Source organism: Ischnura elegans, chromosome 3 (assembly GCF_921293095.1).
Source record: "Ischnura elegans chromosome 3, ioIscEleg1.1, whole genome shotgun sequence".
Classification (NCBI taxonomy): domain Eukaryota; kingdom Metazoa; phylum Arthropoda; class Insecta; order Odonata; family Coenagrionidae; genus Ischnura; species Ischnura elegans.
This window is the reverse complement of record NC_060248.1, coordinates 114,029,815-114,101,903: the sequence shown is the minus strand read 5'-3', so window position 1 is coordinate 114,101,903 and position 72,089 is coordinate 114,029,815. Positions and strand designations below refer to the sequence as shown.

The 72,089-nt window shown below is 38.0% G+C and overlaps 3 protein-coding genes across 4 annotated transcripts; 1 reads left to right on the top strand and 2 right to left on the bottom strand.

The window, feature by feature from the left end:
* Nucleotides 1-22,403: 22,403 nt before the first annotated feature.
* LOC124156386 (mitotic checkpoint protein BUB3) lies at nt 22,404-35,123 on the bottom strand. The gene is made up of 7 exons (XM_046530915.1): nt 34,707-35,123; nt 34,537-34,606; nt 34,106-34,257; nt 31,859-32,017; nt 29,042-29,187; nt 27,475-27,614; nt 22,404-22,984 (listed from the first exon to the last, which is right to left on the bottom strand). Exons 1-7 carry the CDS (start codon nt 34,902-34,904, stop codon nt 22,866-22,868), a joined length of 984 nt encoding a protein of 327 aa, XP_046386871.1. The 5' UTR covers nt 34,905-35,123; the 3' UTR covers nt 22,404-22,865.
* A 7,438-nt stretch (nt 35,124-42,561) lies between these two features.
* Nucleotides 42,562-64,804, top strand: LOC124156385 (sulfotransferase 1C4-like). Of its 2 annotated transcripts, XM_046530912.1 has the most exons (8): nt 42,567-42,824; nt 50,647-50,851; nt 54,666-54,765; nt 57,389-57,584; nt 60,002-60,128; nt 60,214-60,308; nt 61,860-62,043; nt 64,459-64,804. In XM_046530912.1, exons 2-8 carry the CDS (start codon nt 50,647-50,649, stop codon nt 64,563-64,565), a joined length of 1,014 nt encoding a protein of 337 aa, XP_046386868.1. In that variant the 5' UTR covers nt 42,567-42,824; the 3' UTR covers nt 64,566-64,804. The 2 variants fall into 2 exon arrangements, with proteins under 2 accessions (XP_046386869.1, XP_046386868.1); XM_046530913.1 differs by lacking the exons at nt 60,002-60,128; nt 60,214-60,308 and having other exon boundaries at nt 42,562-42,824.
* Nucleotides 64,805-68,658: 3,854 nt separating this feature from the next.
* On the bottom strand, nt 68,659-71,404 carry LOC124156384 (tubulin alpha-1 chain-like). Its single transcript, XM_046530911.1, has 4 exons — nt 71,290-71,404; nt 70,724-70,957; nt 69,671-69,961; nt 68,659-69,584 (listed from the first exon to the last, which is right to left on the bottom strand). The coding sequence occupies exons 1-4, from the start codon at nt 71,290-71,292 to the stop codon at nt 68,760-68,762; spliced, it is 1,353 nt and encodes a 450-aa protein (XP_046386867.1). The 5' UTR covers nt 71,293-71,404; the 3' UTR covers nt 68,659-68,759.
* Between the last annotated feature and the right edge of the window lie 685 nt (nt 71,405-72,089).

Here is a 72,089-nt window from a genome sequence, read left to right as displayed (position 1 = left end):
TATGTAACCTGGACATTTATTATTTCACCTATGCGACATATCTAAAACAGGGATTTGTAAATGAAACACAAAAAATCAAACATATGGTAACGTATCATTCCCAACCCCGAATTAATATACAACAAAAACTACGCATGTTCAAAAACTAAGGCGCTATACTACGCATGTACAAAACTAAGGCGCTATCCGCATTCCGGAACCAAACGTAAGTGCATATTAGATCTCTTTTAGGACAGAAACATTCAAATGATGAGGATAAAAATCTATTTACAATATTCTCCTCAAGCTAATACCTTGGAGTAAAACAACCATAATGTTTAAAATTAGAATTAAATCATGTCCAACATGGAGGAAAAAAAATTTGACAATAAAATCAAAATAGGGTTTTAAATGTGATATTTTCAAAATTATCCATCAGAATTTCGGATCGAAACTCGTCTACATTACGAGGTAACACATCAAAGATTACGTAACACACATAGCCCATACAGATTTACGTTACATAGAGATACCACGAGTCGACAAATACGAGGTCGCCCACCCCGAATCACCCGCATGGAAGGTAAGTGGTATGAATGGTAAAATATTTTTTCCCGAAGATCGCGCCCGGCCTACAGCTGTGATGTCAGTCTAATCGTAGAAAAACATGTTCAACCAAGGGATTAAAATAAAAAACGACAGCGTAAGTACTTTTCCCCTTTGAAATCTAGGCCTGGATGGCCCAACCCACAGCCCTCGACGCCATCAAAAAAATCTGGAAAAGTGAAACATTTTTAAAATTTTTATTTTCGGTAAAAATGAAAAGAAATTTACTACAATCCCAAAGGAAACGAAAGCAAGACGATACCACAGTTTTAAAATTCAACTGAAAATTTTACGACTCCTGAGGAAAATACTTGACCCACATAAAACTGGAAGTAAAAATGTAAATGTGACATTTTAAAAAGACTCCATCAGAATTTCGGATCGAAACTCGTCTACATCACGAGGTAACACATCAAAGATTACGTAACACACATAGCCCATACAGATTTACGTTACATAGAGATACCACGAGTCGACAAATACGAGGTCGCCCACCCCGAATCACCCGCAAGGAAGGTAAGTGGTATGAATGGCAAAATATTTTTTTTCGAAGATCGTGCCCGGCATACAGCTGTGATGTCAGCCTAATCGTAGAAAAACATTTTCAACTAAGGGATGGAAATGAAAAACGACTGCGAAATTACTTATCCCCTTTGAAATCTAGGTCTTCGATGGCCCAACCCACAGCCCTCGACGCCATCAAAAAAATCTGGAAAAGTGAAACATTTTTAAAATTTTTATTTTCGGTAAAAATGAAAAGAAATTTACTACAACCCCAAAGGAAACGAACGCACGACGATACCACAGATTTAAAATTCAACTGAAAATTTTACGACTCTAGAGGAAAATACTTGACCCACATAAAACTGGAAGTAAAAATGTAAATGTGACATTTAAAAAAGACTCCATCAGAATTTCGGATCGAAACTCGTCTACATCACGAGGTAACACATCAAAGATTACGTAACGCACATAGCCCATACAGATTTACGTTACATAGAGATACCACGAGTCGACAAATACGAGGTCGCCCACCCCGCATCACCCGCATGGAAGGTAAGTGGTATGAATGATAAAATATTTTTTTTCGAAGGTCGCGCCCGGCCTAAAGCTGTGATGTCAGCCTAATCGTAGAAAAACATGTTCAACCAAGGGATGAAAATGAAAAACAACAGCGTAAGTACTTTTCCCCTTTGAAATCTAGGCCTGGATGGCCCAACCCACAGCCCTGGACGCCGTCAAAAATATCTGTAAAAGTTAAACATTTAAAAAATTTTTATTTTCGGTAAAAATGAAAAGAAATTTACTACAATCCCAAAGGAAACGAAAACATGACGAAACCTCCGTTTACAAATGCATTTGAAAAATTTAAGACACTAGAGGAAAATACTTGACCCACAAAAAACTGGAAGTAAAAATGTAAATGTGACATTTTAAAAAGACCCCAACAGAATTTCGGATCGAAACTCGTCTACATCACGAGGTAACACATCAAAGATTACGTAACACACATAGCCCATACAGATTTACGTTACATAGAGATACCACGAGTCGACAAATACGAGGTCGCCCACCCCGAATCACCCGCAAGGAAGGTAAGTGGTATGAATGGCAAAATATTTTTTTTCGAATATCGTGCCCGGCCTACAGCTGTGATGTCAGCCTAATCGTAGAAAAACATTTTCAACCAAGGGATGGAAATGAAAAAAGACTACGAAATTACTTCTCCCCTTTGAAATCTAGGTCTTCGATGGCCCAACCCACAGCCCTCGACGCCATCAAAAAAATCTGGAAAAGTAAAACCTTTTTAAAAATTTTATTTTCGGTAAAAATGAAAAGAAATTTACCACAATCATAGATGAAACGAAAGCACGACGATTCCACCGTTTTAAAATTCAAATGAAAAATTTAAGATACCAGAGGAAAATACTTGACCAACAAAAAAGTGGAAGTAAAAATTTAAATGTGACATTTTCAAAATACTCCATCAGAATTTCGGATCGAAACTCGTCTACATTACGAGGTAACACATCAAAGATTACGTAACACACATAGCCCATACAGATTTACGTTGCATAGAGATACCACGAGTCGACAAATACAAGGTTGCCCACCCCGAATCACCCGCACGGAAGGTAAGTGGTATGAATGGTAAAATATTTTTTTCCGAAGATCGAGCCCGGGCTACAGCTGTGATAACACCTTAATCATAGAAAAACATGGTCAACCAAGGGATTAAAATAAAAAGCGATCACGTAATTACTTTTTCCCTATGTAATTTAGGTCTGGGCCGTGAAATTTAGCCGTGTTATATATAATCAAATATTTGTTGTTCCCATGGATTAATAATATATAAAATGAATTCCTTGTGTTTGTCTGAGCGTTGAGAAGTTTTAAGCGAACTCCTAACGATTATATTGACGGATTTAGACTACATATTTTTATTCCATATTGGCTGATTTGGAACTGAAATGAACTCCACTGATGTTAACGCTAGAACTCCGATTGAAATTTCCATGTGATAAGCGAAAAACGAAGAATTCATGACTAACTTCAGATATAAGCTACGAATATATTTTCGGAAAAAAGACCACAAATAGCAGTGGAAGACCGCGCGGAGGGGATAGAAAAGGGTCATTCAGTTCTATGAAGGGCATGGGCTCGAGGGACATCCTGGTCCAGCTGGTCTTTTGTGTCCTCGGCGGTCCCTTTCCTAACCCCCGCGCGGTGCACACGCACGGTCAGGCTCTTTAACCCCTTTTTGGGATAATTTCGTGCCACACGGCATGAAACTATGCGACGCGGAAAATAAAGTGTATGGGATCCTTAACTTTCAAAAGTGAAAAGCTTCATGCCGGCCTGGTCCGAAATGAATCGGATCGTTTCGTGCCTTTTCGTCAAATGTTTGTTTCACCACAGCTCAGTTGTATATACGTTCATAAAATTTTCGTAAATATTTTCCGTTAACACGGAGACATAAAATTTTCAATTGTACTGAGTGTGAAATCCTTGATTTGAAATTCATCTACATCTACATAATACCCCGCAGCCGCCTAAAAGGCGTGTGGCAGAGGGTGTTAGGACACCAGCCGTTCACAGCTAAAAAAATGAAGTGCTCAAACGAAGTTCGGACTAGCGTTTATTAAAGTCCTGTATGGTTCGGGGAAAAACGAATTCCCATATCTATCTGGCCCGAAAATTGGGGTGGGCAGGCCCAAGGCTAGTTTAAAAGTATTGCAATGAGTCTTGTGAATTTTTAACGTACGCGATTACATGTTTTTACGATGATCTAAGAGCAATAGACAGTTTTTAGCGCGTTAAAGTCGCCGTAAAAACATTTTTCGATGCCAGTCTTCCACTGGGCCGATTTCCGGAAGATTCTGCATATTATTTATTGGTTTGGGGATGTTCTGCTTCACAAATAATGATGTGTAATATTATTAATAGTAGCGGGCGTAACTTGGTGGAAATACATAATCGCAGGAATAGAAGGATCTACAACTTTGCTATTTCCACGTAGCAGTTTATTGACACCGACCATGGTTTCGTAACAGAGTAACATAACAAGGTGAAAAATGCAGGTAAATTGATAGTATGTATAGCAGAGGGTTGGGTGTGGAAATACATTACAAGATTTTCCTATAATACAAGATTTCCCTACCCAACCCTCTGCTATATATACTGTCAATTTACTTGCATTTTTCACCTTGATAATGTTACTGTGTAACGAAACCGTGGTCGGCCTCAATAAATTACTAAAATAGCAAAGTTGTTGATCCTTCTATTCATGTGTAATATTCAAATTGAGGTGCATTTACAATGGAAATTCTCTTTATTTTTTATGAATGACATAGTGAAAGATATATTTTCATTTTTTTCCAGGCTAATTATTTTGTTTTAGCGTCGTATTTTGTTGAAATCCCATTTTAAAATTTTTTTACTGTGCCTCGCTTCTATCTAAGTTTATGAAAAATTGCATATTTTATTTCCCAGAAATAACGACATGATTAAATTATAATTAATTTTCCTGAGTCGGAAGTACCTGTTATGAAATTGGGATGGAGTGGCCCAACGGTTTTTTAAGCGGAGAAGCAATGAAATGGGTCTTGCGTTTTTTTAACGCTAGAGATAAGATGATTATATGCTGATATAGATTTAATAACAATTTTAGGCGCGTCAAATTCGTTGGGACAAAATAAGTTCCGATGCGTATGATTTCTCTTTCCATAGGGCCGATTACCGGTTGGCGCACTAGTATTTGGTGACCCGGGAGTACCCTGTATATACATCGATTACGGTTTCAAGGAAGTTCTCTTTCTTTCATTTTATTATTTCATTTTATATCAATCCATCTGAATTGCATTTAAAATTTTTCTTCAATTGTTGCCTGATTACCCGGTGAAAATATCATTTAAAATTTTGAAGGTTAAATATTTTCCATACATTTGTCTTAAATGTTGTATTAATTGTCTTAAACTCCAAATGAAATATTTCACTCGTTGCGTCATTGTTGCATCTAAGATCATGAATAATTTCATTTATTACTTTCCAGAAAATAACAAAATTATAAAATTTTTACTTTTCCTAATCGTGATTTTCTAGCTGGGCAAATGAGGTGGGCATAGATATCAAGATATTTCAAGATAGATTCAAGCATAAATTCAGGAAGAAAAATCAATGAAATGGGTTGTAGTACTTCGCGACTTGCATGTGCTCTGAATATTATTTATGGGTCTCGGGATGGCCTGTTACATCAATTTTGATTTTATATCTTGACAAAAGGATTATTCGAAATTTGCTTTTATATTATTTGTAAATGACCCAGTGAAAATTATATTTCGATTATTTCGTGTGTCTTTTCTTATTTTTCAAACAAAGAGTAGATAAAATTGCAAACATTTCTTACCATGTGTCATTTTAAATATAAGTGTGTGGAAAATTTCTTTTCTTATTCTCCGAAAATAACGATAAAATTAATTTTAAGGTGGGCCAACCAGCAGTGGCGGATCTATGGGGAACTACTGGGGCTATAGCAAACGTTAACCTCCTTGGGAATCCAATTTACGTTAGATAGCATGGTAATTATTTCCGACCCCCAATATACTGCTGGTATTTTTGACCCCACTTAGCCCCATTCCCTTGTCCCTATCCTGGATCCGCCATTGCGAATCAGTGGCTATTTATCAAAGCGGAAAAGTATTGAAATGATTCTGATATACTATTACGTTATGGTATAACATACTTTTACTATTTAAAAAATCCTGGAATAGTATCAGCAATCGGCACAAAAAGAGTCGACGGGAAAAATATAATCCAGTACGTGCCATTTCTCATCCGCCGCGCCGGGACGATTTCGTGCAGGCGCCCTAGTAATATTTATTGATTCGCAGTTACTTTATACATAGTAAAAGTTTGGGATGGCGTTCTCCCGCAATCTTTGATGTTTTATCTTGTAATATAGAAGAGTTACGCTTTGAAATTCGATTCCAATTTTTTTTAAATAACGCGTTAAAAACATTACTTCGATTTTTTTTGTCAGTAAAATATTTTCCTTCAGTATCCTCCATTGGTTAAATCCAATTTCTAACATCGGTGACGTGTCATTCTGCAATTTAGTTGTGTGGAAAGTTTCCTTAAAAATCTTCAGAAAATAAGGAAGATATAAAATTTTTACCTTTCCCTGTTTTGAATTGGTGGCGGAGACTGTGGGTTATGCCAGCCCAAGCCTATTTCTTAAAGATTAAAATTGTTATATGAGTGTTTCTGATTTTTACCGCGTCGTTCAACACGTTTTTATGTGATCCATGTGGTATCACAGCTGTAGTCACAGTTGTCGGAAAAAAATAATTTTCCAATTCATGACTTTTCGCTTCCACGCGGGTGATTCGGGGTGGGCGACCTAGTATTTGTCGACTCGTGGTATCCCTGCGCAATGTAAATCAGCATGGGCTACGGGTGTTACGTAATCTTTGATGTCATACCTCGTAATGTATATAAGTTTTGATCTGAAGTTCTCATGGAGAATTTAGAAAATGTCACATTCAAAATTAACTTCGATTTTTTTGGCTCATATATTTTCCTGCAGTGCCGTAAATGTTTCGGTTAAATATTAAAACGGTGAAATCGTCGTGTTTTTACTTCTTCTATAATTATAATAATAATAATAATTATGGTAAACTTCTTTTTATTTTCACCGAAAATGAAGAATTTAATTTTTTTTTAGATTTTTAGTTGGTGCCGCAGGCTGTGGTGTGGGCTACCCCGGGCCTAGATTTCAAGGGGGAAAAGTACTTACGTTGTCGTTTTTCATTTTCATCCCTTGTTTGAACATTTTTTTCTACGATTGGGGTATCATCAAAGCGGAAGGCCGGGCGCAGTCATCGGGAAAAAATATATTCCCATTCGCATCACCTATTTTTCCATGCGCTTGATTTGGGGTGGGCGAGCAAGTATTTGTGGACTCGTGGTATCTCTATGTAATGAAAATCTGTATGGGCTATGGGTGTTACATAATATTTGATGTGTTACCTCATAATGTAGATGAGTTTCGATCCGAAATTCTGAAGGAGAGTTTTGAAAATGAGAGATTTAAATGTTTACTTCGATTTTTTTGGGTCTATTATTTTCCTCTAGTTTTTTAAATTTTTCAAATGCATTTTTAAGCGAAGGTTTCGTCGTGCTTTCGTTTCCTTTGGTATTGTGGTAAATTTCTTTTCATTTTTACCGAAAATAAAAATTTTAAAAATTTTTCACTTTTCCAGATTTTGTTGTTGGTGTCGAGGGCTGTAAGTTGGGCCATCGCAAGCCTAGTTTTCAAAGGGGAAAAGTACTTACGCTGTTGTTTTTCATTTTCATCCCTTGTTTGAACATTTTTTTCTACGATTGGGGTGTCATCAAAGCGGAAGGCCGGGCGCAGTCATCGGGAAAAAATATATTCCCATTCGCATCACCTATTTTTCCATGCGCTTGATTTGGGGTGGGCGAGCAAGTATTTGTGGACTCGTGGTATCTCTATGTAATGAAAATCTGTATGGGCTATGGGTGTTACATAATATTTGATGTGTTACCTCATAATGTAGATGAGTTTCGATCCGAAATTCTGATGGAGTCTTTTTAAAATGTCACATTTACATTTTTACTTCCAGTTTTATGTGGGTCAAGTATTTTCCTCAGGAGTCGTAAAATTTTCAGTTGAATTTTAAAACTGTGGTATCGTCTTGCTTTCGTTTCCTTTGGGATTGTAGTAAATTTCTTTTCATTTTTACCGAAAATAAAAATTTTAAAAATGTTTCACTTTTCCAGATTTTTTTGATGGCGTCGAGGGCTGTGGGTTGGGCCATCCAGGCCTAGATTTCAAAGGGGAAAAGTACTTACGCTGTCGTTTTTTATTTTAATCCCTTGGTTGAACATGTTTTTCTACGATTAGACTGACATTACAGCTGTAGGCCGGGCGCGATCTTCGGGAAAAAATATTTTACCATTCATACCACTTACCTTCCATGCGGGTGATTCGGGGTGGGCGACCTCGTATTTGTCGACTCGTGGTATCTCTATGTAACGTAAATCTGTATGGGCTATGTGTGTTACGTAATCTTTGATGTGTTACCTCGTAATGTAGATGAGTTTCGATCCGTTATTCTGAAGGAGAGTTTTGAAAATGTGAGTTTTAAATGTTTACTTCCATTTTTTTGGGTCTATTATTTTCCTCTATTGTCGTACATTTTTCAGTTAATTTTTCAAACGGTGTTATCGCCGTGTTTTTATTTCTTTTGCGACTCTGTAAACTTCTTGAAATTGCTACCGAAATAAAGAACTTTAAAACTTATTACTTTTTCATGTATTAGTTTAGTCACAGGCTGTATTATGGGCTATCCCAGGCCTTGATTTCAAAGACGAAATTTGAATGGATGAGAGTTTTTCATTTTCATCTCTTGGTTGACAATGTTTGACTATGATTAGGGTGTTCTCACAGCTTTACGCCGGGCACAGTCGTCGGAAAAAAATATTTTCTCATTCATGTCACTTCCCTTCCATATGGATGATTTGGTGTGGCTTCCCTATTATTTTTCTACTCGTGGTTTCTCCATTTCTATTAAAACGATTTGGGTTATGGGATTCCCATAATCTTAGATGTGTTCACACGTAATATTGGTGACTTTCGATCTGAAATTCGCTTTAACGGTTTTTTTAAATGACGAATTTAAACCCATTTCTCGAATATATTTCTGGTAAATTATTTTATTTCTCCGTCTTTTATGTGTGAAAGTTATTTTCAAACCCTCAAGTCCTATTATTTTGATTTTATTGAAGTGTCTATACTTTTTCCTTTCATTGCAGCTGAAAATTAATCAGACATAAAAATTTTTAGTGTTCCTGGATTTGATTTGGTGCGGAGACTGTGGGTTGTGCAAGCCCAAGTTTAGTTTTTAAAGAGGCTAAGTGATGTCATATGATTGTTTTTCATTTTTTCCATTTGGTCTCGTATGTCTTTTCTGTTATGTATGCTTTATCTCAGCTCTAGGTACGTCACAGTCGTTAGAAAAAAATGACTTCCAAGGCTGTTCAATCCTTTTTCATGGGCGTGATTTCGTGTGGGCGCCATAGGCGGATCCAGGGGGGGGGGGGCACGGGGGCACGGCCCCCCCCCCCCCCCAGACCCTCAAAAATATGCAAGATTTTTAATACGGTCCCATTATCATTGCATTCGTTTTGTATTGCGAGGTGTCCTTGTGCCCCACCCAGAACAAAATCCTGGATACGGCCTTGCTTGTGCCCCTCCCAGAAAAAAATCCTGGATCCGCCCCTGGTGGGCGCCCTAGTATTTGTTGACTCCAGGTTACTGTATTTATTATTAAACGATTTGGGCTATGGACGCTTTGTAATCTTCGATGTTTTTATCGTATTTTAGAGGAGTTCGGACAAAAAATATTCCCTGCAATTTAAAAAAAAATTACCCATTGAAACTTTACTTCGATTTGTTGGTAGGTCAATTATTATTATTTATTTTCCTACTTCGTTAATTCCAATTTTAGAAACTGCTCCGGCTGTGTCTTTATTTCGTCATTGCATGTCAGAATTAGGTTTGCGTTTTGAATAAAATTCGCTTTTTACCTTTTTGAATGTGTCAGTGCAAATGTTAACCCCTAATGAGGATTTCTTCGGTGTCGAAATGTAATAGCGCCCTATTTTTAAAAATAATTTGGTTTTTCTATGTGAGCTGAATGGTTATGGGGATCCTATGTTTAATAAATTTTGTTATTTCTTCTTTCTTATGAAGTTCGTTGTTTTACATTATTCGTATAGGTGTTTAAATGAATGACACAGTGACATATGGCCTGCAATCACTTTTTTCGACGAGGCGTCATTCCGATAGCGCTCCAGTTTATATAATGTCTTCTGTTTCTTTATCGTTATACTACGATGTTTTTAATGATCCCCTTCACAGATTATAATATTTCCCATTTCATTAAGGAATAATTTCATTCGTGCCTTGTCTTTATGCTATGTAACATCCAATGTCAAAGTTTACCTGATTTTTCGTTTCCCAAGGGGTCTGTTTTTGGAATAGCGCCCTAGTAATTACAGTGTTATTGTTAACATACATTTGCTGTAAACGGGTTGCAATGGTACGTTACATATATATTGATTGCTTACCTCTCCTTGTACGCTTGTTTTCAAAGCATGGTCGCTTTTATGTATTTATGAATAACCCAATAAAGCTTTGTCTACACTAATATGATAAAGTCTTATTTTCACCCATTACATCTAAAATACATTATCTTCATATTGTTAAATTAAATCATTAACGTTACTTTAACTATTCCACCTCGTTTCATTAACAAATTCGCTTAAATAACAATAATACAAACCATTCCTTCTTTACATATTCACTGTCGCTATTTCCCAGGGCGTGGGATGACCTTACGTGGGTCAAGATAATGGACCCCCAAATATGACCAAAACAAACAACAGCGCAACGAAATTCGTGAAATGTAAACACGGTAAACACTGACGAATGCTCCAACTGAATTGACAATAGGTAATAAAATCAAACAGAACTTAGAAGCGAACAAACGAATGAAAATTAATATACTTTCGATGTATCCTCTAAGTACAACTAGCTCAAATATGAAACATATCCTTCGCAATAGTTAGATACCTTAGATCGAAATGTATAAGGTTGATTGAACCAGCATGGAAGAAATAAATAATTTCGTCGAAGATGTTACATTCACAACTCACTTCACTTGTCGCTTCACTCTTTACTTCATCGTCTATATACAATCAATTCACTCAGGGGTACATTAAGGGCACAAATTTTGTTCACTTGCACAAGCGGCAAAATGAAAGTTCACTGCACGTAGGTAGTTTCCTTGCAAATGCAGCTATACAAAACTTTCAATTCCTGTCAACAATTACACTACATACGTTGCCTGCCTAACTTGAAGAATGGATTTTATGTCGCCTTGATCCATCCGGAAGCTTCATGCACAACATAGGCCATTTCAAAATAAGGAATAACCTTGGCAAATGTCCAGTCGGCATGCAGAGTGCTCAGCTTGGCATCGAGCGATCGAGAGTACAGGCCAGCCGTACAGGCTTGTTTCGTCATCACCTCTATTTCAAGATGGCCGACCGTTTTTGGCGGCGTTTAAAATTGTTCGAATTTTGATTGCTAATAATTCCATCATTACTTTTTCAACGCATCTGTCATTCATCCCAATCAAAATAAAATTACATCAGAAGTGATATGCATTCGTTTTTTTAGACCGTTTTGATAGGCTTGAACAACCCTATTCCTAGTTATATTTATTGCCAAGAACCCTACTTGATTTGATTTAGGAACGGAACCAAACGGACCGTTCGGACAACAAATTCAGCCGTAGCCTACGTTATCAAAACAACAGGTTCTATTTTATACGCTAGCACTTACACTATTTCCTATACGTTCTCGCGTACAGAGACTATAGTACAAGAACTTCCACTTTAAATTATATCATGTAAACAAGGAACAAAAGCGAAAATTTCACCATGAACAACGGAAAAAGACGCTATCTTTAGTTGCCAAGTAACGGTTTTACCGAGACGGTCATGTTGTTCCAAGCAGAGCCATATTTTTCCTCGAGATGTTACAGGCTGAGTTATAAGAAATATAAGGAGCATGCGGAAACACTATACTGCCGACAGTGAACGCCAAGAAAAAATTATTTGGATGTCACATCAAACTTACTTGGAATACATGTAGCTGCATCTTTGTAACCGCCAAACCACCATGCTGTCTCCGGTGTTCCATTCCGGTTCCTCTGTTGGAAAGGAGGAACGGAGGAATGTGGAGAACCATGGGAAAATCTGTATCGCGGAGTAGCGGTAGATTCAAAATTCGTTCGCCACCAAAAAATCTAGAATTTCAATATAAAGTAAAGGTACGGCAGTACTTACCTTCTATTGCCTATCCTTAAATTGGACAATTACAATGTCTAATCTGGGAATGAGGCCATCGATGCCGTGATAATTTTAGGAGAATTCTTACCATTAAAAATTAAAATGAATTTAAAGCGTTATGTTTCATTAAAATACTTTCCAATCAATCGCCTCTGAGATTTTTTAATCCCTAGAGAGTAAATATTAATTAATCAATAAGTTGAAAGAGTTCATTTAACCTGCAGGAATGGAATGTCCCCGAGACGGCTACGCGACGTCGGCAGGACATTGGTACATAATATAAAATTTCAGTAAAAATCGATAAATTCCATTATTCCTGTTGTTAATTTTTGTAAAAGTTGCTAAATTTAAGTAATTTTTATAATCATGAAAGAGTACGGGTTTATTGTTCATCCAACGCTTCTCAACCGTACAACATGCGGAAATTTTTAATTTTTTGAAAATTGCTAAAATTGTTGCTAAATTTGTTAAAACTTTAAAAATTGTTATAAATAATGTAGAGAGTCATAAGTTCGTTCAATTGTTGTTGTTTAACCCGTAAGGCATGTAGAAATTTTTAACGCTCGTAAATGTTACTTAAATTGTTGCTAACTTTGTTTAAACTTAATTAATTGTTATAAACAATGTAAAACTTAAAAATAGCGTACATTTGTTGTTCTTAAACTATAGAAGCGGTAAAAATGTAAAAAAAATTTTTTCGTTAAATAGTTTATAATTTCCTCCCAGAGTCCACACTCCAACAAGAGGATTACACTTGGTTACCTAAAATAATCCTCAAAATAACTCTTCCTCCACGAAAAATTTCCTCTTCCTCGATCGGGAGGAAGTATTCTGGCTTCAGAAACGAGAGAGAGTTTTTTTTCTTTCTCCCTTCTCCTATACTCCCTACTCGGAGGAGGATCTCGAGACTTTCTCTCGGAGTTCCTCCTTGAGGAGGTGAGTGTTTTAAGAGGAAACCAAAACTCCGAAACCCTGCATAATGGGACACTAGCTGGACGTCCGCTGGACATCCAAGATAGGACAGTGTGCGGACGGATGGCCAGGACAGCCGGCGGATGTCCTCTGGCTGTCCTGAAAATCCGCGGACACTGAGAGGACGCGACGGACGCGCAGCGGACGTCCTCTGGCAACGATGTGCTGTGTGGGTACAGTAGACATCTAATAGACATCTACAGTAGATGTCTAATAGATATCTACCGTAGATATCTATTAGAACTGCTGCTATTTTGACAATAATATATCTAATAGATATCTATGATAGATGTCTATTAGATAACTATTCATCTATCTGTAGATATCTACTAGATATCTAATAGATGTTTATTTTCTGTGTGGGATATTTTGCCGAACGGATAGATATGGGAATTCGTTTTTCTCTTCGATTAATAAAGGACTTTGATAAATGCTCGGCAGAATTTTTTAAAGAATTTCCTTTCTAATTGATAACGGCTGTTGCCCTGACACCCCATGCCACACGCCTATTGTGCCAGTTTGTGGGGTGTTATGTAGATGCTACTCCCCAACTCTGCCTACACCAACCCATTTTGAAAAATATCTCACGTATCTCATCATTTCTGTCAGCCATGAAAATAGTGGTTAAAACATCTTAAGTGCTGTATACCCCTCCAATTTCTCTAAAAACATTAACGTAGGTCAAAAGTCATAAATCTTTCACCAAATACCAGTGAAATAACAAGTTACCATATATTGAATAATTGTGGCTTGAAATACTAATTCATATTTAAACAGGAGCATTTTATACACTAAGTGACACAATTTGCATAATTCATGCAGGTAGAAATTTGATCGATGTGTTTTCTTGTCAAATGTGAGAGGATCTTCTAACTTTTTAAACTTTCTGAAAATAATGCGCACTTTATTTTTTATGTGGCTCAAACTATGCATGTAAGGGGATGGATAATTATTATCCACAATGAAGAAAAGTCATTGGTGGTGGCAAACACCATCTTCGTCCAACATCATCGAAGAAGATATATGTGCATGGAAGATGCCAGATTGACTGCATCCAGGTGAGACAAAGGTACAAAAACCAAGTGAAGCAACGCATGGCTTTCCCAGTAGCAAATATACACAGTAACCACTTCATAGTGGAAAGGGAAAGTCCACTGACAAGATACAGTGTCCAAGACTAGTCCACTGTGAGATACAAGAAGGTGAGAAGGACAAAACAAGAAAAAAGATGGAATCTGAAGCCAAAGGAAGAGGTAGAAAGCGGAAGTAGGTTTGCCGCTTGAAGATAAGGTGGAAATGGCAAGGAAGGCAAGCCAAGGTGAGGAAGAGAATTGACCTTAATAATGCCATCACAGTGCTAGCAGAGGAACAACCTACGAGTAGGCTGGTCAAAATCAAGAAACCAAGGATAACTGATCAAATTATAATTCTCATAGAGAAAACAAGAAAATACAAGAACACAAGGAATGAAAATGAAGAAAAATCTACCAGAGTTTGAGGAATCAAGTCATAGGAGAGTTGAAAAAGACCAACGAGAAATCTATCAAAAGCTCCTGCACGAACATGAAAGATTACGTGATGAACTCATACACAGCATGCAGCCTAATCAAGAGACACACTGAAAAAAGGAAACCAAGAGGCAAAAACAATAGATATGACAGTGGGAAACTGCAGATGGAAGATAGAGACATATGCAATAAGAGGAAATATACCGAGGCCCGGCACCTCTCAAAGAAGCAATCCCAGATGACTAAGTGAAGGAAGTCAACGGTGGTCCACGAATACTAAGGAGAGAATTTGACAAATGGCCTTGGTAACCAAGTTTTTGTGTATTTCATCTAACAACTAACTTTACCCAACTCTGTTAAAAAAAAAAAAATCACTTGTACCAATTGGCTTCTCAGCCCCTCATATGTATACATATTAAGTTTCCTCATATAATAAAAAAGCTACATCATGCAATGGTTCTGGGTTATGGATAGTTAACTACCACTACCATCTCATCAGCTTCAACTTTAATGGTACTACATAAATACTATACCATTTTTCTGAACTGACGGCGGCTGACCTTGAGTGTGCTCAAAACCCACCCACTTCTAGCCAATCACAGAAGAGTGATAGGAGAAAGTGTGGAAGAGCCCACAGTCTCTCTCCGAACTCCGTGCAGTGCACATCTCACTCCAGCTAGCAGTGTTGCCAAGCCGAATCTTTGGAGATCGCACAGCGCTCGCTCTGCAGCCCCCGAAAGTACCGTTATTCCTAAGGATGGCAACGCCGGTCAGCCGGATGGAGGGGAAAAGGGAAGGGGATGGAGGGGAACAGAGAGGTGGAAGGGGCAGCGCTTCTCATTGGCTAGTTTCTATCTTCCTCCCAGCCACCGTCAGTTCGGAAAAATGGTACATATAAAGAATACCTAAAGATGATAAATGATAGCGCATGAATTATGTATATGATGTGAATATGCTACTAAATGCATCACAACAGTCCATTATTTTCGTTTTTGATAAATAAACAGCCACACTTAACATTTTGCTCATCATAGAGGGTGAATTGAATAACTCTTGGCAAGCAAGAAAAAATTTTCTGTGAGGATGTTCAAAGTAGATACAGCCAAAACTTGTCTTCCAAAGGGAAGGAGAGTTTGACCTCATTTGCCCCTCAAAATGAACTCACAGCTGGTCCCAAGACTAAATGGAAGATTTATGACTAAGGATAGCAACCTAGCCAATAAATATACTTGGTCACCATACTTATAACCATATGACAACCAGGAAAAAAATTATAAGAATATGATGGAAATCATGGAGATGTGAGATATATTTTGGTGCATTTTTCAACAATGAAGTCCTGATTGTATGATCTTTACTACTTCGTCAATAAAAAAATATGAATTTTCTTCAATTATCTTTCAGCTCAAATCGTTCTAAATGAAAGTCATTATAGTAGGGATTTATTTGACCACATCTTCAAGTCTCAATGGTAGCTTGGTATCATCCTTTGATGGTGTAAACAAAAGATGCATTTTTAGGGTAAAATATTGGTCTCAACATAAAATTTTTCTCACGAGGAGGCACAAGGACCTTTGACCACAAGCATCATATATATGCAGTGACACAGTGAGGGGGGTTTTGGGGGATGAAACCCCCCCCCCCCCCCAAGAACTCAAAGGGATTTTAAAATTTAATCATTTTACATAATTGGATAAATATTATTTATGGAATAATGTAAGGATTAATACAATTTTCCTCAGAAAGCCGTAAAAATCACCGTTTTGAACCATTTATCTTGAAAATTTTCTGGGGGAGGGCACCCGCACCTCCCGTATTCCATACCCCCCCCCAGTATTAGTAGCCCCAAATACCCCCTCACCTTTATTCCTAGCTGTGCACCCTCACACATGGGCAGAGTTTTGGAGGAGTAGGGGGAGCCTAGCCCTCCCAACTTAAACGGTAATTAGTACGAAAAAAAAGTACGAAACCAGTACATTCAAGAACGATGAAAGCAAAATCATCTAAAGATTAAATAAATTTTTGTCTTATATATTAATTAAAATGTTGTTCCCAGAGGCTAATTTAAACAAATTTTCCAGGAGCACTTATCCCCCACTGAAACGGGAGGTATTTCAATGGGGAGTGATCCATAGCCCCTATACCCCTGGTAAGATTGCTGGCCTCCCAACGTATAACTCTAAACTTTGCCCATGATCATGCACCTCATAATGTCATGAGATTTGTGCACAACTCTAAACAACTAGCTGAAAACCATGCCACGAAAGCCTCTCTAGATGAAAATAAAGTGTGACAACGTTGTAGCACCAACTACCTCAACAGCTGAGTCTATAGAGGGGCATAGGTATGTAGGTATATGTTTATGTATATAATCGAGGGAAACATCCCTGCCTAACAACCCCTAGCTTCTGAGGTTAATTTCCATGTGGACAATATTTCAACTCACAGAGTTGGACGAGAGCTTTTTTCATTGTTTTTTTTAAACGTCAATGGAAAATGCCCACAAGAGGTAATTTTCCTAAACAGATAAGAAAAATAGTTGGAAAGTGGTGGCATAGTAAAATAATTATGTACAAACAGAGAAATCTGTCCCTAACAAACCCTACATGCAACAGTAACTTCATACCAAAACAATTTGTGATTACAGATCCGTAGAGTCACATCAACAAGAGTAAAGAGGTGGCAGTTACCCTTTCCACTCTCCCATCGGAGCAACAAAAATGTTTATACATTATTACAGAGGCTTCCGCAGTAATTAAATTGATGATTAGTTTCCGGGTTGACTCATTTTTGGCGGACGACAATTTCGGGCACGTTCCATCTCCCATCTTCAGGACCCGAAGACGGGAGCTGGAACATGCCCAAAACTGTTGTCTGCCAAAACTCAGCCGACACAGAATTAATACGGAAACTAATCATCATGGTAATACATTTTTGAATACTTTTTCTTTCTTATTCAAGAAAAACAATAACGGTATAAAAAATGAATCATGAAAATGAAACATTCTTTTCAAGCAAATGATTGTAGTAACTAAAGAAACAATGATATAATCACATATAACCAACTTGATGTTTGTATCCATTTGCATTTTTCATGATGAAATGCCACAGCCAAAATGACCACGGCTTGTCAATCCCCCTCCCAAGTTTTGATCCTGAGTAAGATCTTGAACAGATCCCTAAAAAAAGCTGCATTTAATGTAGCCTGGCCAATATGGAAATTAAAAACAAAATTGCATGAATTACATCATTATTTCTTCTTTGGGAAATTTACAAAACAACTCAAATTTGTACAAAGAGGTCCATAAATCATTGCAGATGAGATTGAGCTCTGTACATCACGACTGTTAGGGGTTGGGAGTTATCTTGATGCACCATGCATATTTTTATGATACAGGAAAACTTTTCTATATATTCAAATTGATTACTAAATATAATCCACGCTTATCACTCAATAATGAAAGCACATGGGTGCCTTCCACTATCTGTACATATGTACTCTTTTTACACTGTAACATCATGTAAATACACTCAGCACCGCAGTTACCACAAATAATTTATCAGAGATGGGATATGCAAACCACATTAAAATTATCACCACACCCATAAACACTGTGTGGACATAGAAATAACAAAATGACCTAAAATTATTCAAGCGATTTACTAACCTTACCTATCATATTGAATGAGCAATTATTATTGGCAGCAGAACACTTAGGTGAGTGAGAGTCCCTGAAAATACGAGGGCTGTTTTTTTTCAACTTCAGATTGCTCAGAAAAAAAACCATACAAGTGACAGGTGGCTACTACACGGACAGGGCAACTGCACATCCTCCGCACCACACGTTCGAGTCATTTCTGACCGTAAGTTGTTAGTTTAAGATAAGCAGCAATCTCATTAACTACACTGCCACGATTCTCCTGCCAAGTGTGCACTGTGAACTGCAGAGCGACAACCATAAAACTCGCCAAATGGATTCAGCATTGACCTTTATGCCGATAAGAGAGATTTTTTTTAATACACTGTGGCTAGGGATGAGATGGATTAAAAAAGACACTCATGAAACAAAGCAAAAATCACAATGATGGATGCACCAAAAATCACCAGGAACACCAAGAAAATTCAGGCGATCCTTTCAACAAATGAACAGGTTAACCTAACGTGTTTTGGATCAAAAAGGTGCATTGCTCATGGATTTCGTGCAGCCAGTGACAACATCAATGCAGCTGCTCAGTGCAAAACATTATGCCCATTCCCATTCAAAACAAAAGAAGAAACATGCTGACACCCGGAAGTGTTCCAATCTGTGACAACATCTGTCATCTCATCGCTGATGCAGCCCAACTGCTCCTTGAGCAATTTCAATCGGATATTTTTGATCACCTGCCGTGCAATGCCAACCTAGTGCCGTGACTTCCATCTTTGTGCTGAAATGAAGATGAGGCAAAATGGCGATGCTAGCATTTTCAAACACGTGATGAACTTCAGGACAAAGGTAAAATTCATTGGAAGTCATAGGTGGCAACATCCTATGAAGAAGACATAGCAAAGCTTGTCCACAGACATGATCAATTCCTCAATCCCCAAGTCAACTGCGTCAAAAGGACATCACAAGTGTGCTCAATATTTAGCAGTGAAATAATTTTCAATCAATCGTTTAGCCTTCTTTTCAAGACCCATCAGAGGTTGAAAAAAACAGCCCTCGTAGAATATCCTAGACTTCTTAAACTAATGAGCAAAAACACTTCTATTATTGCAAATACACTTCCTAGAGAACTAAGGTGCTTTTCAATGGCGATGAAGTGGTGGTGGGGAAAATTCATGGAGGAAGCTTTTCGAGACAACAATAAAAATTTTTGGAAAAAAACCATAAAAATCTGGAGAGGTCGTGCCAGGGAGGGATAGGTCCCTCCCTTTGCAGTTGGAGGCGGTAAACCATCTATTCAGGGAGTGGTCACTCAAGTTATCCATAATAAGAAGCTCCCAAAAAGCATCTCGTTGGTATATTTTGCTTTTACTTCTCCCAGCAAGGGATTGTTGATTCTTATGAGTAAAGCCCATATATTTGCCGTTATTATTTTCCTTTCCTACTGCGCAGTGCTGAAATTTCAGCTGATAAAGCAATCCAATTGGAAAACTAGGCTTGAAGAGAATGAATACGAGTCCATATGATATTGCAACAAAAAAGGAAACCAAGTACATATACATTGTAAAAATGTGTCGCATAGCAACACTTACATAATATAATCCGAAGGCACCTTATGTGTGAAAAAAATCAGGTGTCATGATCATGATAAAAATATTTCTACAGCATAAAAATAAAATCTTTAATGGAAACCATGAAAATAATGGAGAATCGGAGGCTTCTGGATGAGAAGTTAAAATAAATGAATTTAAAAAAGTGTGTCCAATGAGTCTCAGTCTTGGGTTATCAGCATAGCATTTGATCAGGACAACCACTGGACTACAGCATGGTCTGAGCATGTTGTTCTGAAGGTAATACTTAGACCAGTAAATGTTTTAATGTGTTTTTTTATTTAAACCGTCAGTTATACAGCCCCATATGGGGGTTATTCGAGGACAGTACCCAATGGACTATAAAACTACAAAGAGCACTTGATTGAATTCTGAGACCCCAATTTCAGACATTCCCATTACTGGTAGGTAACTTGTTGTAGGTCAATGTAATAGCGAAAGGGGAGAGGATAACGAATAAAAAAGGAGTTTGAGACATGTATGTATCCAACCCAATAATGAATGAAACCCAGAGATAAAATCCTGGGGCAATGATAGAATATAAGTTGTTAATACACCTATCACAAGCTACATTGGTAACTACATATGTATATGTCTACAGGTAATGATAACAATCAATTAAAGAAGTCATTAAGAAACCAAATAAATAAAGGTAGATTTTTTAAAGGTTAATTCAAGGGAGTTGTTAAGAATCAAAATACTCATATACATATTCACATTGCTAATTACTTCCAAATACCTTACAGTCAGTAACAGGTTCCAGGAACCAATTTTACCCTCTCTATTTTGGCTAGCTCGTCACATGAAATTCTAACTATAGCACCATTATTTAGATACATGAGGGAATGTATACATAATACACCCATGTCTCGTATAGCGCAAGGGATGCGTTCCTTGGGGTCTTTGCGCTATACGAATTTGCGTTATACGAGATCGTTTTAACATTGGGAAGATAGGGATGCGTTCCTGGTAGCACAGGTCTTGGGTATTGAATTTCCTCTAAAACATATATATTCCCATAAATAGCCTTAGAATACATTATTTATATAAGTGTTTATAGTTTAAAACATCTTTAAAGATAGTATGCATGCATTTGAAGACTTTTATTCTCGTTAAAAAAATTCTTACGTGCTTTTGAAATTCCCTCCTGTCGTGCGGGTGGGCTAACATCTGCTATCTCAGGGGTTCGTAATGCATTGCCGGCAGTTGACGATTTTTCAAACCAGTCTAAAAACAACTATTGTGTCACCCAGGCCCTTTTGTCGCTCATCAAAATGACAGGCAAATGCTACTTTGAATGCCATTTCATAGCTAGCAGAGTTTATGAATGATAAATCATATGAATTTGAAGTCCTCCGAGGCATTAGCAGCTAGTGAAACAGTCTTTAAATGCCTTGAAACCTGACCCAGGTTTTCCTTACCTGAAAATGAATGAACGAAAATGCATTCTTTTCCAAAAGAATGTCGTCTCGTCAACACTAAAAACTAGTTGAGGGGAAAAGGAGCCACTTTCAATCACAGCTTGGAGTTCATCAGAAAATGTTGTGGTGACTGCGCTATCAACACTTGCAGATTCACCTGATATCGCCGCACTGAGAATACCTGCTTGCCGTTTAAATTCTGGAACCAACCGGAGCTTTCACTAAATGTCTCGGAGCGAACACCACTCTCATCTTTTTGTACTGATTCACTATGAACTTTCCGTATGTGTAGACCGCTTGGTTGAAGTTGGTGCGGCTGAGGTCACTGATGTTTTAACTTCGTCTTTATTCAGAATAAGGCATCATGGATTTAAACTAACGTGCAATATCGCTTTGACGTTCTCCATTTTCAAAGCAATTGACCTATATCAATTTCTCTTCAAGGTTTATGGTTTTTCTTTATAAATTCTTGATTTTTCTACCCGCATTCCTATTTTTTGCCATTTTCTCTTGGTTTTTACTCTGCATGGCTCTATCGAAATCACTTTCTACTGCTGAACTGTATTCTTGAGATGCAGAGGGCCTACGACTGCGGGGAGGGAACGAAGCTATTGTGTTTGAGACTCTATAGCGGACCCTCTTACATGTTGATGCTATTCATGCGCAACTCGGCCACTACTCCATTTCTCCCCCGTGAATACCGATGACCTTGAAGGCTTTAGCGTAGACCCTCTACCAGGAAGTCAATCGCCCGATAACCTATGACGGCAAAAATTACGTCTCAACCAGTATTGCTTAAAAAAAAACTCATTTCCACTAGCCCCACGCTTAATTAATGATCTAAATTAACTCATTCTGTTAAGGAGACAAGATAAATTACTTCGGTAGGCCGGCTATCTGGACCCAATGACGAGTAATACTTTTGGCCATTGCACAGCAATGGATTTCGATTAATATTTAAACAAAAAAGAAAATTTGAGGCAAGCAATAATATTAATATGCGTAAAATGATAGAAATTTCGTGTGAACTTAGCGCAAGTTCACGTTTTATCACGAGAGCATTTAAGATTTTTGATTAGGCTACACAGCATTGCAATGTTTCCCCGAGGAACGAATTTGCGCTATATTGAAATTGCGCTAATCAAAATTGCGCTATACGAGACATGGGTGTATTTGGTATATCCTAACGTATTAAACACAAATGAGTAACTAAACAGATTAATTTAAATAAAAATTTTATTAAAAGAAGAGAAGCACATAAAGGAAGATTTTAGGAGCAGCATGAGAAAGAAATTCCATGAAGTTTTGCCTTTATGGCCCAGTTTTGCTCCAAATTAGAAGAGGTTTCAATATACATTTCAAAAAATCATTCAAAAATGAAGAGCTTCCATTCAACCATTTGCATCTTGGCTTGCAGATTCACCCAATGGAAAAACAAGAGCAAATGCTTGAATGCAGCCAACAGAAAGAATTCAGTCTGAGATCTTTCACATTTTCCACAGGAAAATGTTGAGCAAGCATAACAGAAAAGTAGATGAGAGCTACAGGAATTTCGAAGACACAACAATTTCATTGGATGTCATTCTAACATTCAACACCACGTCATAACTACACAAAAAAATATACCACAAGAATCATTCTGAATATAATTACACAGTAGACTTCTTTCATTCAGGCACCTCATTTTGGCTTTGTTTCCTGATCAGTAACATATCGGACATAAATGTTATCCTCAGGAATATTTTCTGGAGTCTCTTCATGTTCATACATATATGAGCAGGCAATAGCCAGAACAGAACCTAAAAAAAAAAGAAAAGAAAATAGGGGTGAATGGAAATTTACATAGTAATGGTAATCAGTAATCTGTTGTTATAAAATTTGTGGACAATATGATATCTTAGTTGATCATGGAAAATTTACAGAGATGTTTCCGAAGGAAGGTGGGCTTAAAATATTTACAACAAAAATCACTCTAAACTTAAGCTCAAATTCTGATTATTCACCAAAAGCATAAAACTTTACATCAATACCATGAAATTAAAACTAGGAGAGTGGAACTATAGTTGTACGTCTTCATTAATAATTGACAAGTATAAGGCAGAGTGTACATACACATCATTTTCTTTTAGCACCACTGCAGCACTGCTGTTGGTGCTACAAACATGTGCATTAGTTTTCTTGGTTCACTGACCACAATTGATACCATATAGATTTCTTTCTGCATTTTATTTTCTTGTTTGTGTGCAATTAAAACATTGAAGAAGATTCCTGAGCGTGTTGGCTGGGAGATTCTTTCTGTGATTCGATTTTTAAACTCAAGTTACAAGAAGATAGTCAATATTAATGATTAAATTCTAGAATTTTATGACCAAAATTCCGTGAGTTATGGAATGGTGAAAAAATGGGTAAGCAAATAATTACGTGAGGTGACTTTAGCTAGTCTTTGATCCCCCACTCCACCTTTAGTGAGATATCGTGAGATTTGGCTCCACCCCTCCCTCTAATCTCACGTGAGATTGTTCAAAATTCGTATTCTCAGTGTAAATGTGTTATTCTATGCTTCACTGCATTGGATTTGTTAAAAAAAAATTTTAATTGCGCAAAAAATCCACATGGAAAAAATCATTCACCTTGACCAGGATTTGAGCCTGGATCCCTCGATTTCCTGTTGAGTGCTTAAGCCAGTTAATCTACCATGGCATCACTCTCCCCTGTGGAAATTGGTGGATTATACCTAGTGCTGTGCACCAGTCTCGTGCAATTTAATTTCTCGGCATTGTCAGGACAAGACTCTCGGTGCGGCGAGTCTCTCACCTGGGTCAATAGTCTTGACGAGAGTCGAGAAGTCTCACCCCTTCGAGATTTCTCGACACCGGTCGAGACTCCCGGGCAAGGCGAGAAATTCCGATGAATGCCGCAATCAGTCGATGATAGAGTTTACTAAGGTATCCCTTATGACATTTACGGATTCATTCACACCATAAAATATTTTATTTAATGATTTACCCTCTGAATCCAATTTTTTAAAGAGTGTGCATGATGCTAATAGAGTTCCCAACGAGATACAGTGAAACCTCTATTTTACACTTTTGAATGGACCACTTGCATAAAGTGCAAAATTGAGGAAATTGTAAAATAGAGTATCATTTATTAAAGGTGGTATTGTTTGGGACCTGATAAAAAGTGTGCAAAATCAGGGAAAATGTAAAATGGGGGAATGCAAAATCGAGGTTTCACTGTATTTTGAAAAAGAAAATTTCCTTTTCCTGACCTCAATATTCAATATAAAATATGATTCTTGGAGTGTAGGTCTTTAAATTGAAATGTAAATTTGGCCGACATTTCTGTTTATTTACAAACCATTATCAGGGCTTAAATGAAATTGAGCATATAATTTTGATACATAGGCATGTTAAAGTCATCATCAAAAAGCATCAATGTTTCTTATTATACATAGTAATATAATAAAAAAGCATACATAGTAATATAACATTCACTTGTAAATTGACAAAAAAGAAGAGATTGCAGTCTAATTCTATAGAATTTTATATACCTTTTTTAAATGTTTATTTATGGTAACTAAGGTTCATGGTTACCCGTGAATTTTGGTTAGTTAAATAATAAAATATGCTTAAGTTGTCAACATCAATCTTATATTACAGCTATTTTTGGTTTTGGAAGTATATAACATGTCTTAAAATAATCTTTTTGTTTAATTATTTTCAATGTCTAAAATAGAAATAGTTTTATTTTTTTCGGGGAGCCAGGAGTCTCAACGGGTGTCGAGAAATCTCAAAGGGGCAAGACTTCTCGACTCTTGTCAACTCTCTCGATCCAGGCAAGACTCTCGCTGCGCCGAGTCTCGTCCCGACAATGCCGAGAAATGAAATTCTCATCTCGACCGTCGAGACTCTCGGGTGGTCGAGAGTCTTGCACAGCCCTAACTATACTGGACAAGGTGGCATGGGCTGCTGAGCACATTATACGACTAGCAGTTCAAATCATGCACACGGCACCACAGCTGGTGAGCAAAGCCCGAACTTAGAACACAAAGAGGTATTTGCTCTAGATGAATTAAAGTATACTGGGACTAGCCAATGGTGATAACTTTAAAGGAGTCACCCACAATGCACAAATTGTGCGAAATTGTGTTCCCTGTGGATTTTTCACACAATTTGTGCATTGCAGGTGACTCCCCTAAAGTTATGCATCACCGTGGCTAGTCCCGGTATACTTTAATTTTTGTTTAATTATTGTTATTTAAGATTAATTAAGACTAGTATTTAAGATTACTAAGATCATAGTCTGGCGGACAAAATAAATTATGTGATGCTTGCCAGGACCCCTCCCCTCCCTTCCACGTGAGATTGGGTGAAAAAAAGCTCAACTCCATCCCTCCCTAAAGTAATGGATGCCACCTAAGAAGTTCAATGACTCAAAAACAAATGCCCATGATGAGGCTAAGAGTGGCCAGCCTCCTGTTATAAATGATGATCTCATAAAGAGAGTTCATTGAAAACTTCAGGAGAACACATGATATCAATGCTTTCTGACGAAAATTCAGAAATTTTCCTCACCTCCTTGAAAAAAAAGACCTAACCTCCTTGAAATGGCCGTAAAGGTCCCTAAAGTAAAGTAAAGTATAGAGAAATTTGCAAAATAACTTTTATCTGAATATATAACGGGCAGAAAATGGTGAACAATGATTGGAAAATAGAATTTTTAACTTGACTGCTCACCTATCTTTGATACAATTATTTATTTTTTCTAACTTTGCTGTGGGCTTCAAAATGATACACATGCAAACTTTCTATTTCCTGGGGCCTCAAAAATTATATTGTTTTAAAAGATATAATTACGTGAAAAATTCAATGTTTTTCATTCCGCCTTCCCCCTTTTGAGTTTTTTCTTTCCACTTTCTTCTCCTTAAATTTTACTCAAAGTTGAGGATATTTTTTGCAATCATGATAGGACGTGTATAATCAATTGGCAAGACAAGTGATAATATCACATGATAAAAAGCCTGCCAACATACCATGACAAAATGATCTAAATATGTACCATGGATATCATACAAAAGTTTTAGGGAAAGCATGGCCCATCATAGTTTAAGTAAAACTTTTTGTAAAAGTTTGATCACTGAGATTGTACTGATTACGAATCCATCAGCTCTAACCTCTACTAAAAATATGAAGATTTAAAATCAAATCCACTGTTTTACTCATAAACCACTCAGTTCACGTCATAAAAAAGTTTCATACAGCACATGCAAAATACATAATAACTACAAATAATAAAATCTATGAACGGTGAAGACTAAAATATAATAACTATACATACTTATACATAATAAATTATTGACAGGTTTCCTAAGAGTAATCTTCAGCTTAATAACTGCCTATATTTGCGACATTTTTGAAGTCAAAACCACAGTTTCAGGAAGGAATTCACTTTTATAAACTGACATTGCATTGCACAACACTTAAGGTACGTGTAAATTGTAGAGTTTTTTGCTAGATTTGCTCTAGCGAGAGCAGTCTACCAGAAAAGTCAATGATGTATGTCTGAGAGCATCCTAGCTAGTGCTACTCTAAGCTCTAGTGGTAGGGCTGCTCTCAACCTAGAGCGGCAGTGTGAACAGAAAGGCAGAGTGTCTCGCAAGACTGCTCTCACTCTATCATGGTTGCCAGGTTGAGTTATTTCCTCTTGTAAGAGGAAATCACTCCTTTCCGCAAGAAATGGATAAATAGTGGGGAAAACCTCTGATTCAATTCAGCCGTTCGAAAGTTATGCACAAGAATGATCTGGTGCTTTCCCGGAGTCTCACAAACAGTTGAATGAAATGTTCTCGAATCACTCTCACCACGTAAAATTGCATGATTAATGTAGACCTTTCCACCAGTGACTCGCTGATCGTCATCAGGGATACTGTGAGTCACTCGTCAAAAGGTCTATAGTATAGGAGAAACTCACCCGGTGGAAGATCCTAGAGCATTTCATTCCGTTACCCATAACTTTGGAATACCACGAGCACGGAATTTTGGGATAGGCACAAAAAAGCAAAACCAGTGAAGGAGATTGCAGAAAATTTGAAAATGGAGGAGAGAGGAGGACGTCGATAGCAGTCTCGTGAGAGTAAATGATAAATGTGTAGTCTCTAGATTAAGTGTCGCTAGGGCAGTCGAACTCTAGCAAGATTTCTCTCCACAGTATGCATGTACCTTTAGATGGGTTATTCATAACACACAAAAGAGAACCTTCACTGACATGAGAAATAATAAAAACTTACCATCATGACTGAAGCAAAGAGATGGAATGGAAGTAGCATATCGGTGGAACTGGCAGAGCCTTTTCTTGTTGAAACCATCCCAAATATTGACATAACCATCTGAGCCTCCAGTGGCAAAAGTGTTGTATGCAGTGTGAAAACTGTTTTGGACAAAGACACAATTGAAATTATAATAAATAAAAAATAAAGCAGACACAACTTTGGTGACTTTAAATTGAGTACCTAATAACAAAGAACATTTTCCGTTTAGCCATGACAATCACCAATCCATTGAAATTTTAAACCATTATCAACAATGGTTTCCTAACAAAAGTTGAGAGATGAATAATTTTTACAGCTGATTTTCTCATTTCCCTTAATTTTTTTTTAATTTCCTTCATGCAAATTAATGAAAAACATGAAACATCTTTGCCACATAAACATCAATAGTTATCAATAATATATAGTGCAGGAGATTAGGGAATTAACTTTCCAAGAAAGTAAACCTGAAATTATGATACATTAGCATCAAAGCATTGCAGATGAAAGAAGCCATATACCAAGAGACATTACCTTGCGGTAGCATCATGCCAGATTTGCCTGAGAGGCAACAGTTGTTGAACATAGTTTTGTGGTCACTAAGCCTCCTCGTGTCAGTGCAGCATCAAGGAAGCTCGGAAAACATTAACAGAGCTCATACACAGGCAACTAGCATGCAATCATAGCACAGAACATTTTGCATTCACAAATGCAGAGTTCTTGAAAACCTGGGCTCAAAATATTAAAAAACCAGAGCTAAGCCCTAAGAACAGAGCATTCCTGACCGCAATACAGCACAATGGGGGTCCAGAAGATATATAAATGGAAAGATAAGCTAGATTTCGAATGACCACCTAGATCCCTTACAAAAGCTTGGCTCATCGCCAAAAAAGTGCCACAGAACAGTTTCCCTGGTGAGATTTTGACCCATCAAAGACTCAGAGAAAGCTGGATGACAAAATGCTCCAGCAATGAAATATACTATATTGTTTTATCGGTAAAAGTAATACATTACAAATGTGACCACTAATTGCAGTCAGAGATTGATTATTAGTCAATTATTACTAAACATTGAAAATGATTCAGATATTTAAACCATCATCTCAATTAAAGTGATTCTATCACTCAGCACTGACGGATTAGAAAATGCTTGTAAAAAACTTCAGAACTTCAGATAAATTATATTTCACGCTATAAATTAATTGAAAGAATGGGTGAGAAAAAAAGAAACTCCATTTATATTTCCTCACGCAACTAGGATGGCCTTAAATTAAAAGTTCCCCCATTTCAGGGGTTAACGGTTCATTCCTGATTGAATGATATCTTTATTCATCCATAGTCATATACATATATATTAAAAGATCAACAGGCAGCAAAATAACAGGGAGTGGATAGATATAAATACCCAAAAAGGTATATTCATTTCAATAACCTAATATACATTGAAATATAATATACACCATTACATGTAATGTTTACCATTGATAATGTAAATTAAAAGCCCTATTTAATGTAATATACTAAAAGTTTTCAAAATTATTATAAATACCTTATTGCATTGACTGGGTAGATTTTTTCTGTTCCACCATCCTTGATCCGGTGGCATTTAAAAGCATACTTCTTCTTTTGCACTTCGGGGCTTGGATCCAAATACTCTACAGCAACTCGACCTTCTATACTGCTCAGTACATAACCCTGTCAAGCAAAGAAAATTGCTTTAAATTCAAGAATCTTTCCTACTGCTGCTGTATACTCTGGAAATTCCACTTCAAATTATTCCTTTCTTTAAATATTATGATTCACATCTCCAAAGAGAAAAGGTTTGGTAATATCAAATATGATCTAAAAATAAAAATATTTACAATAATCTACAGAGTAATAACCAGTTTTTTGAACCATTGATATGCCATACTCTGTCCCATCATAGGATTTTAATAGAAGTTCTACTAAAAGATTATACGTATTTTCATACACTTTCTGAATTAACATGAAATAAATTTTCTACACTGATCCAAATATTTAAACCAAGTCCCACAATAATGAGTGCACAAGAGTAAGAAAATACAAAACAAAATTCATGTCACATGAAGGGAACTTTATAATTGCCACACATTTCTATTATTTCATAAGTAGAAAATGAAAATTGCCACATGCACCACGTCAGGATACCAAAAATAGTTTTGCCAACATAGATTGACTATGCCTGAAACTTTATGAAGTTCCAAAACTCAACAGAAATTTTTATTTGAAGCAGGAGTTAATTTTTAACCAAATTTACATTTTGGCTTGACCCTGCACTGATGAATATTTGTATCATTGTGAATATGGTGTTTGTGCATTTATTCTTAATAGCTATAGGGAGGATGAAGGTCACCATACTTTAAAAAAACAATCAATACAACTGGAACTCAAATATATTGAATGGAAAATTAGTTTTAAACTCCCACTAGTTTACCATTCATAAATAATTTAATTACTTAAAGGAAAAAACATTCTGGAAAGCAGTTGTAAACGAATTCTGAGATTTTTTGTGTCCAAGCATTCTCAGACATCGCAGAAGGAGGAGGTCCAAAGAGGGAGGAGGTCAAAACCTAGAGCAGGTGGAGTAGTTCACTACATACTTGGGCAGCACTTTAGAAAACAGGCACAGATTTTAAGTATCATTAAGAAAGAGTTTAATGAAATGGCTGGACGAGAATCTGATCGAGAATGTAGTGATTCAAGGTGTAGAAACACGGATGTTGAGGAAGGAGGACAAGAAATGACTGATGGGTTTTGAGATGTGGGTCAGGAGGAGAATGAAGAAGTAAAGGTGGTGGATGCAGAGGAAGAAGAATGATGAATTGCTAGTCATGGAGGGCAATATTGGGAAACTTCTGGATGGGAGGAGGAGGAGACCAAGGGCTTGGATGGAGGAATACTGAGCGGGGTGAGGATGCTAAAAACGGCATTAGAGGATATAATGTTAGATTCATGGGGGAGAGAGAGGAAGAGACTAGGATTTATAGATGGCAGGAAACTGAGTAGGTCTTCCTGTGTATTGAAAAGGGAAGTACTAGCTGGGAGGGGCTTTGTAATAAATAAGAGAAATTTTATCATATGAAAAATCCCATTCAAATGAACTGTTTGGTATATTACTTCATGGCATATAAATTTGACCAATAAGATTTAAAGCACACATGCAAGGAGAAAGTACATAAAATATGGGTAAATTAATACCTTTAAAACACAATGGCATTTTCTTCAACTTATGTTGTGTATAGCGGAAAACTTTATTTACACAAAGCCCTTAAGAGCAAAGTAGGCAGCTACACATAGGCCCCATAGCTTCACTGGGCTTGAGTCTTTCCCCTACTCTCTCCAGCTACCAGTATATTAGCATGAATTGCAAGTTGACTTATTTTCATTGGAAACTAATTTTGAAATCTAAATCCTCCAGACCAACTACATGTGGGAACTGCAATGTTGTATCCCCGCAAAATTTTTAAGAGCATGTCGGATACTGATACAGTTCACTTCAGGTCTCAATAATCCAATGAGTTCTAGCCAACAACCTGTTGGAGTAAACGTTATTAACAAAATACATAAGTTCTTTTTTGTATAAGTATAATGCGGTTGCAGTGCCTGGGTGCTGTTCGGAAAGGCGTAGCCAAGGTTGCGTTTATGTTTTGATGTAACTGTTTTTTTTTTGTTCTTGGTGTAAGTGTACGTTATAACCTCTTGTGAATAAAAGGTTTTTTCCTGCATGTGCTAACACAATCATCCTAGCTCAAGTGAAGGATATAACTGCAAGACATACCAGAGAGTAACTTCATAATTTAGATTGTCAACAGATTTGAATTTTTTCAATGCGTTATCCATAGACGTCTCAGCAAGACCAAGAGCCAAGCTAGTAGGTTATTCCTGTATCCAGATATTAAGCAATTGGAGAAGCAATTATTCAACTCTCACTTTTAAGTACAGAAGTAAAAGTAAGTAAACCTCTCATTTACAGACACTTACGGTCCTCGAAAATGTGTCTCTAAGTGAGAGGTTCTGTGAGTTGAGGTGACTTAAAGAAAACCTCATTTTTACACTTAATATTACCTCCCAAATATTATAGTGTAGGAATCTAAGCCAGCTGACCCCTTTCATTAAAAAACGACTCTTCTTTTGAGCGATCGGTTAGTAAACCCATGGCAATGGTTTCCATAAAAGGGTAAAATTGTGCCTATAAAGTGTCGGTGTCCATAAGTGGGAGAGTAAGTGTTCTAGAGGTTCTGTCCTGCATATCCTTCTGCTGGGGAACTGAATAATATCCATTAGTCAGAGGTGTTCGTGAACAGAGGTTTCACAGCACACATGTACTTATAAGAAAACTTCTTACCTGTTTATTAGGAAAGCACTTGATACACCTTGTCTGATATTTTAAACTGGACTCCCTCCTCTGTTGGACATATCCCATGTTCCTCAGGTCCCAAACATACACCTTTCGCCCATTCATTCCAACAACCATCCTTTCACCACAAAGACTGAGGGTGTAAACCTATAAAGACAAATTTCAGCCTATATTTCAATTGACCCATACGCATAATAAATAATAAATTTACATGAAGAAAATACCAAAAAAATACATGCACTTGGAAGATGATTAACAGATCCGAAGAAAAATACATACAAATTTTAATGTACATAATGAAAACCAAACATTATCCATAGGTTATGCATAGTTACATTATTAAATTATAAATTAATGACAATCATAAATGCCACACCTGGTGGGTGAGTGGGAAAATGACCCCACTCTTTGCAGAAATTGTGGGAAAAGTCAAAATCTTCAGGACTATTACAGCCTTATCTGAATGGAGTAATCACGACTGGAATTCCAACTAAAGTCATTTTTAGACTTTCAGTAGTGCAATCGCTATTAGCTATTCTGGATGGCCATTGGCCAATAAGTTGCGACTGTATTGCCCAATCTAATGACCATCTATATCAGGATCCTAAACAACATGCAAATTGCAATGGACAACTGTCTTTCAAAGTTTGTATTTACTGATATCCTGGGAAAATAAAAAAATAGCTAAAAATGAATGAATGAGATTATAAGCACCGTGGTGGACATAATGGATGTTTTGATTGTTGGTCGGATTATGTAGAAATTTACACTCCACAACATAAAGCTTTATTAACAGTAGTAAATGATTAAACAATGGTAGGATTACTACGAGTAGCAACAAGTTTCCATAGTGTTATTACAATACTTAGTGTGCCGTATAATGAGTCTCTATCTGGGCATTCAGTAAAAAATTCTTGGGTTATTATTCCAATCTTGCGCTAACTAACTGGCATAGCTACTCATCAAATAAAATAATAGTCATAACTTTTAAAAAAATCAAACAATATAATATGGTCAGCTGTTCATTTGCTCAAGTCAACTGTGCATACAAATACATAGCTCAAGTCTAAATTCTTTTCCAGATAAGAATCACTACTTTCTAAAAAAAACTAAGATTTGATTGAAATATTCAAAGGTTACAAGAAAGGTACAAAGAAACAAAGGATTACACAAAAAATAATATGTTTAAGTAAAATAATAAGAAGCATAGTAGTTAATGCATTATTGAAAGATGTTATTTTGACATTGAGTTGAAAGAGACTTGTTCAAAATGCAGATGGGTAGGATTTGATTCAAACAGGAATATTTATTCAAAATAGCTTAGAAGTCAATGGAATATGTTGACTGTAGAAGAATTAGCATAATAATAAATGCGATGGTGGTTGGCGTAACATGGTGAAACTCCTTCATGATGCACAAAGGTTAAGAAAAGACTTCGCTGTCTCACAAAATAAAATATATTTGCGACCGGTTTCGATACAGCGTATCATCATCTGGCCTAATACGCTGAGATAATGATACGCTGAATAAGATGATGATATGCTGTATCGAAACCGGTCGCAAATATATTTTATTTTGTGAAACAGCTAAGTCTTTTCTTAACCTTTGTGTAGCATAATAATGGCTAATGAAGGAAATAATACAAAGGATGAAGAAGAGAAGGAAGTAGAAAAGTTGGAAGAACATGGACACTGAGCAGGACTTTAGGATGAATAGGGAAATAAATAATTGATTACAGCGAGAAACAAAGAAGGCGAGGGAGGCTCGGTGGAAAAGACAGTGTGAGAAAATATTTAAATCAGTGAGGTTTGCATACGTTGATTAGTGAGTCAGGGAGAGGGCTCTAGTAGATGCATTAGACAAGCGGTGCGAGGAATATGGCGTAAGGAATAATAGTATATATAGTAATTTCCCCATCATCTTGCCATTACAAGCAAGTGCAATACAAGGAAATTTACAGAATGACAGGGTAAATGTGAATTTTGCTTTATACCCCTTTCATCCCCAAGTCAAAGCTGTTTTAAGCTTCTGCACTCCAACCATGGGCCGCACGCGATCCTTTAATTTCATTGTTTTTTCCAATTCAAATTCAAGCATTAGACATCGACAGTCAGCAAAATACAAGTCAATCAAATCTTTTAAGAAGTTCAGGGCAGGAATTGTAAAAAAAATCTACCAGAAAAGAATGAGAGATTTAAAATGTACACATTCTGTTATCAATATTATAAAACTAACCTTGCCAGGCTGTGTGTGTGTGCCGATACATTGCGGACTCCTAGGATCCCATAATTTTACCGTGGAGTCCCAGCTTCCAGTGGCAACAGCATTGATTTCGTTTGAGTGTTCAACACACCTAATAGGAGCTTCGTGAGTACCCACAACCGTTTCTGAAATTAAGTTTCAGATAATAAATTTCTGATACAAAAAGAAAATGTGAAAAATAAAAACGCTATAATGTATTAACATGATTAGTGATGGCCACACATTAAAAATAATGGTGTAACATAAAAAGAACACCTGAGCAACAATTGAAATTGCCGGCAGAACAGGCATTTGCAGATCTAGGAAAGATCAAGGTAGGAAAGCTGACAGGAAAGCAAGATCACTGGGACAATTTTAAGTACAAAAGCAAATGGCTTCAGTTTACTCTATTAACACATACTTACCACTATTGCTGTTGAAATCATACATTTTTAAAGTGTTATCCAGGCCACCGCTAAATGAATGCACAGCATCCTGCATGAAAAATTATGAGGCATTAGAGGTAAATACTATTAACTCTGGCAAATGAGACAAGCATAAACAAAACAGAAGCCACAATCTTCAATATGAATACCTGGAAACATGCGTCGAGAACCGCCATCGAGTGGCTATATTTAAGTCGCATATTATTTGCCACAATATCGTAAAGTCGAACAGTTTTATCCCAAGACGATACAAGTAAAAATTGTGATGAATTAGGGCCGAATTTAACCGAAGATATTCCATCTTCAGGAGGAGACTTCAACTTGAATTCGGTACGGGTTTCCGTCATTTTGGCGGCCTTTAAGCTTGAGCTAAAACTATATTTCTCACTTCTACGATAGTTTTCCAGTAAAGAGAGCTTGTATCAAAGTCAATGATTAGTTATAAAAACAACAAAAGTTGTCATCAAGTCGCAAATACAGCACTCATACAGAAAACCCTGGTAAATAATATGCAGGACACAAAGGATTCGAAAACTCAACAAGATTTTAACGGCAACAGACAGTTGAATGACGAATTTCGTATAAAATGTTTTCCTAACTTTTCATATCTTTTTCAATGTTTATCTAATGTTGCAAATGTTATTTTCGCCAATCTCTCTCCATCAGATGTAAAATTTGATTTTTTTACCACATAAATTATTATTAACCTTCCGTGTTTCACTCTCTTTAACATCAAGTCCAGAAAAAAGCGCCTTTTTTAAATGAAGCAGACAACGATCCTTTCATATCGTGTGATTCATGGTACTAATATAGTGTGATTTAACTTGTAAAAGAGATTCTTGAACAAGGAATGTAAGATTTAAAAAATAACACTTTCAATTTTTGTATGTACTTAATGCAAAGTAGGTGAAGAAGGAATATAGCAAAAAACTTTCGGTGACCCAACGTTATCACTATTCAATGTTTGAGCAAGATCCCCTTTGATACTATAAAGTGGAGAGTTTTGGCGATTATTATCGACGAAATAAGAAAGGGTGGGAACTTAAGGGATTCCAATGTTTTGAAAAAATTTAAATTCTACACATCGTGGCTGCTTTCATGCAATGGCTGCCATTAAGTGCTAGAAGTCGCCCAAGCAAGGATACCAATTTTAATCTAAAAGAATAAATGAAACTGAAGCATCAGAGAGTCATTTGATGACAGATAAAATGAGTATTTCATTCAGCAATGATTCAAGAGTAAATTAAAGCAAAAATACCGATGTCTAAGAGTCAGGCGTTTCTTCAACCACTTTTCGGTTCCCTTCTTCTAAGTTTTTTTTTTTAAGGAATCAACAAGAGCAAATTAAATATTTATTTATATATATATAATATAGTCATACTGGACGTCAAATGCGAACAAGGTTACAGTTATGGAGTACATCACAAAACGTTTGCATGCATCAAGAAACTGAGTCAAATAAATATTCTGAACATTGTCGTCACCCAAGAAATCCCAAGGGGAGTAGGAGATTGGTAGAAGGGGCCGCTGCACGTATCTCCCTCAAAGACAGATTTTGTTGAAACATTTCTTATAAATTATGATGGACAGGACCAGACAGAGTGAGACCTCTCCTATCCCTGAAGATTCATATAGGAAGACAAAAGGACGTAGACGCTAGTCCTGATTGCTCCCACGCTTCTGGAATATACACTTGAGTTTTGCTTACGTTCCATAGACATTGTAAATATTTGCCAACCTTTGGAGTATTTTCTCGCATAAATATCTTTATATTGTGAATTTGAGATTCTTTTTACGTTAATGAAATTAAACAATTCAATGATGCATAATAGGGTTTATGTAAATCGCCATGAGCGATACTTTTTAACGCAAAGTAGATTATGCGGTCTATCGCATTATTAATCGTGAAAAACCGTATTGCAGTAAGAAATCTAATTGGCCGACATTAAAGCAGTGTGGCTCATGATGTTTGACTAAATTAGCATCTTTTTCAATTTTTCCAGCAATAGGGAAATTGCATACTTTTTATAAACAGTATGCTGATATACTACAGTAAACACTTAGTACCGCAATATACTTTTTTCCGCTTAAAATTCAGTTTATACCCTAGAAAATGACTCCCAAAAGTCGCCCGAGTTTCGCGGGCTAAAAAATACCGCCCCCACTAATCTTTGGCTGTGACGTCATAGTTCAGTACGAGTCCAAGATCCAAGCCCAGTAACTGCAGGTTTGGAAGAGCCACGTTGCGTTTAAAGGAGAACATGGGTGAAATAAGGAAAGCATACAAGTGGTGCATTGTTCCTCTCTGCAATAACACCCCAGAAAAAATTTTCGTCTGCATTCCCACGGAGGAAATTAGAAGAAAAGCCTCGATGCATGCCGTCTGTCGGGATGAGCGTTTCGGAAAAATAAGAGTATGATAAACGGAATGATAAACCCGTGTGCTATTTGAGCGAAGATAACTTTAATATTAATAATATTTCCATATTTCATTGACTGAATAACTTGAAACATAGATTATTCGATAATTCGGCCGCCGTAGAATAAAAACTCAACTTCCGAACAAAAATCGAGATAGGTGTTTCTCGATGGTTACGATCGTTACGATGGACTCAAATTATTAAGGCACTTGTCAAATTTCAGTTATGGAAGGACATAGAAAATTCCATGATGTTTAAAATCAAGGGAGGAAATATGAAAATATAGAGCAACGTTGATCCTCATGCATTCGAGTGCCAGCCAAGAAGACAGCGTTTTCTTCTACTGTCGGCGTCAAAATGATGTGCCGCTGTACTTGGCAAATTTATATCCTGGCTTCACTACATGCTATAATAATGAACTATACGTCATTTTAAAGGAAATTTTATCCTAAATTCTGATTTATTTTATTACAAAAAAATTGAAAAATGTAGACACGGTCAGTGCAATAAATGACTCCGCGCACCGAAAAATTAGCCGTTTTGTCAACTTCATGAACTTTGCAACTCAACCTAAGGAAAACTACTACGTTTACAGCATTCATCTTCCACATTAATTTACACTCATCAGTGCGGATTAATAAAATGGCTTATGGGTATTTTTCGAACTTATATTTTGTTATAAATTAATGAAAATATTTAAACATTATCTTGTCCCATGGTTTACCCCGAAAGATAAAGGAAGTTGTAGATGGAAAAAGAATGGAATCCAGAGGTGGTCACAAAAAATGAATCGCAGCATTCTTTGATTTTATTCTACGCCGTTGCTTGCTTTTCAAAAAAAAAGTTGAGTCACAAGAGGAATGTTCCGCTGCCTTTGATTTGGAAACTATGGAGATAAGAATGGACATGTGTGGATCAGCAATTTCCATTTAGTTGGTTGTCAGGATAAACCAAGGATCCATTTAAAGGTTGTCAGGCCATCGTATAAAGATAGGACTGATGTGCACCACAGGGGAAATGGTGTGTTTGAGGGAAAGTCAAACCCAAAGTTGCCCAAAGAATGCGCAGTTTTATGTTGCTCTTTCCCCAGTTAAAACCAAATAGAAATTGGATTGGGATGATATTTTCACCACGGGTTCCAGTGATAGTGAGAGTGCAGGTGATCACGGTCATCGTCGAAAGTCATCCCTCTAGGATTTCCGATACGGAATTTTTAAGTGACAACCGATCGCAATGACGATGAGCTCGCCTTTAGAGTAGGTTTCAGATATATCGTGAGAAAAGCTCCCAAAATGTATTAAAGACTCTGTTTGGAAAACATGCACATTTTAATGCTAATTTAGGAAGTATTTCATTTCAAAAGTAACTTATTAACACCTGAAGACGTTGTGTTTATTATATTGATCGAAGTGCGATTGACCGATTCTTTCTGCAGAATAGGAAGTGGCTTCGGGGTTTTTAGTCACAAGATGGTAGATTGTGTTGGAAGTTCGTCTATATTATCGCTACTTAATTGAAACATTGATAGTCTGGCTTCCTCAGAGCTTCCTGTCGCCCTCCAGGCAAGGTATTATTAAGTTGAAAGTATCATCGACAGCTTCGAGGTGGAAATAAGTTCACCATAAGACTACCGGACTGCCAAAAGAATACACATTTCACATGACTATACGCTTTCGCCAATATTATACGCAAGTCTCACTTTGTTATGAACTATAAAACATTACAGATGCACATCAGCTACCTTTCCATTTCTCGGCATCGACTTTCCGAGCCGACGTAGTCTACAGTTTCACTAAAATACCCTGTAATCATGATGGATTCAGTAACAGGAAGCTTGCTAGGATCAGCGTAAGAATAACCATATGCCTTCATCTTTACGCAATCTATCGCTTTCGATGGAGGAGAAATAGATCAAATAATAGCCCTGAAGTCACAATGAACAACTCCGATACGTCTGCACTTCAATAAATGAATCATAACCACGCCGTCGCATGTATTCAATTATGCAACCTATACTATGGCCGTGCCGCCGTGCCTCGTACTGAACTATGACGTCACTTTTCTACCAGCCAATCATCGGGCGTTTTCGCTTCTCACTTGAATTTGAAAATTTTCGTGAACTTTGATGCATTAAATATCGCAAACCACGTCATAAAATAATAAAAAAAACTTTCACCGAGGTATGCAAACATATATTTTTATATAATTTTGGGGCTATTGATTATATCTGAAATATATGCAAGTTCCCTATTACGGATGATCGGCCGCGGGGCAGGGGGGTTTACATTCATCCGTCCCTGCAGTAATCCCCCCTGTCGGCGGCCCTGGTGTCAGGGGAGCTTTATAAACGTCCTGAGCGTAGGGTAGGGGTAGTAAGTATCCCCATAAAAGAAAAACATCCCACGCCACAAAACGTCTATAGAGATTCTGAGGAATTAAGAAAGTTCAATAACGGTGGGAAAGGCGAACTAGTTTATTTACTTACCTTCCAAGGCAAATGATTATTTTTTAATGAGAGACTTTAGGGGAAAGTAAAATATCAAATATATTTAGAGTGTTTTTAAGGGAATAATGGAAAAAGTGTATTAAAATACACACTACTACACATTATGCAGGCATAAACCATGTGCATACACACACGCTACATATGCTATGTATAGAAAGAACATGGATGGTATAAAAATCATCAGAGATTATTTTGTTCCAGTTAAAGGAGAATCTTTAAGGATATATATGATTGGACACATTAAAATGTATTGTATTTAGAGATTTTTTTAACGATGAGTATAACTTAAGTATGGGTCATATGACAGAAAGAATGATGTTTCATTTGAAGTCCCTTGAAATTGAAATGCTAAAGATCGTCTAGCCAAAAACCCAATGGACGTATTTGATGTAAATTAGATTTTTTAGGTGTAATTCAGATTATTAAGGGGGGCGCATACCCTGTCCTCTCAAATACGCCATGCTTCATACGGTTCCGATAATTTTAACATGATCATAGAGGACGAAAAATGGCATTGGTCTCCTGCCGAGGAGCAAAAAAGGTAGGCAATAATAGCTATGATGCAGAGATTTTAATGCACACCGTTGTTCTTTCTGCAAGTAATCAACACTATTTATAGGTTAGAACAGCGTGACAACACTCGCGCACGACACTTGCCGGGTTAAAAATGGTACAAGCGGGGGCGGTCTGGGGTGATTGGTGGCTCTCGGCTGAGTCTCATGATGGGGCCCCCCTTATCGAAAATTGCATACCTAAAAATGGAATTTGACGCTATTCTAGCTCTTAAAAAATAGATAAAAGCTAATAAAAAATTGCAAGTTCGTAATATAAAATACCTACGATTAAAAGTGAGAATTTCACCGATTATAAATTTTAATAATGCATTATTAATTTATCTGTTATGTATTTATTATTATTAATTTAAATTATATTATCTATTTAGTGAATATTTTCCTTGAAACTGCACTGCATTATAAAAACTCTATAATAACCCTTTAAAAAATCATCAGGTTCTCTTTCATCTCCATGCACCTTTATTTTATTTATTTTTTACATAAAAATTTGCATTGAGCACGCTGTAAATGAAGCAACAAAAACTCAGAATATTGCAATTGCATTAAAAACTTTGGCTCAACTAATTTGTCTTTTTTTATTACACCTTTCATACACGCTTCACGATAGGCGCGAGCGCTGTCGAGGCCCCTCGATGATTGCCGACTAGCGGACCTGGCCAGACCGCCCCAGGGCACTGACCAGTCAAAAAATACTGAGAATCATAGGCGGATTTAGTAGAGGGGCTAGGGGGCACGACCCCCCTCCCCCCACCACCCCAGACGCTTAAACAATAGACAAGATTTTTAGTACGGTTATCATTATGTTTGTTTTGCTACGTGTATTACGGAGCCTCAATCATTTAATTTTATATTAACAACTTTCACGTAAAAAAAGAGAATATTTCGCACGGTAATTGCTATATGCTATTTTTAATATCAAATATGAGAAGATTGTTTGCCTGACAAACCCTTGTGCACCCCTCCCCAGAAAAAAAATTCTTGATTCGCCCTTGCTGAGAATCTAAAAAGGATGCTTAATTTTTTACTAACTTCAAGAGGAAAATAGTACGATGACAGAATGAAAGAATTATCTCGAACTTTCCTTTAAGAAATGGGCATGTCGGTGACGATAAACAAAAAAAAAATATATCGTGGCATTTGAAGACGTGGCTGGATTTGAAAGCTTAAGTAATCTACAAACGAAGTGCATCGCATTTCTCGCCATTAAAGAATTTTCAGTGTTTTTCTATCCTTCGAATTTTTTAGGTGATAATTTTTTAATTCTCCCTCAAACCTAACCTGGTTCTGGACTCCCCCCTCAAAAATGTTTTTCACCGAAACTTATATTTCGAATATTCGCTGTTTCATTTCGAGGGTAAATTGCCTCCCAGCATGAAACATTTCATTAATTCGCATCACAAATTCTTTTTATAAAACTTAAAAGTTGACAAAGCTGTGAATTTTTGCTGTGGCCATGTTTTCTGAGTGATAAATGATCCACAAAGTTATTCCCATGACAGTGCTTAAGATTTATTTCCGAATCATTAATAACTACTCGTAAACAAAAGAATATATATATGACAACACCGTTTCAACACGATGAGAAGCGATTCTGACGAAATTCTAGCATATTAGCTTTCATTGCCCTTTTTTCTTTCCCTAGTCATTCGTGCAAATAAGTACAGATCTCATGGTGGAGCGGAGATTGCACAAATTCAACCTTTGAAGTACACCTAAGTATCAAGTGAAGCCCGCCGTCACAGTACATCGGACGGAACGGCTAACGCGAAGGTTTTCTATTGCATAGAGCAAGAAACGCAAAACTACCAAGAAACCAGCTCGAGGTGCTCCTATAAATTAACCGGTAAAAAAACCCAATGAAACTTAATGCCTGATTTACAACTTTTTGATAAAATAGTAGTCAGAACTGGAATTCAGCTAAGAATAAGACGATTCAAAAAGAAAAGTTATGCTTCCCGAAGAATGTGGAACGTAATTCAGATACGTCATGCACATTGTTGGCCATTCACGTACGCTAAGCTCCAACATCACTCCACCGAATTTTTTATTTGGGTACTCGAAAAGGAAGTTTAAGCAAGCTCACCAATGGTACATTCATTTGGAAGAAATAGTTCTTGATGAAGTACAAGTTAGTGTAAAAGTCCGAGATAATCTCGTCAAAGTTATTTGCAACCTGTGACTGACGCAGATCGTCGTGCGTCTCATTTCATAATGCGTTTCTCATAACGTTCTCTTCCCTTCCACTCTGAATAATAGAGACAAATGAATAAGGAAATATTAAATCAATAAGTAATGAAAAATAGGGATAATGACTCGGAACTGGAATGAAAAAATAAAATAGAAAGAAAAAAAAACAATTGAGGAGGAGAAAAATTTTCCCTGCAATACCAATTGATAATCGCGATTGTTATGCAATAATTTTCTTTCTTTATCCACGAGTCATGAAACCTACGAAGGTGGAACGTGCGAAATGTGAAATCACTCCCGGAGACACGGAAATTAGCAGTTTAAAAAATAGTTTCCAAGAGCCATTTATATCTGTAATGAAGCGAAAAGTGGCTTGCAGGTAATAGGCTGCTCTATCCCTCCCAAGGTCGCCACACGACGATGAGCATTTTCAAAATTCATTCTCATTCCTGGTTCTCGGAAGGCAATCGGTTAGTCCAAGACGTTAACTACCACAAAGAACATACATCCGAAAGAAGTCGGCTAGTTCGGTTCGTAAGAGACGCCAACGAATCACTATAAGGACTTCCACCGCAAACCGTAAGTCCCACTTCAGAGTAAGAATGAATTTAGAAAAAGACTGCATTCATGATTGACACTTGAGGCGAAAGAAAGAGAGGACGCCATAAAAACATAGTGAGTGTTAGGCAACATACCTGGTGTCGACAGACAATTTTCTGCAGACGCACCTAACGCCTCCCGCCATCAATCCATGTCTCTTTATTTTTCTGAGACGATTAAAGTCCACGTGGTATTTTTCCCTTCGATTTTTATCAACATTTTGTATCCCATTTTCAAATTTGACGGAAATTCAAACGTCGCCCCACGACCGTTAACTCAAACATTCGCTTGAAGACTGACAATACACCCAATGAAAAAAATTTACCACGAACATCATTTGTAATACTCCCAGTGAGAAGCGACAGACTTTTCTTGCCAGCGGTGTGAATTAAATGAAGAGCGAATGATGTAGAAATCGTTCGCGATCGTGAGTTAATGGCGGGAATCCCATGGACGTCCCATAGGATGACAGAGAAAAGTGCCTCTTCCGTTTTAACTTTTGGTTTTACAGATTTTATCACGCATGAAAGTTAAGCAGAATTGTTTTTAATATGCGCATTGCAGTAACCGTCATTGAAGCATTTTCAACGCTTTTTTACCCTTCGAAGTTGACTCAGAATTTGAGGTGATAACTTTTTAACCCTCCCACAAGCCTACCCTGGTTCTAGGCTTCCCTTTCTAAAATTTGGCTCGCGGACTAATGTAATTTAGCTTTAATTCTTCACTCTTTAATTTTGGGGATGAACTGTTTCCCGGCAGCAAAAACTTCATGCAGTTTAATAGCAAAAATTAAAAAAAAATAACATTCTCAAAGCGAATATTTCATGTTGAAGAATTTTTTATTAACAGGCTAGGCTTCACTGCGCATTGAAGAGGGAAGTGCTTGATGGAAAGGGAGGTTTCCAGAATTCTTCTTAAGTACTCCATGGAGATCTACCTTAATCGGTAAATACTTAAACAAATTATTAAAGTCACTTCAATGAATCAGTGTGTCAAGCTTTCCACGGAAGACAGCAATTTTCGCATTGTTCGTCGAGTTAATCAATATAAGCCGAATTTTAAATTGATTTCCGTATGATTCTGTGAAAATTTCATAGCTATAATCTAAATGAATATATTGGAACTGCATTATTCTCGCAAAACGAAAAATAAAATCATGAATACAAGGGCATTTATTGGTCAGCAATGATATTGAACTCCACTCATAACTCACAAAACTTGAGAGACGCATAAGAAGTGAAGTCAACGAATATATTCTTTCGCAGAGTTCCCTCGCAAGTGACCATTTATTCCAAATGTTACAGTACAATCAATTTGCAAATACCTATTTACAGGCTTAATCGTTCATATCACTGAATAATTTCCAATGTTTTACCATACTCGATATTTGCGCAAGTTAAAGTGATGAGATGAGGCTCGAGAAAATTATTTACGTCGGGATTGCACAACATGCGAGACTACTTCGCACGATAAATGATTTCCAACTTGCGCATGCATTAGAAATATATGCGAGCCTTCTCCACAGGCGGGGAGACAATAAAAAAACGTGAAGGTACCAGATAAAAAGGTAAATTCCCTCGATGTTTCCGATGGATACATTGGCTGAAATACAGACTAAGCAAAAAACTACTAACGTGAATCCTGCGAGACAAATGTGTAACATGAACTTCACAAAAAAAAGTGTCCCTTATCATGGGGACTTATTTGAACACGTAAGTACATGCGTTACACACCTAAGTTATGGACTAAGCCATGAATATGTCGAAGCTTCAAACCTATTTCTTGCAGTCCACAAATGAAGAAATAAGAATGTATTTTTAGTATATCCCTTATTTTTTATTGAATATGTGGCGTCAATCGCATTGTTATTTCACATATATGACGCAGAGTCATATTATTGAATGTTTTCCTTTCAATATATTTAACAAGAATATAAATAATACAAATTATTATATCTCCATTGGTAGAGTTTTTATTTGGGAAATATTCGCTGACTGGTTAGCGGTGAACCTTCATGGAGTCGCCCGCAAGTGCATTCGACAATTCCATGGAGGGCAAATTAAAATTTTCCCCTTTCAAATTTTCGAGTGAGAAGTTCATGCTCCACGTTTGTCTCGCTGGATGCACGTTTGTTGATTTTTTGATAAATCTATATTTCAATCAATGTATTCCACGTAAATATTGAGGGAATATACCTTTTTAACTAGTAGCATCACGTTTTTTATTGTCTCCCCGCCTGTGGAGAAGACTCGCGTACATTTCATGCCTGCGCAAGTTGGAAATCATTTATCGTGCGAATTAGTCATGCATGTTTTGCAATACCGCCGTAAATCATTCAAATCATACCTTTTTAACGGGTATTGTCACGTTTTTTAATGTCTCGTATATCACTACACTACCCCGTAAGCCGCCTCAAAAAGCGTGTTGCTGGGGGTGACCCGTCAACAAATAAAAATGAAATGCTCGGACGAAGTACCGCCTAACATTTATTAAACTCCTTCGTTGTTAGGCGGAAAAACAAATTCCCATACCTATCCGTTCGCGAAAATATCTCTCTTAACTGATCATTTCTGTCGGCCATGCAAATGCAGCAGTAGCGGATACAGAAAAAAAACTCAAGGAGGAGGCGCAAAATGTATCTTGAGCTGCATTTACTTTTACCGTGATGAAAAATAAGTCGCATGCAAATTTTAAGCAAGTTTTATGTAAACTGATAATACACTTACACAAGACAATGACATCTAATGTTATAAAAAGGTTACAATTGTGGTTCTGCAATGGCGGCGGCTCCAAAAGGGGGGGGGGGGGGGCTCCCCCAATATTTATCCGCCGCTGAAATGTAGTGGGGTTCTAATGGTCTCCATGTCGCTCTTAAAGATATCCATTCTCAATTACTGAAGCAATCTAAGTCTAGCGCGTAGCCTCCGAGTCCCAAGCGTCTCCCAGTCTAATTCGTTTAACATAAGTGTAACGCTTTCTTTACGTCCTTAGCACTTTTTTGACGGATCACGCAGCTTTCCTTTGTATTTTATTAAGTTTATGGATTCAGTCTTTCTGTGCCGGAGCCCATGTACCCGCGGCATATTCAAGGTCTCCCCGCCGCCAGCGAAGGATTCCGTATATTTCTAATGTATGCGCAAGTTGGATATCATTCATCGTGCGAAGTGATAATTTTCTTCTACCTGTATTTGTATACCAATATCTCAAAACCTGAATCATTTCTTCACTCACCCGCCCGCAACATCTCCAGAAATAAACCGTAACTATTTCTTTCTGAGATCACTTGTTTCGTGTCATTTCACCTCCTCATGTCGGCTTTCCAATCGCAATTTTCCCAGAAATTATCCCATCACTTCTCTTCCCTCACACTATAAACCTCGTCACACTCCACTGCAACCACATATCGGACACTTGTATGTAACTACCATTTCCTTAATCGCAATGAAAATTCAATAAGTTCTCTAAGCTTTCCCAATCCGACTACAAAATAGTCCTCGTGCTCACTGATCACCTTTTTAAAGAACTTTTCGTCAGCTATGATCCATTGAGATATTCTTATCGATTATTCATAAATTTTGGGAAATAGATCAGAATATTTATGCTTGTGTTAAAAGACCAGGCGATCGGAGAATTGAGAGCTACGTTTAACCGATCTTCGGATTGCTGACTCATGATGATGAAGGAAAATACGATTTCAATGATGAAATGGAACAGTGGATTCGGGGGTCCCAGGGCGGGCCCCGCAAAGGATACGCTCTCGAGGACCGGGAACCAAGTCTGAGACTTATACGCCCGAGCCACTCGAGAGGGGGAGGACAGAGGAAGAAAAAAGGAATGGAGGCATCGCCGCGATGAGAGCCCGACGACACCTCCCGACGAGAGGGAAGGATAGGAAAGGAAGGGAAGGGACGAGGAATCCCGCACCGTCACAGAGGCGGGCGGGTCCTACTACTAACGAAACCAAGCGAAACGCTATTAATGTTCTAACAATCTTGGAGGATCATTCTATGAGGAAGAATGATCCAACGATCAAATCGTTAGATGATGAAATGGAACAATGGAAACGAAACCCTAGGGCGGGCTCGCGGGGATACAGTCCTGGGGCAGGGACTGTAAGCGCTAGCTTTTCTCCTCTGCACCCAGAAGGGGAAGGACGGGAAGGAGCAAGGAAGGAGGCGCCGCCGCGATAGGAGCCCGACGACGCCTCCTGGGAGGGGATAGGGAAGGAAGGGAAGGGACGAGGAATCCCGCACCGTCACAAAGGCGGGCGGGCCCTACTAACAGCGAAACCAAGCGAAACGCAATTAATATTCTACCAATCCTAGTGGATTTTCCTATGAGGAAGAAAAATCCATCGATCGAATCGGTAGATTGATGAAATGGAACAGTATTACTTATTTGTATACCCAATCAGACAAACTTGTAAACATAAGCTGATCCCTGGAATAGTTCAAGTGCTATACTAGAGTACCGCCAACAATTACAACAAGGGAAATGACCAAATCAACATTGTCTCACGATGAAACAATCTTCAATATTGGTTGTGGTTTCTGTATCACACAGATAAAAAATTAAACATTTGAGAAAGGGAATCACGCTGTCGAAAGAGGCGATCTGGAACAATACATTGTGATCGACTTATGCCATGCGTCAAAAAATATTTCCAGCAAACAATATTCCATGAGTGCGCCACTCATGGTCTTGATTGAAATTTGATCAACCCTTTAGCCGAATCTTATTCTAAGGGCACGCACATTAAGTAGTGTAATATGATAACAAATGTATAATTTATTAGACTTCAATTAGAGAATGTTATAACACAGAATACGCCCTTTCATTGACGATGCTTGATCACCGTGTAAAAAAGAAACACTAGCCATGGATATTTCGTTGTTATTTCTTTTTATTATTTATATAAATTCTATAGGGGTGATAAAAAACTAGATGATAGGTATGTATTGCAAATTACTTCCAACCAGAGAAGAAATGGGAGCGTCAAATTTCGACGAGTATTAAATGTCATAAGGAGCACACATTTTTGAACTACAGTGCATCATTCAGCGCATAAAATTTAAAAAACTCATGAAGAGCTCTCTAAGTAATTTCATACTTTTTGATTTGAAAATATGGAACCTGATGGAGGAGGACCAGAATACGTAGCAAGCGAAGGGGATTTGGCTGTGGAGTAGACCGGAGAGAGTCCGTTTGAAAGAGAGGAACACGGTAAGCGACTATTAAGTAATCCATATGAGAGTTACATAAGCGCTCCATTGTAACTGCTATTAAGTACTTAGGAGATTATCAAAGAGACGAAACTATTCGAAGAGATAGGTGAACGGTGGAGTGAATGGTATACGAGGATTGAGGGGATATTAGTGAGTGCCTATTCATAAATCGTATCTAGTAGAGGGAAGAATGTTTGGTGAGTGGGATAGGAAACGAATAAGATAAGATATCGGAAAAATGCTTTATATGCTACATTTACCGAAGTCAAGCCGCAGTATGTTACTCAGAGATGACGGTGAAAAGATTGGACGAGCGCCAGGTTAGAGACTCATATCGCGTAAGAAGAAAAGTTCTCCGAGAGTCGATGAATAATTCTGCCTCCATTCAGTTCATACCGATTTGTCAGAATACAAAGAAGATTCTTAAACTAATAATTAATTTATTTTCGTGAGCCCCTGCCCAACGAGAAAATAAATGTACATAACTCTTAGCAATGGAAAATCGAGCCATTAATAAAAACAAAGGAAAAGAATAAAAAAAACTAAACAAATACACCCTGTGAGGACCGCCGAAACAATAGAGACTATAAAACATAGCAATTATATTCACCATGACACATTCCGAATATTGTGCATGCACAATACAACACAAATTACACATCCCACATCGGTATTACAGAAATTCACGGTTTCAGGTCCTTGGTTTATACGCCGAGCAACGAAAAGAACAACACATTATACAATCGCAAAGAACAAAGAATACAAAGCACTGCAGGAACAAGTGTCTTTTTACGCAGTCACGCGCACGGGTGCAATGTTAAATACACCTCACAGATTGCTTAGGATAGGCTCTTAAAAAGCAAAGCATTGAAAACTATGGATAAAATGAAAGCGAATTGCAAAAAAAATAACCCCACCACACGCAGGGAATGAACTGACAATCAGATGTGACGACTCAATTATATTAGCGTAATTACATTGATCACGCTTGATCATCATCTCGAGCGGAAGAGGAGAAAACAGTCAAACCGGCGTATGCTAGAACGTGATCACTTTACAGAATTTCTTGAGTGCGATTCACCTTGAAACTGGTATTTTTTAACTCGAGTGAAACAATTGCATATTTATTTTAACTCAACTAAAATGACCAACTCCGTCGCGTGCAGCAAGAATGACAGAATTGCCAATAAACGAAATACAATTATTTCTTAAGTCAAAACAAGAAATTAAAGATAATTGTTATGTTTCCTGGAAAACCATTACTGAAATAAAACGCTCAATTATAAAAAATGAGGAAGCATGCCGATTGCGTGAAAATACATAATTCGTGACCATAATTCCCCGCGTGTAGAGTAATAAGGAAAATCATTCCATCGATTAATCACGCAATGCCCTTAGTCAGGTAGATAACAATGTAATATAGCATGAACAGGTGTTTTAATAAGTTTCTTTATGCCGTGTTAAAGCCTAAAATATTTGCTTACGTCATGCTCATATGGTCACCGCATATTATGTTTGTGGGATACTTTGGTAGATTCTCCGTTATGTGGGCCTAGACATAAAACTGAGCGAAGTAAGTTCGAATATCCCACCACCATGTATGAATATAATTCACCTTGACAACGTTTTTTTCAACTTAAGTGAAACAATTTCGTGGATTACGGCTCAAAATTTTCCCATAAACTACTTGATTTGAACCCATGCTCTCTAGCCACGAAGACAACACTCTACCCACCCCAAATACCAGATAAAGTTGAAACATAAGAAAAATACCTACTATAAAGAATATGGGACGGAGAATTTGCGATGTTTTCCTTTCTACTGCCATTCATACAATGAATATTAGGCATTTCTCTCATCACAAAGGCTACAAATTTTTAGCAGTTGTAGCAATCTCAATTTTAATTATACACGTTTGAGTTAATTACTTCATTATGATCATATTACTCCCATTTTTATGGCAGTTCAATTTTTAACCTATAAAACCTATAATCTGGTGAGATATAGAATATCTAATCCTGGGTGAAGCCTTCAAACGCCCCCAAACTAAATCATAGAGGTACGAGGCGGCCCAGAGGGGTATGTGCTTGACACTGAACGCAATCATTCCCATCCGTTTCCATTCCGAAGGGTACATTCCGAGTGGCTGCAAAGCAATTGGAATTTGCTGTGTTCGAAAAGTTTCACTCCAACGACTCATTAAGGGAGCTCACATTGTCGTCGGAATGAAAATATTCAAACATATCGTAGTACTATCGCGTTGCATTCATCCGGAATGAACCGTTCGGAATGAAAACCGATCGGAATAATCCCGATAAGTGCCTAGCACATCCCTCCAGGAAAAGTAACCAGCACCCCTTCCCTGAATGTGTGCTAATCCGACGCCAGCAGCTTAGTCTGAAGTGAGCTATATCATCGCCGACCAAATCGGGTTTAATTACTGATTGTGAGTGGATCAAATATGATTGTAAATAAAAAAATTAAATCTGACAAGGTACAGAAATTAGTATATCGAAATTCATTCTCAAAGGTCTGCAATTTTTTTAGATAATAATTTTTCTTTTTGGTCTCCACAGATGTCATTCCCGTACGAGATAAAAGACTTGGATCCGGAGACGAGTCGGGAGATGTCGACGCACTTCAGCGGTGGGAGAGAAGGATACGTCCAGGTGGGACCGGAAAAGTACCTCATCGGCTCCATTTACCGAAATCAAGCCGCGGGATATTACAACATGGAGCTCAGAGATGACGACCTGTGGGTGGTAACCTTCCCGCGATCTGGTACGCCTAGAATCGTGTATAACCTTATCGCGAAATGAAAGAGGGATGAATGACACCTGAATTTTGGCCATCAAAATAGTACCATCAAGAGGCAGTATTTCCCTGATGCATGTTATTTGAATGAGATGAGGATGTAATGAGAATTTGCCGTCGACTTTTAGAGAGGTGTTAAGAGGAGGAGACAGCCAGATAAAGTCATTTGTTACCATTTGTTGATTAAATTCATTCACCAGAGCGCGGGTTATCGACTTGATTGGTGGCTAGAGTATAGGCCAGACATCCAGTGTTCGGGTTCGAAACCGGCGGGGGTAGAAATGATTTTACATGGTGTGCCCGATCCCTTCTTTAATTGTGTTCGGAGGTTCCTCGAAATACAGCACTACGTAAGCCGGACGGAACGTTAAACCGTGTTCCCCAATGGAACCTTTCGTTAAGAGGGGGCTAATTCCTTCGCAGTGAGTGGTTGGAAACTTTCCATGACGTATGCAGGGTAAGCAATACCTACTTTTGTTGGAGAACCACGTCTATGACTGGGCACATTCATGGGGAGTGACTGCTCAGAGACGAATTATTGTGGAATGTGTCTTCGTGCATTATTCAAGATTTGTTACATCAGCCCTTTTCTACGAGATCATTAGGTGAAAAGAGGGGAACCATAAAACTTTGAAGTACAACCCCTGATCTGCCATAAATACACATAACTCTTGTAGAAATGCGGTAACGCAACTCGAAATTTTCAAGTGTAGTGAGATGAAAAATATAGCTGTTTCGCTGGTAGTCCCTATGTAAATGATTTGTTTTGCTGGAACTGTTTTGTATTTGGGAAGGACAGAAATCTGAGTTGGACGAAATGGGGATTTTCCTATTTCAGGCAATTAGCTAAATCTGTGGCAGGGCATGAATAACATCAGGGAATTGAGGAAACTAACTTAAGAAAGGGAGTGAATGGAGGAATGATAGCATACCAGGATCGCCATATTATGAAAGAGAGAAACTTAACAATAAATGTTTGTTGAACGAAATTACGATTTTTCTGACAATATTGGAACGCATAATTCTATTTTTGGGGTATTGTAATGAAAGAAATGCCTTTAGTCATTAGGCATATTACAGTCCTCAAATAAATTCAACAGATTCAGACGTTATATGGTGAATGTCGACATATTTAAATAAAAGCTGGTAGCACTTTTCTACATTATTATAATAAATAAATGTTAAATAAATCCTCACATCTCCAACCTCGCCTCTCATCTGAACCCAGCTCCTCACACTTACCTTCGGCTCAATGATCTGCCCCTACCATGATTTTTCTCTCCCTTTCCCAACCCACTTCCCTCTTCTCTAGTGGTAATACTTGGATCTGGAAACGGCAACAGCAATTGAAAGTGAGCTTTATGGCGCTCCGTAAATGGCATATACGGTAAGTGTACTATTCAATACAAAGAAAAACAATTTCAATATTAGCCTTATGTATTCCGTTAGCATATCATCCTATGGTGATTGACATTGTTAACGGGTCCTCAGAAGTTCCCATAGCAGGGGCGGATCCCGGATTTCTTTCTGGGGGGGTGGGGCACAAGCGAGGCCGTATCCAGGATTTTGTTCTGGGGGGGGGCAGAAGGGTACTTCGTAATAGAAAACGAACGCAATGATAGTGGACCGTATTAAAAATCTTGCATATTTTTTAAGAGTCTGGGGGGCACGTGCCCCCGTGCCCCCACCCCCCCTAGATCCGCCTATGTCCGATAGCCTTTCACATATATCGTTGGTGTCACACGAACATCATCAAATAAATTAATTTTGCATACCTAAACTTTTACTCATGATATCTACTAGTGGTTTCATATGGTGACTGGGTCCATTATTCGAATCTTAAACTAAAAATCTATAATGCATGAGCACCTGGGATATTAATTGCTATCGCACGGCAGTCAAAATAATGCTGTCTGAGTTAAAATGCCTTGATTGAGTATCAGTTTCAAGAGCAGCAAACCATTTCTAGCAGAACGCAAAGTGAAAAACAGAGAAGTATGGCTACTGATATGCTAATAAGTCTGCAAATTTATATCTGATTGCGCTTAATGAGCATTACTATTACAGTATATATACACTACAGCAGTTGAGAAAAATTGCAATTACTCACGTTCTTTAACATTTAGATCTTAGGATTATGATACTTTTCAGATAAAAACTGCAAACGGCTAAAAAAATAAATGACCATATAAAATACATCAGTATGTCGATGGCGGAACCAAGCATGGCAAATGCGTGGAATTGAGGACGCCGAATGACTATTAAGACTGATGTGTCTCTGCATTCATGACTGATACAACTTTCTATCCGTATTTGAGGAACTCTGGAGGAACCCGTAGCACTGGTCCCAGTCTCGCGACTTGTAACCGTATAAGGCTCAACTCGAGAAAGTCCAAGTTTTCCCTCGTACCAAATTATTTCGCGTTGGGGACATTGCTCGATCATGCCAGAATTTTCATTCTGCTTAAGTAGCAATCTATTCAGAACTATGTAGGTTGAAAATAGTAAACTAAGTGTATTGACCGCTGGGAAAATATATTGCATGGCGTAGCTGAGCGACGAGTAAACAAAAACACTCACGAAAGGAAAAAAATAGTTGCAACATCAAAAAGAAGTTAAAAAAAATGATGATGCAATGTCGTTAATGACATAAATACGTAATTTCTTTAATCAAACATTACTGTAATATTAATCTTTAACTCTCAAATTTAGTTATTGCCTTATTTTGAATGATTTATATTTTCATTGAGTAAGTCGTCAGATCAGATGCTCTGAAGTGAAAGGCTATGGATTTTCAAAGACCGGGATATTCCAAAGTGATTATTTCCCCTTGCACATATCTCTTTGGCATTTATAGCCAACAGGATCAGATGCTATGAAGTTCAATTTATCATATTTTTTATTGCCATCGATTGCTCCTCGAAGGAATGTTTCTTTAAATACTGATCTGAGTGGTAGCAGGTGGGAAGAGCATTCGGTTGCTGCTCGAAGGGTTCCGGGTTCGATTCCTGACTGAAGCCTTTGGACACCCCCGCTAAAATCCTTCAAGTGCGAGGGGACCCCGGAAGAGGAACTGGCCTCACAGCCCTGAATTTGAGAATATCACACGCGTGTGGTTAAGTTTGGGGTGAGCTCTACCCTCGCCCATCCTATCATGCCTTCGTGATGAATCGTGGAGTGAGAGAGAATCTAACCTGCATCAAGAACTAAAAAATTGAATGCAACATCTGACATATCGATGGCTAAGTTCTAACAACACGCATCTCAAAATTTGGCCAGTCTGACTTAACATTGCTAATACTGTTAATAAGCAATAATATTCAAGCAAAAAACAACTTCTGTTTGCAAATGTGTACTTCTTTTTTCAGTTTTATGTATTTTTGGTTTTAAATTCCAATTAAAATTATATACAATTAAAAAAATTAATCTTTTTTTTCTCTCCTGAAAAGCTGCTGTTTTTGAGATACGTGTTGTTAGAACTTTGCCACCGATATGTAACTTTGGTTCGGCTAGCTCTTTTTCAAATGTTGTAAGAGCTACGATATCTTGTATTTCTTTGAAAGTGGTCCATAAGTGCATGCGTATCAAGAGAGAAAAAAATCGGGAACTTCGAAAGGATTGAGCGCTAAAAAGGATGCAACGAAACGATAAATTCACAGCATGTGCATGTTAGGGCCGAACTTACGTATTTTACTCTTTATTATATGAATATTATTTCATTTTTGCACTCTTCCATGTCTAATGATTTCTTATTTGCATATTCCTGTTTGTACGTGCTAAGGAACAACCTGGATGCAGGAGTTGGCATGGCTGATCAAAAACGATCTGGATTACGATACGGCGAGCAAGAAGATGCTCATCGAAAGATATGCCTTCCTCGAGTAAGTACCACTCGTTTTGGCAAAGTGTAAAAGCTTTTAAAAAAAATAGGAAGAGTCTCGTATTTCGAGCATAAATGTATGCCCGCTTCATCACCGAAGGTATAGTAAAGCGTAAAATACTAAAATAAAAATAGATGAACGCGCCTTAGAAGCCAATGTAAAATATATATTTTCTTGACGAAGGATATAAAGTTTGTGCATCATATTTTTCCACGCTCTCACTAACATGGAAGTTGTCGGCATTGGACGACATGCTGCCACTTAAGTGACTAGATACATTTTGTAATACTAATTATTCATCGAGAGATAAAAGAGAGCAATCAATTTTTTCGCCGGAATTTTCCTTAATTCAGCCTACATGCGGATTATTACTCAAAAATCATTCAAAGTATAAATTGAGTTGAAGAGGCAGACACTTTGTGGAGGTCCATTTAAAAAATAAAGAATCGTACTATGCACTTTTCCTCGTCAAAACTTTATTGCACATGCAGTGCAGTGAAACATGTCGACTCTGTTAAAATAAATGTTTTATGTGGAAAATTGCAAAGTACTATTCCTTATTCTTATTCAAAGTATCAAAAGTACACAACGTAGCTTTCATGCGACTTGGACAAAAACCTTGAGTTCCTTGATATAAAATTCTTATTTGAAATCATCATACCTCTTTCAGTTGGAATAAAATATTAAAATAATATATGAACGCTACAGGAGCGCAGCTAGGAATTAAGGCTAGGGGGGGTTTATGCGCAACTAATACTAGGGGATATGTAAATCCCCGTCAGGGTAAGCGGGAGGTGCGCGGGCCCTCCCACAGAATTTTTTTTAGATAAATGGTTCAAAATGGCGAGTTTTACGGCTTCCTGAGGGATATTTTATTAATCCTTATAATATTCTATAAGTAATATTTATCCATTTTAGTGAAATGGATTAAATTTAAAATTTCTCTGAGCTCTGAAATTTCTCTGAGGGGGAGGGATTTTATCCCCCACACTCCCCCTAGCTGTGCTACTGGAACGCGGCACAGTAACCAATATTAATTTCTTATTTGAAATCATTATGCCTCTATCAGTGATGGATTACGTAGGAGAGAGGGCTGCCCCGTAATTTATAGCAAAATGGATAAGATGGTAGTTTTCAATGTGGCTCCCCAATGCAAGTTTTTATTGCGCCAGCTTAACGAACTATAAAATTCACTAACTCTTGATTAACTTTGTAGTATTCCACTATAAGTTTCCTGGATATCACACAATTACTTGTGCCACTTCTTTTTTATAGAGCGCGACCCGGTTTTCAATGAATTATCATCATCTTCAGGCGCAAATTATAAAAAAGAAAAATAAATTAGGATCGCGCTCTGTAAAAAAGAAGTGGTATAAGTAATTGTGTGATACCCAGTAAAACTTAACAAACTATTTTTAAGATAAATCAATATCTAAAAGCCACTTATCAACTTATGTCAGACCTCTGACGAATAATAACTGGGAGTTATTTTAATACCACCTAGGCGCCGCGGTAATTAATGAAATCCCCCAAAACAACGACCTAAATGCACTGTGTTGGCATCCTCGCTGAGCCGCAAGAGAATAACTCTTTTTTCATACAATTCTCAATAATCTACAATAAATCACAAATGTATTGAACATTAACGCAGGTTTTTTTCCACGTCGCATAAATTTACTTTGTGTACTTTTGCTACTTTGAATAGTAGATGAGTAATAAGCCGCATGTAGGCTGGAGTAAGGAAATGTCCGGCCTTAATATTGCTTGCTCTCTTTTATCTCTCGAAAAATTATCAGTATTACAAAATTTATCTGGACACTTAAGTGGCATCATGTCGTTCAATACCTACTACTTCCGTGCAAAAATATGATGCACCAATAATATGCCTTGATAATGGAAACCTCACATGTTGATGGAAAAGGAAATATGAGAGATACCAACAAGAATGAGAAAAAAATACATTGCCATTTTCCTTGATTCCATACCGAGTAACAGAAAGGGAATATATTTTTAATCTGACTATTAATGCTATTTCCGTCATATTTGAAAATCGCTATTCGTATTTATTTCACCTAAATTTCGGATTTTTTTTGTTAAACGATTGATATGTACAATAATTTTAACTTTCCTATGCGTAACTTAGAACTATTCACACGTAAGACGTATGCCTAGGTGAAGGCGATAATTGAGAAAAAATAGAAGCATAACAGAGACAATTTATGATTAAAGCATGGGCGTACCCAGCGGGGGGCAGAAGGGAGCAGCTGCTCCCCCTAGAAGCGAAAAAAAATTCGGTACAAAACGACAGTTTTTGAACAAATTTTCTTTTGACGAAAAATAATATTAGTACAAGACATGGAACTAAAATAATTTTTTTTCTAGAAAATAATTTTAAAAGGTCATAAATCGTTGCCATAATTTTCTTAAAATTTTGGTTTCATTAACCTTTTCTGTGCTGAAATGTCACAAGTTCAAGGACCACGGCTTACCCCCCCCCCCCCGATTTTTGATTCTGGGTACGCCCTTGGTTTGAGGTGTGCATGATCTAAAAAATTCAAATTGATGATTATTCATTCCTCTCCTTGCACTAGTCTAATATTTTCCTTGCTTAAATATTTTGCAGAGTCAGCATGCTACTGACAAAAGTATTGATGAAAGAACTGATTGAAGAAAGTCATCACGACCCGAAGTGTATAAACGCCCTGAAAATGATGAGCGAGCCGGGGTACGATGCCGCAGCCAAGATGACTTCACCAAGACACTTCAAGACGCACCTCCCGCTCAGTTTGCTGCCACCGAAACTCCTAGACACCTGCAAGGTCGTGTACAGAGAACCCCAATATGCCAGCCATAAACTCTTCTAGGATAAATTAAATGGCGACGAAGTACGCTTATCCAGGGGCGCAGCTACGAATTAAGGCTGGGGGGGGGTATGGTGTGTGTGGGGGGTATTCCATACCCCCACACACCCCGGTATAACTAATACCGGGGTGTGTGGGGGTATGGAATACCCACCAGGATAAGCGGTAGGTGCGAGATTAGTAAATTGCGGAATTTTAAGATAAATGGTTCAAAATGGTGAGTTTTACGGCTTTCTGAGGGATATTTTATTTATCCTTACACTATTCCATTGGTAATATCAATCCTATTAAGTAAAATGGATCAAACTTAAAAATTTCTGTGAGCTCTGGGGGGGTTTTATCTCCCAAACCCCCCCCCCCCCTCGCTGCGCCACTGCGTTTATCGACTCCATTTACAGATTAATCGAAGCGATAACTATATATGCTCGAAAGGTTATGTTATGACGACCTTGGTTGTCATAGCAACCGTTGAGTGTAGATCAATAGGATTTTATTTTCACCTTCCCTCTGATTTTACGATAAAAACGGAGCAAATCAATAAACGTTATCTTGGAAATTCGGCAATAAAAGAACGAAATGTTCGTGTAATCAATATCAAAATCCCATTCAAATTGTTCTCATTGGGCAACGGTTAAGCCAACATTCAAATTGGGCAACGGTTGTACAACTGTAGATCGATAGGATACTATCTTCTTCTTTCTCCTGATTCTACGCTAAAAATGGAACAGTGGACAAATGGAACAAACGTTACCTTGTAAAGCTGCCAACAAAAGATTGCAACGATAGTAATATCCCAATCAAAACTTCATTTAAACTAACATTTGAAAGTGAAAGTGAAGTGTCAATTGAATTAATTTAAATACTAGGTGCCTGCGTAGATAAGTGAAAGTCATTCTACCGAGGTAAATTATAAAATTCATTTGGCCATATAACTAAACTAGCTTATATAGTTTTGATCAGTTTTTGCGACCAAATTATAATTTTATGAAAGTTTCAGACAGTCGTCAACGCGCTGGGAATTCCTCGAGATGAATAGAAGTGGAATGAAGAGTAGCCGTGAGAAATTATAAATTTAACAGGTAGCTGGAGCGTAACAATCGCAGCTAAATCAAGAGAAGAAAGGCAGAAACTGGAGCATGCAGAACAATTGAATTTTCCGGACCTGAGAGAATGGAGAAAGTGCGGTGAAGGAAATGGCGAAAAGGGGCCATTTCTCTCGACAGCGACTTGGCATTAGCCACCTCTCAAGCATTTTTCATCGCCACACAAACACTCCATGAGTTGAGTGAATCGCTGTAATCGAGAAGATATTCAAAGTCACATCTTTTCTTTCTATCATTTTTCCAGTAGTTCGTCTTTGATAACAAAAAAAAATTATTTTATCTTATGAAAAGTAAAAAACTTTGTAATTCCACACGAATTTATTTAAGTAAAGCCAAGGACCAACCAACCTAGGAAGAAGGACCTACTCTTCTCTGGTACGACCTAGGTCTCGGCGTGTCACGTCATCATCTACATTTGAATGCAAGACAGATTTAAATTAGCTTGTTATGGGTGAGTGCAGTTAACGCTAAACTCAAAGTTTATTCTGCACAATCGTTGGGGTGGGGAAAAATTGATGGAGTAAGAAAGAGGGAACCGGGTTGTTATGAACATAAATCACACTGTCTGGCGATATCTGGTGGAAAATATTTATATCCATGAGAATAAAATAAAATGGTAAATTTCCACACAATTTTATTTACAAAATACCGACCCGGTTTCGACCTTGATAATGACAACACGTGTCGAAACCGGGTCGGTATTTTGTAAATAAAATTGTGTGGAAATTTACCATTTTATTTTATTCTCACGGGTTGATATGGCCGCAATGGTGCTGGCTCCCCACCCTTAGGTCCCGGGTCCAAATCCTATCGGTGGCGCTGATTTTTCACAGAATGCCTACAGGAATGCTTTGTGGAGGGCACGCATAGCACTGTCCGTTGGATAAGACGTTAAGTTTTAAGTCCCCTTGGCGCCTTTGGTTAATATCAGGCTAATGCCGAAGCCGGGTTTCTCCCTACTAGCAAAAATGACCTCAGCTGTCGGTCGCCTCCTTCAAATACTATACCAGGAGGAATGGGTTTTAGTTCCAGATAAACTTAAGATAAAAACTCAGGAGGGTAACAGGGTGGAGAAAGGAGGGAGCTCTGCATAAGTTATGGAGAACTTACATTACTCTTTACTTATCGATTAAATTCATTATTTATTGCAAAGATATGTTACGCTTACATGAAGGTATTGGAACACATGCTACAGAGATAAATACGAAATGCTACATTAATTGAGGCTAGTTCTAAACTCTCCTAAGGATATAATCCTTTCCAATTTTGCAGGTCATATACGTGGCAAGGAATCCCAAAGATGTCGTTTTATCGTATTACTACCACAACCGGAAATATAAATCCATTGGCTTTGAGTCGGACATGAAGACGTATTGGGACTTTTTTAAGAGAGGCCTAAGTAAGAGTGACCCTATTTGGTTGTTGAAATCCTATCCTGATATTTGTGAAGACAAATAACCAGACGTATATTTTCCTTCCAACAGCTTTTTGGTCTCCGTTTTGGAGTCACGTCAATGAAGCGTGGGAGAGAAGGAACCATCCCAATTTGCTATTCATCTTTTACGAAGATATGAAAAAGGTGTGTATGCATGCATTTATTATGTACCTACTCTGATAAACTTGCGTTCGCGGGGTATTTAGTGCCGATATTGGACTTTGGAAGAAATTTGATCATATATGAATTTTTGTCGTGATGAAATCGCCGTGGCCTGGGCATGAGAGCATTATGGAGCTTCTAATACGTGTCGATAAAAACGAAACAGGGAAAAATAACCTGTTATCGCAATTAAATTGATTAACTTATGGATGGCTGGGCACTTATATTTTTGGTAAAAAATTCACTTCGCGGTTCAACCTACCATTAAGTCATCGAATTAACATTTAAGGTTCTCTGTTATCACCTGAGAAAATACTGAGTTGAATATCCGAGTAATTCTATTTGCGTTGACGATAAATTCTTTATGCTTTGTATCAGTTTAAAATCAAAGACTTAATTCATACCGTGGAGAATATACCTCCTCCCCCCCCCCCCCCCCAAAAAAAATCAGAGAAATAAAAAAATATTAAAACTATAGTCTAGTTTTGACATATGATAGTTTAAAGTTTAATGATGTAAAAAGTTAAATATAACATAAAATAAAGGAGTGAAGGGCCAAAATGATGTAAAATGTATTTCTAGGCATGCCATTTTCCAAATTATTTTCCCGGATACCCGTTACCTGTCCCCACCCAAGGCCCCTTTATCCCTCCACCCCTCCCAAGCCCATTCCTAGTTACGCCGCTGCGCTACATTATTTTTCCAGTACTTCCTACATCTCGGAGGGAGGAAGGGGGTCTCCCCTTAGGGTTCCCCTGTATCCAAATGTGTTTCTGGGAAATATAACATCTACGTTTAAAGACATGCCGTAGAAGCGCACAAAGCTAAATGCGAAGAGTGGAAAACCTCAACGTGATTCAAACCTCACTTTCTTAAAATAAAGTCTGTAGTAACCATCAAACTGTTTCTTTTGCTTTGGTGAAAATTTTACATCATTTTTCATCAATTATGAAGATTAAGTGAATATTTATAAATTTGAAAAGTTTAGCTGTAGTATGCGAGATATGGTGTTACGATATGATGAACTGAAGTGAATAAAAGTTTTTTACAACCCAATTTTTAATTCGCAATGTAATTATTTTTCCAAATAAAAATTAAACAATAAACAAACACATTTATTTACTTTAGTTTGGCGATTTGAGTTTACCAGACAAATGTGAAAAACCACATATATTAGAAAACACGGAATAGCGTACGATACCGCTTGGATTTATCGCGTTCTATTAACACTTACGTAGGCAATTACTGATGGGTAACGTTTCCGAGGGTATAAATTTAAACATTACCTTCGGGGACTTTTCTAATTTAGGTTAAATATCCTTGTCCTCTGTAGTGAATTTCCTTCAAGCATAAAAAATCCGAAGATTCAAACTTAATGGACTGGAATTTCTCCATATTGAAAATAAATACTGTACCTAATATCCATTATAATATATATATTCGTGGAAAATTGATAACTATTTAGTTCAATATTTCCGTCAATCATTCGAATCAAAAGGGTCACCGCATATCCTCGCTATTTTTCTTCCATAGGACTTACCGGGATCCATTCGCAAGGTGTCTCAATTTTTGAACAAGAAAATGAACGACGACCAGGTAGCCCAGCTTGCCTCACATCTGGACATAAAAAATTTCAAGAGCAACCCCATGATCGACACATTACCGGAAGAACTCAAGGGAATCGAGAAGGAGGGTGAAGAATCCTTTATCCGGCAAGGTGAGTTATTCCTTCCGGTAAGACTTCCTTCATCCGGCAAAGAAACCAAATATGTACCCACTTACGCTCAGGTGTGGCTGATATCGGGGAGGAAGCCGGAGATGGTGACAGGTGATGGCATAAACGACTCTTTTTGTGGAGCTACCTCACCGCTCACACCACACTCCGGAGAGCCGCTCGCATAGTGCGAGTCACCAAAGCGTGCGTTTCTGGGTTGAGGGGAGGGGCAGTGGCGCCGACTCCATGGGGCCTGAATTCGTTAAGGGGGTGAGGAAAAATGTGTCAGGCTTGTCGATTATCCCCGGACTGAACAGATATCGAGATTCGAGTTATCAGGGTCCTAATTTTGATCATGTGTATCTTCTAAAATGCTTCAAAAACTTAAAACTCACTACTTATAAAATTTACCGGGGCAAGATCCCAGGTATGGACCGCACCACATATTGTTTGTAAGTCGACATCCCTGGGGAGGGGGTAAGAAGGGAGTGGAAGAAAGGGGAAGAGGGGAAGGTGATGAGGGGGGGGGGGGGGGGGTTTCAGAACGAACATTTAAAATGCAACATTTCCCAGATCACAATTTGAAAAATTGATTTCAAATGAATCACGTATTGCAGCGTCACAATGCTTAACATGTGATGTAACTTAGGAACTATTTCTACCGGTACGTTACATCTTTCATGGAAGACGGAAAATTTGTACGTAAAATGTACGTGTTACCTTTGACCCGAAAAACGTGCGATGAGCCTCATGCGGAAATGAATGAGGAAGGAGTCGTGTGCACATGAAGTACGACTTCCAACGTTCACGAATCCAACACGCAGTGTGCGCTGAGTGAGTCGTGAGCGGTGGAATTCTGACCTTGCCTCGCACACTGTGGGCCAGGAATATCATTTGGGGAAGGGGGGGGGGGGTTTCTACACCAGGGGAGAAAACTAAAAAAAAAAACAGGTAAAAAACTAAGTAATGGGTTTTTAACTAATTTTAACATTTTTCATCATCGAAAAAATTTCATTTGTTAAAAAATATTTTTCATGATTTAAATATTTTCATGATTAGTAAATTCATGATTTTTCAATATTTTGTTTTCTCTTACGAAGGAAAAAAAAGGGCATTTATATTTCGGAGGTGGGGTCCGGACCCCCCCACCTGGCTACGTCACTGTCGCCAGGGTCTGATTTCATCCAAAAATTCTCCCCACAACCACGTTATGAACTTATTATTAGTCAACAAATAACAATTTGCTTATGAAAGCGAAATTTAAGAACCATTGAGCATAAGAAGAATTTTACCACTATATCGAGCATAAAAATATTATCTTGTTACATCCTCTCTAGCAAGTGGAGCGATCAAGGGGTTCAATCCCCCCCACCAAAAATTTAGAGGATATATGTCTACAGTGAACCTCCAAAAAAAAATTATATTACATAAATAATAATAAGGGATGCTCTTTTCAAAGGTATCAATTAATTTATGTGATAAATTCAGAGCCTTGAAGAAAATGAACTTGGATTTAAGGGGAAATGTTTCCCTCAAAACCCCCATCCTCACCTAATCACCAGGATAAGCCACTTCTGACCCCTTGCATTAAAATGCCATAGCCTAAAGGAACAGCACAAGCATGCTTTGAACCTTTACGTGGTTTTGCTAGATGGCTCCGGAGTAGTAACACACCTCACTCCTTCAAAACCTTGTTGAATGAATATAAAACAAAAGTTGTATCAGGCAAACAGTCAATGAAATAAAAGAGATAGATCACTACCACAAAGCTCAGCAGTGGTGAGGATATGAAATAATGGCCAAATACACGGGTAAAATTGTCAATTAAGCCATTTTCTCCCAACAACAACCCTGATTCTGACTGGCATGTTGCAGTTCACATTTTCACCCATTTCGAGCCCATCAATGAGATGGTTAGCAACTACTTGTTAGGAATTAAGGTGCCCAGCATGATTAATGATGTCAGCGATGCTCAGCATTATCACTCGCAACCATAAGCACTGCAACATACAAACAGTGCTCTTCATTGATGCAACCGAGTAGATAGGAGTATTTTTATGGTATGGGTCACACAAATTTAGGCATTCTATTTGTACTTTCCATCGCAAATATCTCAAGAAGTATTGAGAGTTGGCGGCTGAAACAAAATCTACACTTCAAAGGAATCTATTTCCCATCAACTTGCTAAAATTCGAACAAGATCTGGTGGTGACACTAGATGGAATTACCATGTTAGTCAGCATACAACGATTTGCTAATGGCTGCAACCCTATGCAACAAAAAAGTGCTAAAGTTGCAATCAAAAGGGTCCTTAAGTCCCCATGTCTTTCCCTGACTTAACACACTATTGTACTATATTCATGGGTGATCATACACTAGACATTAACGATTAACTACATGAGTTCTATTAATTTGAAGGTCGATCCGGGCAATGGGAAGAGAGCTTCACCCCAGATATGAAGAAGGAAGCAGATGAGTGGATAAAGAAACATGAGAACAAAACAGACTTGAGGTTTCGGGTGTGACACATGCCTAGCATCATTTTTGGTGACCTGAAATCTCAGTCAGTGATACCATTATCACCATCAGTGTATGGAAAAATATTTAGCTGTCTGAAATTTCTGAAGCAAAAAATAAAATTCAAAAATATGTAAATGGTAACTTGTCCACCGGATGAGGTGTGGCTAATATGAAATTCTGTATGATTACAATTGATACAAAACATACTAATAAATTATATACTAATGTGTTATAAAACTATGAACATGGAATACTTCTCTCTCATATGATTTGAACACACTGTCTTTCAGTGATGCCATTTGTAGCACAGGAAAATATCACCCCATTCAAATGCAGAGCTACCTTCCCTAACTATCTGCAATTATCTGTTACAGATGAAGAACTTTGAGGCAACCCACTTACAGTCATAACCCTCCAACTAATTTTGATAAACCGTAGGATGCCCCAAAATACCTTTTGCCTATTGCTAAATATCAAAGAAATACTCGACAAGCAAAACAACACTCAAACTTTGAAATACACACAGATTACCGGACTCACACAATGCATTTCACCACATTGTGGCATGTGCTCTGGTCCATCTCAATGCAAGAGTACAGTTAATGGGGTGGGTAGAAAAAAAGACTGTCGTAGGGATGCATTTTTCCGATATCCATATGGCAAAGCTCCGGTGAGGAAGCTGAGGAATCGGGGTGAGTGGGTGGGACGATGGCGTGATTGCAGGGGTTACGAGTCTAAAAACCACTGAATGCAAGTACATTCGTTAAAGTACCGGAAAAATCCAGACAGAATTGAACAAAAATTCAGGTAATTAAATACTGACATACCAACTGAGTGCAAGCAAAAAAGTAAACATGAAAGTCTTTTTTCAAATAACACCAAGTAAAGCAGCTAGGGATGGATTTGGATCCAAATTCGTGGGAGGGGAGACATCACGATACCTCCACTGCATAAACGCTCAACAACCACCCACCGAATCAAATCCACTCATCTAGATAGCCCTTATAGTACTAGATGAGCGGATTTGATTCAGTGGGAGACTGTTGAGCATTTATGCAGTGGAGGTATCGATTACCTGCGTCTGAGGAAAATGGAATACCCCCCTGCCGTATAAAACTTTTAAATTACCCATTCTGTCATTGGTACCTAAAATTCAATTTTTATTCTTATTAATAGATGAAATTGAACGATTTCAGAAATTTACAGATACAAAAACTATTAAACTAATAGAAATTAAAAATATTTGATAAAATTTGGCGGGGGTCAAAATTTGGTAAGACCGTTTGCCTGTCAGGCCCTTGTGCCCCTCCTACCCCCAGAAAATAACCCCGGATCCACCCTCACTTGGAAGGGTAGGTGTAAGAGGAACAAGAGAGAGGGATTAAATATGACTGTGTGGGTTCATCATTCCATACAATATTGTGGGGAAGGTTATTGAGGAACATGTTCTGTTAAGACTATATAAAATGATGAAAATGATTTTGCAACTCAACTTAAGGCATTATTTAGTATTAAGGTCTTCTGTAATATGTAGATCATTGCAATGTTTTCTGATGCATACAGCAGAACTTATGCATATGAGTACTTATTTCTTGTGGTCTTATTTCACTTGTTGGTACAAGACTTGGATTGAATGGCCGGGTGTCCTTTGATAATAATAATGCATACTCATTGAATAATGCACTCACACTCAGTTCCCCTAAGGACTTAATTCTCCTCACCAAATCAATTCAAGCACTTTTGGGAAGCTTTCCCAATCCATCCAGACGCCCAACAAAACCAATGGCAAGGCCTTAAATGGATATACTTTAAGATATGCTTTGTAACATTTAAGTGTGACAAGAGGGGAGAGTGAAAAAATTGGTGCATGGAGTGAAATTAAAGCAAATTAACGGCGAGCTCGTACAGAGGCATTGTGATATAAACAAATTACATAGGAAAAATATAAGTCTACTCAAAGATTGCCTTTTTACTGTTCAAAGGGAGGAGACATTTCACTTGCAAAACAGGCAGTTACCTTTGGATTTCTGGGCTGGCAGGAAATGGCCCTGCTAATTTCTATACCTGGTATGGGTATTGTGGGCTAGTACCAGTAAATCTCATCAGTTTGCACAAAGGCCATAGCAACCCATTAAGAAAATCACAACATAGCGACAAAGGAGGTATATTGGATAAAAACAAAAATGCCAAAGTGAGAAGTAAAAAATGGGGAGGGCCCAAAAGACCCCATCCCAAAAATGTAGTCATTATCCTCTGAGGAATCTCGGGGAAAACTTCAAAGCCTCATTCACAACTTTTTAATGAATCAGAGGTCCAAATCCAAAGGAGGCTTGGTATATTTCAGTGAACGAATATACGAGTCGAACTACAAAAAAAAAAAAACACTGGTATCACCTCTACTCATTACCTTCACGAGTAATAAATACACACATGTATTAGTCTGTTTTCCACAAATCTGCTAATTGCTTTAGGTGGGGATAGAAGTGGAATGCAAGAGAGGAGGAAGAAAATAAACCAACCAGCCACATAGAATAATAACCCTAATGAATGTATCCTCTACTTTGCAGAAATGCACCTCAAAACTTAAGTCTTCTTCCTACCCACCCCATCTCGATCCATTAATCCCCCCCCTCAAAAATATACACACCTACATACACTGCTAAACGATTATCCACAAGAGTTATATTAATTTGAAGGTCAATCTGGGCAAGGAGCAAAGTGATTCACCCCAGAAATGAAGGAAGGAGAAGAGTGGAGAAAGAGACACGAGGAGGAAACAGACTCGAGGTTTTGGATGTGACACCCATCATATTTGGTGATCTGAAGGCTCAGGTGGAGTACATTTACCGTTATCATCATCAGTGGAAAGAAATAGATGCAGCTATATGAAGTTTCTGAAGCAAAATAGAAAATAACATCTCAACAATATGTTACCTGCACCTCTTTCATTAGATGAGAAGTGGGTCGTACAAATTTCTACGAGATTTCAATTGTGAAAAATTATACAACAATGAACAGGGATTATTCCTTTCTCATACAAACTGAATAGCACCCTTTATGTGGTGGAATCCTTCAGAGCAGCATGATGTCAGACTCAACAACTTTTTAACAAATCCTTAATAAGGGAAAGTCAACTGCAGTGTCCTCCATGTGTTTGTTTACCCATGACAATTACTAAGGCAATTTATTAAGATGTTCCGGCAGAAGTTCAATGCCAAGGATTAGATCTTAAATCACAACCTTAACGACCCACGGTGGTAATGACAAAGTCTCATTAGGATATCCCTACAATAAGTACAAAATTTTCCTAAAATTAGGGGACTGGGAGAAAAACCATTTTCCATCAGAGTAATCTCGAATTTGTCTTTCCAACTGTTGGCCCAAGCAAATTGTGCAAAATTACTTAAAAATAGTACGAAATTAGTCTTATATCGCTAGTATTCTCAATCATTTGGTCATCAAGATCTGAAATGGGTACCACTAATTTGGATGTCTATGTACCAGACCAAAAGAAATTCAAAGAGGCCACTTTTGTAAACTAACATCAATCACTTCCTTCTCACTTTTAGTAGGAGCAACTAAGTTGTACACGATGCAATTAAAAGGTGAGCAATGAACTGAAAAAAATTTAATTCCCAAACCGGTCCACTATCCACTTCAGAGAAAATTATTCACCAGCCACATCCACGTTTCATCTGCTTGTACTTCCTAACAAGAACTTCCGTAAAAATCGATTAGTACATGGGGGTCACCCTTCTTCCCTCAGTCAACAAGAATACGGCAAGATTGTTGCTTAAAAAACTTTTTGACTACCCCACATACAGAGAAATTCAACTTAAGCATCTAATTTAAGTGCCCCCCCCCCCCCCCCCCAGCATGCAATTTCTCGAGGCTGTTTCACCAATACATCGGATGTGATCACAGCAAACAGGATTTCCACAGCAGGAACCCATTTCAGCAGATAGTAAAGAATCCAATTCATTCATGTACAAAATGAATCTTACCTCTGTATTTGAAAAAGGCCCCTCTAGACCGCTCCACATCCGACAAACTAAGGAAGGTCAGGATTGAAGAATAAAAAGAAATCAAACAAGCGACTCATGCTTGGTCAGATTTATTCAGATGCATCATGACAGGCATCGATGTGGAATGATTTGCTTTCAGAGACTGCTTGTCAATAAAAAATAACATGATCAAGTTTAGTACTCTTCAGCACCCTCGCCCTCTCCTTCCACGGAGTCCATGCCAACCTCCTCGTAATCCTTCTCCAGGGCAGCCAGATCTTCACGGGCCTCTGAGAATTCACCTTCCTCCATACCCTCACCGACGTACCAGTGCACAAAGGCTCTCTTGGCGTACATCAAGTCGAATTTGTGATCCAGACGGGCCCAGGCCTCTGCAATGGCAGTGGTGTTGCTCAACATGCACACAGCACGCTGAACCTTGGCCAAGTCTCCTCCAGGTACCACGGTGGGTGGCTGGTAGTTGATGCCGACCTTGAAACCGGTGGGACACCAGTCCACAAACTGGATGGTGCGCTTGGTCTTGATGGTGGCAATGGCAGCATTGACGTCCTTGGGTACAACATCACCACGGTACAACATGCAGCAGGCCATGTACTTTCCATGTCGTGGGTCGCATTTCACCATCTGGTTGGCTGGCTCAAAGCATGCGTTGGTAATCTCAGCGACTGATAGCTGCTCGTGGTAAGCCTTCTCTGCAGAAATGACTGGGGCATAGGTAACAAGAGGGAAGTGGATACGTGGGTAAGGCACCAAGTTGGTCTGGAATTCAGTGAGATCAACATTGAGGGCACCATCGAAGCGGAGGGATGCTGTGATTGAGGAGACGATCTGACCGATGAGCCTGTTCAGATTGGTGTAAGTGGGTCGCTCGATGTCAAGGTTGCGCCGGCAAATATCGTAGATAGCTTCATTGTCAACCATAAATGCACAGTCGGAATGCTCGAGGGTAGTGTGGGTCGTGAGGATTGAGTTGTACGGTTCGACGACAGCAGTGGATACCTACAAAAAATATGAAATACATTATCACCACAACTTCCACCAGAGGCGAACGAAAATAATTACAAACAAAGGATAAGAAGACAAACCTGAGGAGCTGGGTAGATGGCGAATTCCAGTTTACTCTTCTTGCCATAATCAACTGAGAGCCTCTCCATCAACAGTGAGGTGAAACCGGAGCCAGTGCCTCCTCCGAAGGAATGGAAGATGAGGAATCCTTGCAGACCCGTGCATTGATCGGCCAGCTTGCGAATACGGTCCAAGACTAGATCAACGATTTCCTTGCCAATAGTATAATGTCCACGGGCATAGTTGTTTGCAGCATCTTCCTTGCCTGTGATCAGCTGCTCGGGATGGAACAGCTGACGGTATGTGCGGTCCTCACCTCATCTGAAACAAGAAATATCAAGGTGAAAATTTCGATCGTGCGACGAAAAACTCTTCGACACTATCCATGATTAAAAACACAAATGGCAATGTCCACACCATTATATTTAACACTAACGACCGACCATGGTTACGACACATTTTCAAGGTAAAAGAATATGACACTGTCGAAACCATGGTCGCTCGTTAAGTGTTAAATAAAATACGTGTGGAAATTACCATTTGTGTTTTAATCATGGATATAGCAATATTCCACAAAATTAAGCCTGAAACGATTGTATATCCTCAACTCTACACTTGGACAATGAAAGCGCAATAATCTCACTTTCTTAGGGCAAATTTCTGACATAAGAACGCCCATCAAGACCCAATCCACCACTTTAAGAAACAATGAGTCACTGGGCGAGAGTCAACGCCGGCTAACTCTTCTCGAGCATTACCCGTGGCACACTGAGCTCACACTTTATGAATAAATAATTGGTTAACATATAGTAATAATAATATAAAGGTCGAACACCCTCATTGAATGACTAAAATCATTTTACCTTAAGCGGACGTAAGGAACTATGGAATAGGAAGCCGCAATCGCACAGCATCCGCTACGAAAGTAATACGAAAATAATTGAAACGTTCGTTTGCTTCGCGATAAAACCGCGGATTCATACGCGCCCAGGAAATTAATGACAACATCCAACGATCATAATGATAGAAAAGGTATCCTATTCCACATGAATGAAGACTAATATTGTAGAAACCGAATGCTCACCAACTACAGTAGGTTCCAGATCAACGAAAACGGCCCTGGGTACGTGTTTCCCCGCGCCGGTTTCGCTGAAGAAGGTGTTGAAGCTGTCATCACCTCCACCAACGGTCTTGTCTGAGGGCATCTGCCCATCAGGCTGGATGCCGTGCTCCAGGCAGTACAATTCCCAGCAGGCATTACCGATCTGAACACCAGCCTGTCCAACGTGGATAGAGATGCACTCACGCTAGAAGAAAAAGAAATAAATATGAATTACAAGTAACCCGACTTTCACAAATCTTCACCTACATCCAACGGCACGATACTACGAAATACTAATACCAAAACGCCCCTCAGAATCACCACTTAAATGAAATCCCGCACGCCCCAATTCAAATTGTCAACGATTCCTCTTTTCAATGGAATCAATGATTTGAGAACTCTCCCGCCAGCGTCCGGTACACAAAATGGCGGTTTCCGGCTGCAGTACTACCTCGTAATTCCCATAGGTGCTGATATCCCCAAAGATGCCATGCAATATCAACAGAACTTATCGTAGACATATTGTGAACTACTCACCATTTTGATTGATTTCTTCAACTAACAATTTGCAGAGAAGAGAATTAAGTCTTGCAGCGAGCTTGGTCTAGCTGAGTCAGGGAGCCGTTCCAAACTTGCAATGGCGTTCTCCGAGAAATTTCTGTTTTATATAACTAGAATCACGTGACTGTTTCAAGCATTCTCATTGGCTGCGAACCTCGGGGTGCGGTCATCGTCTGCTGCAGAGGCGGTTGGCACTCCGCAAGTCAAACCCACGCAGTAAATCCCACTTCCTAAAAAGCTCTCTTGTCTTTCCTTTTTACCATCTCAAAATTATTATATATTAATTTTATCGACAAAATTATAGTTTTTATAATACGTTCATCTCTTAAATTGCTCATTATTCTACACTTGACTAATATTTCAACTGACATGCCGGTCAACGTGCAAAATATACCTATTATTATTTAAAACTGTTATAAATGGCACCGGTGAGGTCTAATACGGTGTTCTTCATAGCTTATGTGGTTGGAAATTTCTTCCAGAATACCTCTTTTTGACCTGATTTCGAATGTACGGTAGTTTAAATGTAGGATCGCCATAGCCACCGTGGGGTGTTAACAATTTTAAATTTTCATCTTGTACAGTCGCGTTTTCCGTACAATTTCTTCGCTATTATTGTCGAGGATTGATTGTATTTAGCTCATAAAATAATGCCTGTTTTCAATATCTATTCCGAAATTCTTCTATCCTTAATCATGTCGGTTTGATGGTATGTGTGGCGATTTATTATAGCATTAGTATTCATTGGTATCTCTTCTTTCTGCTTCTTTCTACTA

Bases quoted from the DNA above. Each gene is read 5' to 3' on its own strand.
- LOC124156386 (XM_046530915.1), bottom strand. From the start codon at position 34,904: ATGACGGAAACCCGTACCGAATTCAAGTTGAAGTCTCCTCCTGAAGAT. The intron at 34,607-34,706 runs GTATTCATATTG...TTTTTCATGCAG, and splicing joins TTCTCGACGCATGTTTCCAG to GATGCTGTGCATTCATTTAG. The intron at 29,188-31,858 runs GTAAGAAGTTTT...TTTGCTTGACAG, and splicing joins AGTGCTTTCCTAATAAACAG to GGTTATGTACTGAGCAGTAT.
- LOC124156385 (XM_046530912.1), top strand. From the start codon at position 50,647: ATGTCATTCCCGTACGAGATAAAAGACTTGGATCCGGAGACGAGTCGG. The intron at 50,852-54,665 runs GTACGCCTAGAA...GTACGTGCTAAG, and splicing joins GGTAACCTTCCCGCGATCTG to GAACAACCTGGATGCAGGAG. The intron at 60,129-60,213 runs GTAAGAGTGACC...TCCTTCCAACAG, and splicing joins CTTTTTTAAGAGAGGCCTAA to CTTTTTGGTCTCCGTTTTGG.
- LOC124156384 (XM_046530911.1), bottom strand. The intron at 69,962-70,723 runs GTTTCTACAATA...AGATGAGGTGAG, and splicing joins CTGTAGTTGGTGAGCATTCG to GACCGCACATACCGTCAGCT. The intron at 69,585-69,670 runs GTTTGTCTTCTT...TATTTTTTGTAG, and splicing joins CCATCTACCCAGCTCCTCAG to GTATCCACTGCTGTCGTCGA.